Genomic DNA, 72,089 nt, shown 5'->3' on the forward strand with positions numbered 1-72,089 from the left:
AGCTCTGAAGAGCTGAGGAAAGAAGGGCCTTCGTGGCAAGTGGGAGCTGTCGAGGTGTGTTCCCACTAAATCCTCACACAAGCCTGTCTGACCCTGGAAGTGTTGCTTAACCAGGCCAGGCCTTAATATATGTTCATCCATTCACTGAGTGGCTTGTTCTATAGAACCTATGAAATCTTTTTTGTCTCACCAAAAAAAAAAAAAAAACTGGTTGTCCTCAAGTCGATTCCGACTCATAGCAACCCTACAGCAACCCTGTAGAACAGAGTAGAACTGTCCCATAAGGTTTCCAAAGCTGTAATCTCTGCAGAAGCAGATTGCCATGTCTTTCTTCCATGGAGCAGCTGGTGGGTTCAAACCTCTGACCTTTTGGTTAGCAGCCGAGTGCTTAACCACTGCACCACCAGGGTTCTTTTTTTTGTCTTAAGCACTCTGTGCCAAAATGGCTAATTAACACCAGGCATTGGGCATGCACAAATTTTTAAAACTGTGTCCCTTGCCTCAAATAATTCACAATCTAATATGGGAGTCAGACATTAGTGTCCCTAACAACCTTGAAAACAAGGTACAGCCGGTATTGCTGTCATCCCCATTTAAAGATAAGGAAACTGAGGCTCAAAGAGGTGCCAAGGGTAAAACACAATCCCTACCTCAATGTGCTCCCTCCTGTTCAAGAAGTACTAGTCTGGGTGATTGCTCACAAATGAGTATACCTATGAATCACCATAGGAGGGTCTTGTTAAGAACTGGTAGACCCACACTTGACCAAATTGCCACACTTACAGAACTCACAGAAAGGAGAACAGTGGAGGAAGAGAAACCAAAAAAAAAACCCCGTTGCTGTCTAGTCAATTCTGATTCATAGCAACCTGATAGGACAGAGTAGAACTGCCCCCATAGGGAGTGGCTGGTGGATTCGAACTGCTGACCTTTTGGTTAGCAACCAAGCTCTTAATCACTGCACCACCAGGGCTCCATAGAAAAAAGTTTAGAGTGCTCTAGACTAATCTTCTTCGGAACAAATACTTCTGCTATTTTTAGATAACAATCATAGAGAGCTTTTGGAGCTGGGGAAAAAATAGTAAAAATTCATCTAGTACTAGTCCATGTCAACTTTACAGATGAAGAGCCTGTGCTGTGTATGATGGAAAGTTATTCAATCCAATAGCTAATACCAATTAAAAAAAAAAAAAAAAGCAGATTCTGACTTAGTAGGTCTAGGGTGGTGTCTGAGCGTCTGCATTTCTGTCCAGTTCCCAAGCGATACCACCACTGCTGCTGGGCTGAAGACCAACCTTTGAATAGCAAAGGGCTCTCGATTCAGACCAGCTCAGACTGCTGACATGCAGCAGAGTGCCTGGACCACATTTAGATCACCCCAGAATCTCAGGTAAGTGCTTCCCAAACCTGGCTGCAGATCAGAATCACCTGGGCAACTTGTTCAACATACCCAAGCCTCAATGCCAGAAATTTTGATTCCATAGGTGTAGAATCTGTAGTCTTTCTCTTTTTTGTTAACAAGTTGCTCAGGTGATTCTGACGCACAACGCTTTCGGACAACAACTGCCTTACCTGACCCTGAGACCCTTGAGGACCAAGCTCTTGCTGCTTTTTCTTCTTCTACTTCTTTGACTCTCTAGCTCCACCTACTGTATTCATCATGTATGTCACTATGATCTTGAAGCTTCTGACCACAACTGGACACAAGTCCAGAGAAAGCGTCTGGGGTACGATTTCAAGTGTATAAAGAAGGCCAGCACCTGCTGCAAAGTAATACTTTTCCGCCACTTATTTAGCTGGTCTCAATGTCTTAAATTTCTCAGGCTGCAATTTATTCCCCAGATCTGAAGGGCAAGGCCAGAATCTTACTTCTCTCTGTATTGTAGGGTTTAACAATAGGAACAGAACACAGGCCCAATAACTGGTGGTAGAATTTAAGTGAAAACTCATGAGTCCAAATCGACGCAATGGATAGGCACTATTTGCAAAGCACTTTACAAACATTACATCACGGTATTTAAACCTGCTTATCAGAACCAACTGGAGAATTCATTAACATTACATATTCCCAGGTTCCATTTTAATCTGCTGAATTAAAATATCTAGGAGTAGAATCCATGCATTTTCCAAAGCTCCCAAGTGATTCTGGTATTTGGGAAGCACAGCAGTACATTGTTTGATCCTCAGAGCAACCCAAATGCAGAGTAACTTACCTAAAGTCACACAGCCCCTATGTGCCAGAACCAAAGCAAAGAGAAGGAAATGGGACCAAACTTGCAAGTGGCATTTCTAAAAGAAGCAAAAATATGTGAGCACTCAAGGGGAGTAATAGCTGAAGACTTTTTGCTTTGAATATACCAGCATTTCCGTGGAATGCACAGTGAGGCAATACTCTGATTTAAAGCATGTTCAGTGTGAATTTCACCCTATGTGCTTCCAAATGAGCCACTGCTGGTGTTGGAAAGCAAGGGACATTAACAACATGTAAGAAAGAAAGTGACGACCATCAGAATTTGCAGGGTACACCTCTGGCAAAGAAAACTCATTTCCTTTTTCATAGAAAAATTAGATTAGTACATCAGGGGAATATCACACACACACACACACACACACACAAGTATGTAATAGTTTCAATAAGGCATTAGATAAAATTTTTCATGACGTCCTAAAGAATGGGTATATTATAGTAAGTACAGCTAGTTAAACCAACATGCTAAGGAATATGGAAATCAGCTTGGATGGGGGCCTCAACTGTTACGTTACTGGCTCTATTCTTGTTCTTTCCCTCTTAAACATTTTTATTAGTCTTGGGTTGAGACAGAAAGCATGTTTATGGCTTATGGTCAAGATGTCATGAATTCATACTTTAAATCACCCCATCTGATCCAAAACCATAGTATATAAAAGATGAAACAAAAATGACATAGCCAGGCTCAGAAACAAAGGTAAGTGTGTTCATGAACCAAAGACAGATTAGGAATGCAAATTGGTGAATGCGGGTGAAGTCAAGGCCTATTAGACTCTGGTCCAAAGCAGAGGTTGTGGGCTGGAGGTCAGCATCTGCAGAGAACACTTGAGATGGGGCCCAGGAGCCAGACAACACTGAAGCCAGTCCTGGGGAGGGTTTCCATTGCTTGTAGAAGTGGATTTGTTGCAGACCAGCTGCTTGGGGCTTAAGATACAGAGGGTGGTGGAAGGATAATGACTCAACCTTTCAATTAGGAACCAAATTGATCTGCTCCCTGTTTCAGCACCTGTATCTGAAATTTCCCAAATGTCACTACAAGAAAGCAGCTCTGAAATGCTGTTGTAAGACCTGATTTTGGACTGTGGCCCCAACTGCAAAACTGCTAGAGTGAAAAGTGTGTCTCCCAAATCACTCAGCCTTAATATTGGAGAACAGAGGACTGGGATGGGGTTGTTAGAGAACGGGGAAAAAACAACAAATTTTAAAAATGCACTCAAAATGAGCCTGTAAGCAAAATTTAAATTTATGAAGAAATGTACTGCTAAGAAAGCAAACAAAATAAACATTTGGAATATGGATTCCCACTAAAGTCATTTTATGGAAGAGTCTGACAAAGATTCTTAAATAAGTATGATTAAAATGCTTAAAAAGACATAAATTAAGGAATAATTTCCATTAAAAGAAATTATGAAACAGAAAGATAAAAAGAAATAAAACAATAACCAGTAGCTAGGGTAAAGAACCAATTGGAAATCTTGGAAATAAAAAGTATAATCATTGATATTAAAAAATAAACATCAATAGACTGAATAAAAATATAACTAGAAATCATCAAAAAGAATTAATGAATTGGAAGATAGTAAGGAAGAATTCAACCAGTACAACAGATGAAAAAAAGAAAGGAAGGAAGGAAAGAAAAAGAAATAAAAGATAGGAGATATGGTGGATACAGTGAGAGGCTAAAATTTGTGTCTAATAAGTATTGCAGAAAAGAGAAGTAAGAAAATAACAGAGAAGAAACTTTAGAAGAGATAATGTCTGAGAATTTTCCAAACTTAATGAAAAGTGTCAATGATGAGTGAAAGTAGACTCTGGACACTGAGAAGGGTAAATAAAAATCTATACCTACACACAGAACGTAAAAGGAAAAGGAAAAAATTTAAAAGCCCCCAGAAGGAATTAGTCTCACAAAGATTAATATTTTTTAAATACTGAGGAAAACAATTGTCAACCCAGCATTTTATACTCAGCTAAACTACCATTCTAAAGACAAATACTTTCAAATATACTGAGGCTTAAAGGCATTTATTTCCCATAGACCTTCACTAAAATAACTATCAAACAATGTACATCGTCAAGAAGAGCAAATCTAGATGGGAGGTATACGATATAAGAAACAGCAGTAAATATAGATACGGATATGAGAGGTTGGATGATTTAATTACAAAAATTTTGACTGAAAAATGCCTAAATTTTAGGTTTTCTTTTAAACAAAAACTAAAACTCTAGACAAGAGTAACATGGGGGTGTATTCAATGCTTGTTAATGGGAGCTAAAGTCTGGGCTATGTGTGGTGGTTGGGAAGGGGAGTAGCAGGACAGTCACTATTCTCCATGGATTCCAAGTCTTTGGAAACTTCCTGGGTGAAAGCAGACTTAACAATATAGGGGATCTGTCTTAGTCATCTAGTGCTGCTATAACAGAAATACAAGTGGATGGTTTTAACAAAGAGAAGTTTATATCCTCACAGTCAAAGTAGGCTAAAAGCCCAAATTTGGGGTGTCAGCTCCAGGGGAAGGCTTTTTCTCTCTGTCGGCCTTCTTGTCTTCAGTGTTCCCCCAGACTAGGAGCTTCTCTGTGCAGGGACCCTGGTCCAAAGGACGCGCTATGCTCCCAGCACTGCTTTCTGGATGATATGAGGTCCCCCTGTCTCTCTGCTCACTTCTGTCTTATATCTCAAGAGATTGCCTCAGGACACAATCCAATCTTGTAGATTGAGTCCTGCCTTACTAACACAACTGCTACCCATCCTCCCTCATTAACATCATAGAGGCAGGATTTACAACATACGGGAAAATCACACAGTACCAGGAATCATGGCCCAGCAAAATTGACACACATTTTTTGGGGGGATGTAATTCAATCCATGACAGGATCCTAGAATCTTATCATTAGAAGGGGCCTTGTTGGCTGGAATACCCACTTCCGTGGGAACATTGCAGTAGCTCTCAGTCCTAAATATCACAATCACCTGTAGGGTTTCCAAATAACACAGAATTAGAATTTATGGGCCCAGGCATCTCCATTTTTCTAAAAGCTACACTGGCAATCCATGGTCAATGCAGAAAATTCAATTCTAACCACACTAGGCTTCACTAAAAGGTTTCACCAAAAGTTCCTCTCACATCTTTGTCCCTTGTTTATGATGTTTACTAGGATCGATTGGAAAATGAACATGACTCAAGTGAGATGGTCCCTGCTGAAGAATCAAATCTCTAACCCTAAGCATCAGGGCTAAGCAGATACATGCATGCTGGGAGAATGGGCTCCCATGAAAGTTAGCATCCACAGTAGTCTCTAAGTACTCTCAGAGAAAAATAGGGAGGCAGCATTTCTGATGGAGAGAGCAGGGTCTTTGGAAGTAGGAGACTGCACTGGAATCATGGCTTCACCCCTTACTAGTTGTGGGACCTCAAAACAAAAAACAAAACCCATTGCCACCGAGTCGATTCCAACTCATAGCAACCCTCTAGGACAGAGTAGAAAGGCCCCATAGGGTTTCCAAGGAGTGGCTGGGGGATTGAAACTGCTGACCTTTTGGTTAGCAGCCGAGCTCTCAACCACTGCACCATCAGGGCTCCATTGTGGGACCTCAGGCCTGTTAAATAATCTCTCTAAGCCTCCTCCTGAGATTAGTAATTCACTCACATAGTTCTTGTGATTGTTAGATGATAAATATGAAAAATGCCTAGTAGGGTGCCTGGCATATAGAAAGCACTCAGCAAACAACAATAATACCATAATAATAAACCTGGACATTTATGATTTTGAAAGTACTTTAAATCATCTGTAAATTGGGAATAGCTCATATGTTTGCAAACATATTCTAAAAGTTGGCTGTTTAGACTCAGTGTCCTGCATGTAAGACTTACTGTTCTTTCTCTTTCCATTTGATGACATATCACCCACTGGGCATTTCTAATTGGATAAAAACTAGAAACTCGATGCCATCTTGCTTCACTGTTAACTGCCAAGTGTCTATCAAATGGCTATTAATAAACTCGATTTCTGCCTAGGTCGAATCAGGTAAAACAATATCAACTAGCTAAGTCTCTTTTTTCTTTATTTTGGACTACTTTGAAATTCAAATCCCCTTGTCCTTGAATAAGGAGAATCAGACAAGAATTTCAACGCAAGTCCCTTACTGCTGGCTGAAAATATTTTCATGTATTAACTCATTTTCCATTTGCCACAGTTTGGCAAGTTCCCCAACTTGGATCCCGACGTGACATCTCCCTCAAGAGGGTATTTCTGGGCCAGGACACAGGACCTGATGATAGCAGTTAGATGGTCCCCGATCATTTCTGTGAAGGGCTGCACATTTCTGGGATAAATGAGGGAGCAGGCAGGGCCTGGAGGATGTAACACAGTGTAGAAACAGGGTCCTCCAGCCACTGCCATACAGAAAGGCTCAGTCCTCCAGTCTGAAGTCTGGAGACTGTTACTCCATGTTGCTCCAAAAAGATTTCTGCCCTGTGATCTCAGTGTTAGAATTGGAAGGCCTCCAGGGGTGGGGGTGGGTTCAAACTATGGTGCGTGGAGCCTCCAGTGGTTTCAAACTATGCTGCATGGAGCCCTGGGGTTACCATGGGGAGAGTGAGGGTGGGAGTTGGCAAGGAGGTGGCAGGGATGATGTGGGAAAAAGAAAAGGGAGCTTGAGAAGGGAGAGAACCAAGTTCAATATCCTTGCATCTTCCGGAGTTGTTCAATTTTTTTTCCATTTCTAGAAAGAGAGCTACAGATGTTTTCAGTTATAACAAGGGTGCCATGTTGGGGAATGCAGGTGTTGAAAATCATGGATCAGGCTCAACTCCATGGGCCACTGTTGGCACATCAGGCCCCTCTGTGCAGGATAACAGAAGGGACCCTCCCTGGATGGACACGGTTCAAAAAAGGTGTGCCCTTCCTCCTAACTGTCCTAGCCAGCCTCAGTGCTAGAGCCTGCAGGCTTAGTAGATGGAGCTTGGGCTGGATTTCAGCCCTGAATTGTCCCTTCAGCCAGCACTCTGTGCAGTACACACACTGTGAACCTTTAGTGGCAGCCTTGCCATTCCTTCATTTTACAAAAGTGCCTGTCAAAAGCCCACCCATCTCAGTGGGCGGGGGGAATACTAAATAGGCAATAGATAAGTGGTATCTTGGGTGAAAGGTGACACAGTACACAATACAGGGGAAACTAACACAACCTGTACAAGGAAAGGTCATGGAAGTCCCATAGACACATCCAAACTCCCCGAGGGACTGAGTTGCTGGGCGGAGGGCTCTGGGGACCATGGTCTCGGGGAACATCTAGCTCAATTGGCATGACACCACTTATAAAGACAATGTTCTACATTCTCCTTGGTGAGTAGTGTCTGGGGTCTTAAAAGCCTGTGAGCAGCCATCTAAGATACTCCACTGGTCGCATCCCTTCGGGAGCAAGGGAGAATGAAGAGAACATGATACAAGGAAAAGATTAGTCCAAAGGACTAATTGTCCACAGCTACCAAGGCCTCCACCGGACTGAGTCCAGTACAGCTAGATAGTGCCTGGCTACCACCGCTGACTGCTCTGACCAGGATCACAACAGAGGGCTCTGGACAGAGCTGGAGAAGGATGTAGAGCATAATTCTAACTCACAAAAAAAGACCAGATTTACTGGCCTAAAGGAGACTGGAGAAACCTCGAGAGTATGGCCCCCAGACACCCTTTTAGCTCAGTGGTGAAGTTACTTCCGAGGTTCACTGTTCAGCCTGGGAGGGGACAGCCCGGTAAAACCAAATGAGACTAACAAGGTACAGCAGTCCAGTGACAAGGGCCAGAAGGCAGAAGGGGAGAAGGAAGCTGGTGATAGGGAACCCAAGGTTGAGTAAGGATATTGTTGATGTGTTGTGAGATTGTTAACCATTGTCATAGGGTAACATTTGTAGTAACTGTTAAATGAGAAACTGTTTTGTTCTGTAAGCCTTCATCTTAAGTGAGAATAACAGCACAATTGGAAGAGCGTAGTCAATGTCACTGAACTGTGTATGCAGAAATTTTTGAAATGGTGTATCTTTGGCTATGTGTATTTTCACCAAAAAAAAAAGGTTGAGAATTTAGAGGGTTAAAATGTTGTGGGGTTGTTAACCAATGTCATAAAACAACATGTGTACTACTGTTTCATGAGAAACTACTTATTCTGTAAGCCTTCACCTGAAGTACAATAAAATATATATAAAAAAAAAAGAAATCAAAAAAAAAAAAAAGCCCACCCATCTCATAAGGCTTGTCTCAAATGCCATCTCCTCCATCAATAGTAATGAGCTTAGCTACCTTTGAGTGGAGTCGCTGGGTGGTGCAAACGGTAACCCACTCAGCTACTAACTGAAGGATGAAGGTTTGAGTCCACCCAGAGCCACCTCGGAAGAAAGACCTGGTGATCTACTTCCAAACAATCAGCCACTGAAAACCCTATGGAGCACAGTTTTACTCTGACATGCATGGGGTCATCAGGAGTTGGAAATCAACTCTATGGCAACTGGTGCCTTTGAGTGGGCACTCCTGCGCTTGCAACTGCACCTGCATGGTCTCATGTGATCCACACAGCAATCCTCTGGGGAGATGTCATTGCTCCAGATTTACAGCAGGCTGCTCAAATCCACACCGGAAGTAATAGGAGACCCGGCACTCCAGACTACTCAAAGTGTGGACCCCTGGTGGCTCCGTGGTTAAAGCACTGGGCTGCTTAACCAAAAGGCTGGTGGTTCGAACCACCGGCTGCTCCACAGTAGAAAGATGTGGCACTCAGCTTCCGTAAAGATTACCGCCTTGGGGAACCCAAGGTTGAGTAAGGACAGTGTTGACATGTACCGGGGTTGTTAACCAATGTCATAGAGCAACATGCGTACTGTTTAATGAGAAACTATTTTGTTCTGTAAACCTTCATCTAAAGTGAGAATAGCAGCACAACTGGAAGAACGTAATCGATGTCACTGAATTGTGCTTGTAGAAATTTTTGAAATGGTGTGTCTTTGGCTATGTATATTTTCACCAAAAAAAAGGTCAAGAAGGGAGAGAGTTGACATGTCATGGCGTTGTTAACCAATGTCATAAAACAATATGTGTACTGACTGTTTAATGAGAAACTATTTGTTCTGTAAACCTTCACCTAAAGTACAATAAAAAAATATAAAAAAAAGAAAAAAGGTCAGAGGTTAACAGGTGTCGATCATTTGCTACATCTCCCAGTAGTCAGCTACAAATAGGGCCGTAGTATTGGTATGAGCTAAATTTTTTTTTCCAGTTGATAGGTAGCTTAAAAGGTCTAGTGTATGCAAGAGCAAAATGTCATTCTTTTTTACATTTACTCCAAAACTTCACCATGTTATAAATATCGCGTTTTAGGCAATCTTAACGTAATAGCTATACAGGATCAGAAAACTGTCTTCTTCTTTTTTTTATTACATGTGAACCTAAAAGAAAATATATATACAGCTACTGTCAATCAGAAAAAATAAATTCCTTCCTGTTGAGGGAAAAAAAAAAAAAGATTACCACCCTGGAAACCCTATAGGGCAGTTATATTCCGTCCTGTAGGGTCGCTATGAGTCAGAATCGACTCAACAGCAATGGGGAAGGCTGAATAAGATTCTTTCCTCCAGAGAATTACACTGTCTTTATCCTAGTAACATATACTCTACAATGCAGGCAGGGCTCGAAGGATGTAACAGGGTGTGGAAGCAGGGATCTCCCAGCCACTGCCATACAGAAAGGCTCAGTCTAAAGTTGAGAGACAAAGTCTCTCCTGTCCTTCTCCACCTCTCCTTGCTGATCCTGCTGCAGGAGACAACACATCCTCTAACCTTCTCTAAGCCCTGGCTACAGATCATCCAATAAGTGATCTCAGTATTCATTCCCCTAATGTTCAATAGTACTCTGTCTTCTGGTCAGTCCTGTCTAAATAAAAAAGACATTAGGTAATTTTACTCCAAACTTTTTGTTAGGATTTGTTTATATGCTTTATCAAATCTAAAAAGGATTTCAAGCAGCTTAGAAAGAAAATACCATGCAGTAGATTTGTCAAAAAACAGATCAAGAGGCAAGAAATGGGCAGGATTTAGAAGGATGGGAGGGGATAGAGAGAATCATACCTGAAATCTAGACTCAGGAAAGTACTGTAATTGAGCACTAAGTTCAACTCTGCCTCCTGGCAGCCAGGGCAAAAGAGGAAATATGAGTAGCAAAGCTCCCTTTATCTGAAAATAATTTACCACCATAGACACATATTCCAACCACAAACACCACGAGGAATTTATTTCATGGGTCCTTACATAGTAACAGAGTGGACAGCATCTGACTCCGTTGGAGCTAAGGGCAGAGGTATCTTGCAGGTCACTCACATGTGATGGATGTGCTGTTTCTTGTGGGTGTATATCACAAGACACAAGTCAAGGCCATGACTGTCTACCCCAATCCTGTGTCTTCAAACCAGGCCAGCCCACCCAAAAAACACATCACATATCATCTGCCCAGTGGCCAATATATATCAGCCTCAGGCATCCCAGAATAAGCTCATCTGGGCCAGACCTTCTAGCACCATCCTTTCCTACAAGCCTTCCTCCTTCCCAGAGTCTATCCAGTCCTAACATTCTAGTCTTTGTCCCTCATTTCACCCTAGGGCCTAACTAGATTCAGCGTCAGAGTTGGACCCTCTGCAACCTCTAGATTGCTCCTGTTACCTATCCACACTCTGGTTCCTCGCTCTCCAAGTACAACCCCATCCATACTGGGCAGTACCTTCCTGAAGGGATAGTCCAATGATCGCATGGTAGTTGCTTTCCCAGCTACAAGCAGAGTCAGGAGGCCTCGGTACATAAATAAAGCAACAGACCAAGCAATAGCTCACCATCAAATGATAAGGACCTGGATGTGCTTATCTTGTCATTTCATTTATTCATCTGATCCCTCAGTAATCTCCAAGTACTTTCTATGTGCCAGGGACCAGTTCTGGAATAACTACAATAAAGTCAGTGTAATAAAAAAGATCTAAATAAAAGATCCAAAAGAGAGTTCGTGGTTGAGAATGGAGGCATCACTCCCAGCTGGGGTTTCAGGGAGCGCTCACGGAGGAGGCTGCATTTAGATAAGGCCAGTAGGCTACTGACAGGCGGCAATGCCTCCCCAGGGTTGATCACGTGCTCTATCAAGTGCCTGTAAACCACCAGAGAAGTGAGATGGGATAAGCAGAGGCATGGAGAGAGCTGAATGGATGAAAGAGCCAAGAGAAGGGAAAACAGATGGAAATGTTTGGAAAGAGAAACAAGATCAAATGTATTCCAAATCTAATCGTAAAGAGAAGTTTAAAGTGGTACCTAAGTTTCTGCATATTTTCTGGACAAAAGGTCAGGAAGTTAGAATTTTGTCTTAGCTCTTCTAGAAACCTACCTAGAAAAGTCACATCCTTTTGAGGGACTCAGAGTCTCTGGGTGGTGCAAGTGAATAACACACTTGGCTGCTAACTGAAAGGTTGGTGGTTTGAGACTAGCCAGAGATATCTTGGAAGAAAGGTCTGGCAATCTACCTCCAAAAACTAAGCCATTGGAAATCCTGTAGAGCAGTTCTACTCTAACACACACGAGGTCGCCACGAGTCAGAGTCAACTGGACAACAACTGGTTTTCTAAGGTACTCAGTCTCCTCATCTGTAAAATAAGGGGTGGCACCAGACCTGGAGTTCTCAAACTCTATATTTCAGAGACCAAAGTTACATTTCCAGCCTAGACCTCGCCCCTAAACTCCATCATCAAGTATCCAACTGCCTTCTCGAAACACATCTCAGTGGTAACGTGCTAACTGAGCCACTGTTCTTCCCACCTCCACCCTTACTCCACCACATCCAGCCAAACCTGTCGTGATAACTCCATAGTTCCAGCTGCTCAGGGCAAAATCTTGAAGTCATCCTTGACTCCTCTCTTTCTCTCACTACTCACGTTCAATCTGTTGTCAAATCCTGTCAGCACAAAATATACCCAGAATCAGACTTCTTCTCAACCCCTCACTGCTACCTCCTTGGTCCAAGCCACCATCACCTGTCACTTAGATTATTGCAATAGCCTCTTAACTCTCCATACTGCTTCTTCCCTCTGCCCTGCCATCCTAGAGTCCAGCCAGACTGATCCCTTTAAAATGCACGCTACAAGACAGTGTGGAATGGGTTGAATTGTGTTCCCCTCAAAGATATGTTGAAGTCCTAACTCCTGTACCTGTGAACATAACCTAATTTGGAAATGGGGTCTTTGCAGATGCAATTAGTTAATTTAACATGAAGTCATACTGGAGTCGGGTAGGCTGTAATCCAACATGACTGGCATCCTTATAAAAGAGGAGAAGAGACACAGAGGGAAGGTGGCCAGGTGAAAACAGAGGCAGAGGTTGAAGTGATACATCTGCAAGCCAAGGAATGTCTGGGGATGCCAGAAGCTGGGATAGACAAAGAAAGATCTTCTCCTACTGCCTTCAGAGAGAACATGGCCTTGCAAACACCCTGAATTCAGACTCCTTGCCTCCAGAACTGTGAGACAATAAATGTCTGCTCTCATAAGCCACCAAGTTTTGTGGTAATTGGTTATGGCAGCCTACTGGACCAATACACATCCATGCTCACATCCTCCCATAACTTCCCATCTCACCCAGAGTCAAGGCAAAAATCCTTGCAATGGTCTACCAGGTTTCTTGTGCAATGCCTTCCTCTCCCCGTTGCCCTGCTCACCTCAATACTTCTCTGACATCATCTCTTTTCTCCTCCTTACTCTCTCAGCTCCAGTCACATTGGCCTCTCTGCTGTACCTCAAACCTGCAGGACCGTTCCACCTCAGGGCCTTATACCTCCTGAGGCCTCCACTTAGAATGTTTGTCTCCTACATGTTGAAGAGGCTCACCCCTCACCTCCTTCAAGTCTGCTCCAGTGTCACCTTCTCAGTGAGCCTTTCCTAACTTCCTGTTTAAAATTTCACCACTGCCCAGCTTGTACTCTCTGTCTTCTTCCTCTGCTTTTCCCCGTTACCCTCTCTCATCTGAGCGCTTGTGGTGCAGTGGTTAAGACTTGGCTGCTGTCTTAAGTTATCTAGTGCTGCTATAACAGAAATACCACAAGTGGATGGCTTTAACAAAGAGAGATTTATTCTCTCACAGTCTAGGAGTCTAGAAGTCTGAATTCAGGGCACCAGCTCCAGGGGAAGGCTTTCTCTCTCTTTTCTTTCCCTTCTGGGGGAAGGTCCTTGTCATCAAACTTCCCCTAGTCTAGGAGTGTCTCAGCGCAGGAACCCCAGGTCCAAAAGACACGCTTCACTGCTGGTGCTGCTTTCTTGGTGGCATGAGATTCCCCTGTCACTTCTCTCTTTTCTATCTCAAAAGAGATTGACTCAAATTACAACCTAATCTTGTGGATTGAGTCCTGCCTCATTAATATAACTGTCTCTAATCCTGCCTCATTAACGTCATAGAGGTAGGATTTACAACACATAGGAAAATTACATCAGATAAGAAAATGGTGGACAATTACACAATACTGGGCATCATGGCCTAGCCAAGTTGACACACATTTTGGGAGGCACAATTCAATCCATAACAGCTGCTCTAATCAAAACTCAGCAGTTTGAATCCCCCAGCTGCTCCTCAGAAACCCTATGGGGCAGTTCTACTCTGTCCTATAGGGTTGCTATGAGTTGGAATCGACTCAGCGGCAATAGGTTCAGGTTTCTTTTTTGGTTTACTTCTCTCATCTGACATATGTTTTACTTGTTCTCTTACTCTCATCACCCCCAATTAGAATGTGAGCTCCAAGAGGGCAGAGATGTTGGTCTTTTTTATTCACTGTTCTAGCCCCAGTGCCTAGAAGTGTGCCTGGCACATAGTAAAACCAAAAACCAAACCACCGCCATCGAGTCAATTCTGACTTATAGTGACTCTATGGGACAGGCTGGAACTGCCCTTACATGATTTCCAAGTCTGTAAAACCCCCACGATCTGTCAGCTTGTCATACCGGGGGGTGGGGGCGCTTTTATGTTGCTGTGATGCTGGAAGCTATGCCATCGGTATACAAATACCAGCAGGGTCACCCATGGTGGACAGGTTTCAGCTGAGCTTCCAGACTGAGACACAGTAGGAAGAAGGACCTGGCAGTCTACTTCTGAAAGGACATTAGCCACTGAAAGCCTTATGAATAGCAGTAGAACATTGTCTGGTATAGTGCCAGAAGATGAGCTCTTCAGGTTGGAAGGCACTCAAAAGACGACTAGGGAAGAGCTGCCTTCTCAAAGTAGAGTTAACCTTAATGATGTGGATGGAATGAAGCTTTTGGGACCTTCATTTGCTGATGTGGCACAACTCAAAATAAGAAGAAACAGCTGCAAACATCCATTAATAATAGGAACGTGGAATGTATGAAGTATGAATCTAGGAAAGTTGGAAATCATCAAAAATGAAATAGAATGCATAACGTCCATATCCTAGGCATTAGTGAGCTGAAGTGGACTGGTACTGGCCATTTTGAATCATACAATCATATGGTCTACTATGCCAGGAATGACAAATTGAAGACAAATGGTGTCACATTCATCATCAAAAAGAATATTCAGGATCTATCCTGAAGTACAATGCTGTCAGTGATAGGATAATATCCATACACCTGCAAGAAAGAGCAATTAATACAACTATTATTCAAATATACCCACCAACCACTAAGGCCAAAGATGAAGAAACTGAAGATTTTTACCAACTTCTGCAGTCTGAAATTGACCAAACATGCAATCAAGATGCATTGATAATTACCAGTGACTGGAATTCAAACTTGGAAACAAAAAAGAAGAGTTGGTAGTTGGAAAATATGGCCTTGGTGATAAAAATGACGCTGGAGATCACGTGATAGAATTTTGTAAGACCAACAGCTTCTTCATTGCAAATACCTTTTTTCAGCAACATAAACAGCAACTATACACCTGGACCTCACCAGATAGAATACACAGGAATCAAATCAACTACCTCTGTGGAAAGAGACAATGGAAAAGCTCAATATCATCAGTCAGAATAAGGTCAGGGCCAACTGTGGAATGGACCATCAGTTGCTCATATGCAAGTTCAAACTGAAGTTGAAGAAAATTAGAACAAGTCCACAGGAGCCAAAGTACAACCTTGAGCATATCCCACCTGAATTTAGAGACCGTCTCAAGAACAGATTTGACTCATTGAATACTAATGGCTGAACACCAGAGGAGCTGTGGAAGATCATCAAGGACATCATACGTGAAGAAAACAACTGATCATTAAAAAGATAGGAAAGAAAGAAAAGACCAAAACAGTTGTCAGAAGAGACTCTGAAAGTTGCTCTTGAATGTAGAGTAGCTAAAGCGAAAGGAAATAGAAAAGCTGAACAGAAGATTTCAAAGGTCAGCTCGAGAAGACAAAGTAAAGTATTATAATGAAATGTGCAAAGACCTGGAGACAGAAAACCAAAAAGGAAGAACACACTCAGCATTTCTCAAACTGAAAGAACTGGAGAAAAAATTCAGTCCTCAAGTTGCAATATTGAAGGATTCTATGGGGAAAATACTGAACAATGCAGGAAGCATCAAAAGAAGATGGAAGGAATACACAGAGCCCCTGGACCAAAAAGAATTGGTCGACATTCAACCATTTCAGGAGGTAGCATATGATCAAGAACCAATGGTACTGAAGGAAGAGGTCCAAGATGCACTAAAAGCATTGGCGAAAAACAAGGCTCCAGGAATTGATGGAATACCAATTGAGATGTTTCAACAAACAGATGCAGTGCTGCAAGTGCTCACTCATCTATGCAAAGAAATTTGGAAGACAGCTACCTGGCCAACTGACTGGAAGAGATCCATATTTGTACCCATTCCAAAGAAAGGTGATCCAGCTGAATGCAGAAATTTTTGACAACATCATTAATACCACACACAAGTAAAATTTTGCTGAAGATCATTTAAAAGCAGTTGCAACAGTACATTGACAGGGAACTGCCAGAAACAAGCCAGATACAGAAGAGAACGTGGAACAAGGAATATCACTGCTGATGTCCGATGGATCCTGGCTGAAAGCAGAGAATACCAGAAAGATGTTTACCTGTGTTTTAATGACTATACAAAGGCATTCGACTGTGTGGATCATAACAAATCATAGATAACATTATGAAGAATGGGAATACCAGAGCACTTAATTGTACTTGTGCTGAACCTGTACATAGACCAAGGGGCAGTCGTTCGAACAGAACAAGGGGATACTGTATAGTTTAAATCAGAAAAGGTGTGTGTCAGGGTTGTATCCTTTCACCATACTTATTCAGTCTGTATGCTGAGCAAATAATCCAAGAAGCTAGACTATATGAAGGAGAATGCAGCATCAGGATTGAAGGAAGACTCATTAACAACCTGTGTTACGCAGATGGCACAACCTTGCTTGCTGAAAGTGAAGAAGACTTGAAGCACTTACTGATGAAGATCAAAGTCCACAGCCTTTAGTATGAATTATACCTCAACATAAAGAAAACAAAAATCCTCACAACTGGACCAATAAGCTGCATCATGATAAACAGAGAAAAGATTGAATCTGTAAAGGATTTCGTTTTACTTGGATCCACAGTCGATGCCCATGGAAGCAGCAGTCAAGAAATCAAACAACACATTGCATTGGGCAAATCTGCTGCAGAAGATCTCTTTAAGGTGTTAAAAAGCAAAGATGTCACTTTAAGGACTAAGGTGTGCCTGACCCAAGCCATGGTGTTTTCAGTCACCTCATATGCATGTGAAAGCTGGATAACAAATAAGGAAGACTGAAGAAGAATTGATGTCTTTGAATTATGGTTTGGCAAAGAATATTGAATATACTATGGACTGCCAGAAGAACGAACAAATCTGTCTTGAAAGAATTACAGCCAGAATGCTCCTTAGAAGCAAGGATGGTGAGACTTCATCTCACATACTTTGGAGATGTTATAAGAAGGGACCAGTCCCTGGAGACAGACATCATGCTTGGTAAAGTAGAGGGTCAGTGAGAAAAGAGGAAAACCCTCAGCGAGATGGTTTGACACAGTGGCTGCAACAATGGGCTCAAGCATAACAACGATTGTGAGGATGGTGCAGGACCAAGCAGTGTTTCATTCTGTTGTACATAGATAGGATCGCTATGAGTCAGAACTGACTCAATGGCATCTAACAACAACAACAAATCTTCACAGAAGCAGACTGCCACATCTTTCTCCTGAGGAGCAGCTGGTGGATTTGAATCGTCAACATTTTGGTTGTTAGCAGCTGAGCACTTAACCACTGTATCATCAGGGCTCCTTGGCACATAGTAGAAGCCTAAGAAATATTTATTACTTGAATTAGTAGATGAATGAAAAAACAGCAATCTTTTATTATTTTGTTTGGGTAAGCATGGGTGTTGATTGAAATGGGACTGTCAATTTTTATCTTAAGAAAAAGGAAGGGAGAAAGTAATACAAGTATAATCATTTCATAAAAGAAAGCTATTTTAACCTTCCCCAAGTGGAAAGTGCATTCTCTCAGGATAAATAACAGCCTTTCCCATGAAAGTTCAGTGGGCATAGACGCATCACCATATATACTACACAACATTGCCTTAGTCTCTTTTTTTACTATGGATCAGTGAAAATGCTGGCACGAATTCCCCTCTGCCCCACCCCACCCACCCCAGTCAACCCTCTAGCTCTGTGTACTATGGCTTCTCCTTGACATGTGTAGGGAAAAGACAAGAGGGCCACATGGCCCCACCCTGGCTGCCTCTGCTCCAGTAGACACAGCCTGCTTACATCAGAATCATCCTTAGCACTGGAAAAGGGTGGGGATTCCAGCTCCAGAAGCCGACTCTGATCCACGGCTACCATTCGGATCAGGAAGGGCTAGTGTGACGCCAACTTTTGGCTCACAAACTTTACAGTTCACATTTTTTTTGGGGGGGGGGGAGTGCCTTATTTCCCATTATGTTTCATAATTAGCTACGGCTGGTGTTTTTTTTGGTTTTTGTTTACAAAAATACATATAACACAACATTTGCCAATTCAACATTTTTCACGTGTACACTTCAGTGACATTAATTACATCAGTCATGTCGTGCAACCACCAACTACAGTTCACTTTTCGTTTTCAACGAATTTATCCTTTCTCACACTTCCTTCTAATACATTTTTCATGTAGCCCATAAGAGAAAAATAATAATAAGACTCTCTAGGAACCTTACCTCATTTACCCTTACAATTAGTTAGTAACGCAGGCTTATTAGCCTCACTTCTAAAGATGAACCCGAGGCTCAGAGAGACGAAAACAACTGTGAAGTCAGTAGCACAGTTGATAAACTAGCAGAGTTGGGATTTGAACCCGGGGCACTTGGATGCCAAAGCCTGGGCTCCTACCACATTGGACTCCTTCCCTGGGTGCAACAGGATGTTAACATGAAGCACCAGGTCGAACGGCCTGGAGAGGAAGGTCAGGCAAGCGTGCTGGACGGTGCAAGCCTGATCACTTTGACAGCAAACAGCCCTGAGGGGGCAGCCCTGCCCCTATTCTCCTCTGCTCCACACAGAGTCCAGAGGAGCTGAGAGTCAAGGAGGAGAAAGCAGGGGCCTGTTACTTCCCAAATCAAAAGCCAGCCCCAAACCAAAAACCAAACTAGCTGCCACTGAATTGATTCTGCCTCACGGCGACCCCATGTGTTGCAGAGTAGAACTGCTCCAGAGGGTTTTCATGCCTGTGACCTTTCGGAAGCAGTTTGCCAGGCCGTTCTTCGGAGGCACCTCCAGGTATGTTTGAAGCACCAACCTTTTGGTTAATAGCCAAGTGCTTAACCATTTGCACTACCCAGGGTCTCCTGAGAGCTGTCCCAGATCTCTTCTTTTCTCTTTCTTCTTTTTCCCCTCTTAGCCATCCTATTCTCATCCCTCAGGTTTGGCTCCAGACCTGCCTAACTTAATGAGCTGCTACCCGTTGGCTACACCCACACCCCACACAGGACCCTAGGTCTACCCCTCATCATCTGAGGCGGGCCCGCCCAGCCATTCTCAGATGCTCCCTGCCACACCCACCATTTAGCATTGGGAAATATCAGAACACGAAATTATACGGGATGCATTTTACATAATTCCGTGTATTTCTTAGCTCACAGACTACTATTTAAATTCAAGACCATTTAAATTCTAGACCATTCTCTAGACCCCACAAGGCCTAGAGCCATGCACAGAAGACATTGACTAGTTGAACCACATTTGTAAAGAACTCTACAGTTTGCAAAGTGCTTTTACTCCCAGGAACTCATCTGAGTCTTACAATAAGAGGCAGGGAAATTGAGTCTCTAAAAGAAGTGGCTTTGTCTAAGACCTGTCTTAGACCTTTTCTAAGGACACATAAGTAGCCCTGGTGGTGCAGTGGTTAAGAGCTCAGCTGCTAACCAAAAGGTCAGCAGTTTGAATCCACGAGCTGCTCCTTACAAACCCTGTAGGGCAATTGTACTCTGTCCTGTAGGGTCGCTATGAGTTGGAATCGACTCGACAGCAATGGGTTGGGTTTTTGGTATAACTAGTCATTTGGAATGCTAGGCTGGAACTCCAGTTTCCAGACCCTGAGTCCACAGCTCTTGGGCACCTTGGCATTTTGCACATATACTTATGAAAAAAACAAACTAGTTTGGAGTGAAGGAGTGAATGGATGAATACAGCAATACATTTCTTGTTGACAGATCAATGAATTTTCCAGTGAATAGAGTTCTCATCATCTATGTACTTTCAACTCAAATGTATTCAGTTACATATTCAGTTGTACCTGGGTGGCACAACAGTTAGTGCTCAGCTGCTAACCAAAAGGTTGGAGGTTCAAGTCCATCTAGAGGTACCTTGGAAGAAAGTGCTGGTGATCTACTTCTGAAAAAACAGCCACTTAAAACTCCATGGAAGACAGTTCTAATCTGACACACAGGGGTCGCCACTGGTCTCAATTAACTCGACAGCAACTTGGCTGCTAACCAAAAGGTCAGCAGTTGGAATCTACCAGCCACTCATCAGAAATCCGACGGGGCAGTTCTACTCTGTCCTAAAGGGGGGGCTATGAGTTGGAATCGACTCGACAGCAACAAGTTTTTGTTTTTTTTTTTTAAACAAAATAGAGGGGAAGAACCAAAAAAAAAAGCAAATGGTGCAGGCTATTCCACTTGCTGTTTTCACTCAGGAGAGTAATTCCCAGAGAAATCTTGGGATAGAAGATATGCATCTGCTGTTTCCTCAACTGTCTCCCTTCTCATGTGGATCTTACAGGGATAAATGTCTCCCCGTCCTGACTGTAGTCCAGTGATCAAAAAGAGAGGCCATAGTGCACTAAACATGCCAACAGGGAAGTGGAAATCTGTCCTAAGACAGGAGAAAACCAGCCTTGGGTAGATTTAATAATAAGAGCTAAGTGCTTGCACGCTAAGTGCATTACGGGTTGTAACTCATCTAATCCTCACAACATGCATTTTGCAGATGAGAAATGAGGCTTAGAAAGGTCAAGTCACCAGCTAGCCAGTAGGAGAGCTAAGCTTTGAACCCAGATAGTAGATCTATTTAATCCACTTCCTTACCCATTAATACTAACACATTAAGGGAAAGGAGTCTGCAATGGGAAGCCTCCCAAAAGACTTGACTACACACATTTTTGCCCTTCTCATTGACTTTCAATCCTCACCTCTGCATGAAATGCATCTTCACCATTCGAAGGCCCTCACCACCAGCCCTGACTAGAGGGGTGGGAAGAGACAGCTAGGACTCCCCCAGGTAGCTGGTGAGAAGGGACCTTTAGGAACAAGTTGTAGATGAGAGGAAGGTTCCAAAGTTAGGCACTTCGACTTAGCAGGCGTGTGCTAAGTAGGGTGATCATCCTATTCCAGACCCTTTTGAGAGTGAAAGGGGCACTATAAATAATTACACCAGGAAAACAGGTATAAACCCGGACTGATCCAAGCAAACTGGGGTACATGTTCTGGTGATAAGGGTCTGTCTTGGACCAGGCAGTCTGAGGCTGCATGAGGGGTGAAAGAACACCATTGCTACCCTTGGGGAGCTCACAGTGGAATGAGAGAGTGAGCAGGCAGATAAATGAGTAGTAGCACATAATAGGCAGAGAGGGAAGGGTGCTGGCTTAAGAGTCAGAGCTTAAAAGCAGTGTCCAGGGGACTGTCTCCCTGCCCTCCAATTTCATAAAGGGAAACAAACTTACATCAGAAAAGCAAAGAACACGAAGCGTAGAGAATTCAGGCAAATTACCCAACACAAGGATGGGCCACCCATCCTCAACTACTAACTGAAATTTTATGAAGATGGTGGTGTTTGAACTGGACCTTGAAGGATGGGTAGAACTGTGATAAGTTGAGAAGCAATTGCAGACAAGCCTTTTTGCGCCAGATGTAGAATGCATTCTGACAGCAACGTGGTGTGAGGAGATAAATCACCCTCAAATATAATACGAGGAATCTGAGGATTTCTAAATAGGACTGGCCTGGCTGCTCTTCTAATAATCATCGACTTTGCTTGTGCATAATTGAGTTACTATGTTCATCCTATCTTCCTGTCACTGATAAATGTCACGTTGGACCATGTGGTGGTTGTCCTGCTTGTAGTGGCAGAGTACAACATTCAGGGGGAGCTCGAGGCCCTCATCACCACTTCCTCAGGAGGAGTCCATGTCTGGGCCCAGGACACTGACAGGAGGAGAAAACAGGCCAAAAGCTCTGGTTTCCCATGGAGGCCTTATGGAATTATTTCATACTTTTTTTCTCTCTCTCTCTGCCTCATTCCCATCCCCATCCAAGGGGCTGCTGGCCTCTTGAGAAACTTCCCTGAACCAGATGGCTAACTTAGGTCAGCTCAGGCTCTGGGGAGAAGTGGATCATTTCCCTGAGCTTGTCTTTCCACATGCACACCACCATCGGGGTAGTGGGTCCCAGAGGTCCCTGAAGAAAGGGGCCCAGGAGTCCATCCCCCAGCCTCTGTCTAGGCCTCTGATTGGAGACAACAAAGGAGTTCAGGTGGCAAACACATGCTCTGGGTAATTGGTACCAAGATTACAGCCCCTGAGCCTGCAGGGGCTGGAGGTGGCAGGATGGGCCAGGGGTCTAGACAGTCACCTTGCTGGAGACCCAGCTAACACAAGTGGCCTTCTCTGAAGAGAGGCGCATGGTCAGGCAGCACATGATGGTGGTAGAAGGAGAGCATTGAGCATACAGAGGTAAAGTGGGGCCAGGTTTTGAAAGGCCTTGAATGTTTGGTTGAAGACTAAACTCATAATTCTCATTCCTATTAGGAAATACAAGGATCTGGATTTGTGAATTTTCTTTTCACAGTGTTCTCTAATTTTAATGGTCCAAGCTTAAATTTATTTGATTTCTCTTCACCATCATATTTACAGCCCAACCTGCGGCAACAGGCTGCCTTTTTTGCAGGTCTAGTGTTACTACGGAGTCCCTGGGTGGTGCATCGGTTAATGTACTCGGCTGCTAACTGAAAGGTTGGAGGTTTGAGTCCTCCCAGAGGCTCCTCAGAAGAAAGGCCCAGCGATCTACTTATGATAAATCAGCCAACGAAAACCCATGGTGCACGGCTCTACTCTGACTCACGTGGGATTGTCATGAGTTGGAGTTGACTCAATGGCAACTGGTGTAGAGTTACTATTATCAAGTACCTGTGAGTTAAATATCAGTCTCATCTTGCAGGTAAGAAAACTAAGGCTCCAGGAAATCAGAACTTGCAAGTGACATGGGGATTTGAGCACAGATCTCTTGGCTCCTGGACCCACGTCTTCTCCCTCGGTCTCACAGATCTGGCACAAGACTGCTTGCTTGCTTTCACAGGCTGCGTGCCTGACCGAGGTGAATATCACGTTGTACCACTCGGCTAGGAAAAAATCCAGTCACAAAAAGCCTAAGGAACACAACCTGCAGACTTAATGTTAGGGGAACACGCTGTACTTTCATACCTCAGCCTTTGCTCAAGCTGAGCCCGCAGCCTAGAATGCCTGCTCCACCGCCTTTTTGCCTTGTTTATTGAAATCCTACTCCTCCGCCAAGGCCTGGCTCAAATGCCATCTTTTCAGAGACGCTCTGCCCAGCCCTGGCTGTCAGAATTAGTCCTGCTTTGAGCCCCAGTGAACTTAGTGGCTGACGGGTTGCCCTGACCTCCTGTGGACAAGGACTGGGTCTTACCTATCTCTCCAGCCACTACAGAGCTCTGCTCATACTTGGGGGCTCAGAAAATGCTTATGGCCCAGAGATCAAGCCCGAGCCTCTGGAAACAGCCAACCCCGCAGGTGGACGGTGCCAACCCAGCAGGTGCCTCTGAGGGCCCACAGTGCTGCCAACTGCCCTTTCCCAGCCCCAGGAATGAAAACAGCCCTGTGGCGGCTGAGCCACTTTTATCCTTCCCAGAAGCCAGCCAGCCCAGCGCCTGGCCAAGGCAGCTGCAGCTCCTGCCTCCCTGTCCTGCTCAGCCAGATCCCTGCAGCCTCCTCCTAACCGTTCGTCTGTTGCAGTCGGTCCCTCTGGGCTTCTGCCTCCTTTTCCTGAGTTGCGCCCCAGTTCCTATGCTTTGGGTGGCGTAAATGGTTTGGCCCAACTACTAACCTAACGGCTGGTGGTTCAAACTCACCCAGCGGTGCCACAGAAGAAAAGCCTATTGATCTGCTTCTGTAAAGACTACAACCAAGAAAATCCTATGGAGCAGCTCTGTGTTGTAACCCAAGGGGTTGTCATGAGTCAGAATTAACTCAACGGCAACGGGTTTTGTTTTTTGGGATTTTTCCCTCTGTTTTGCTAAAGCCCCTACTCTGAGCCCAGGCCTCCCCTGGCCTCTAAGGTCTGGTCCCAGACTCAGCCCCCCAGCACCTAGAGGAGGGCTGCTCTCATTGGAAGCTGCCGGTTGGGCTCCCGGGATCACCGCTCTGCAGCTGTCCTACAACACAGCAGGTCAGCTTCTCCCAGATGCGGGCACCACCCTATGCCCCGCCCAAGGTCCTTTCAGACCCTGCAACGAAGTGCTAACACCCTTGCAGGGAGCCAGCTCTGCGCTCCAGGAGGAGCAGTCCAGGGTCCTCCTCCTCCCCTTCCCCTGCCAAGGAGGAGGCCCGTCTCCCCAAAGGAAGAAGGTCCAGGTACACAGCAGCAGCCAAAGGAGGTGACAGCCCGAGATGAATGTCACTATGCCACAACAGAACAACAAAGGGCCTGGTGTGGCTTTCAGCCTGAGGTTTTAGGAGTCTTTTGGTCAACAAGCATTTATCAAGCACATCGGGTCGGCAGGGCGGTGGCTGCAAGAGGTACAGAATAGAAGGGGACAAGAGATAGATTTGGAATCCTTTCTGGGGCTTAATTATAATGAGCCTACAGGGAAATGAAATAGGACCTCTGTTTATAAAACTCCCAGGCCCCCTAGGGGGTGGGGTTATAGGGGTTTCCTTTATCTTATTTGCACTTCCCTACATATTCTAGATTTTTCTATAATGAACATATGTTGCTTTTATACTCAGAAACAAAAGGATAAACCAAACAGTATAAGCAGAAAACAAATGATTATACTAAGTCAGGCTTCCGTGGGTAGCAGTATCTAGTAATGCCACCCCACAAAAAAAAAAAAAAAAAAAACCATTGCCGTCAAGTCGATTCTGACTTATAGTGACCCTACGGGACAGAGTAGAACTGCCCCATACAGTTTCCAAGGAGCGGCTGGTGGATTCGAAGTGCCAAATGGTTAGCAGCTGTAGCTCTTAACAACTATGCCACCAGGGCTCTACCATCTGATGAGAGTTGTAACATCCCCCAAGGGGCTATAGGCAAGTCCCAGCTCTATGCCTTGGTCTCCTCAGGTGTCCCGTGGGAATAACCGTGGGGAGCCCTGGTGGCACAGTGGTTAAGAGATATGGCTGCTAATCAAAAGTTCTGCTCTACTCTGTCCTCTAGGGTCACTATAAGTCGGAATTGACTCAACAGCAAAGAGTTGTCGTTGTCGTTGTTGTTGCTGTGCTGCCCAAATGCCTGGGTGGTAAAGTGAGATAATAACCAGGAGGATCAGCCCTGCTTCTCAGGACTGGTCAAGACTGTCAGTCAGGACAATGGATGTGCAGGGACCTTCTATGGGACCCAGCCCTGCACACGCAGGAGACGTGGGTGTAATCTGCAATGAGCACAGGGCAGAAATGTAAGATACATTTAAGACAGGCATTCCAGGAATGGAAACAGAACAAAGCCATTTTAATCCCAAACTAAGCAGAAAAAAACAACAACCAAGCATCTATTTAATCAGTGTAGCTGTGATTTATCTGCACAGCACCCCGAGGGAGATACCATTCCTGCCCTCAGTTTAGAGAGGGAACTGCAGCTCAGGGAGGGCCAGCGTTTAGCCCAACTCAACTCTCCTGCAGGAGTCCCTGGGTGGTGCAAATGGGTAATACACTCAGCTGCTACGGTTAGAGGTTCAAGTCCACCCAGAAGTATCTCGGAAGAAAAGCCTGGTAATCTACTTCCAAAAAATCAACCATAGAAAACCCTACAGAACACAGTTCTACTCTGAAACACATGGGGTCGCTGTGAGTCAGAGTTGACGCAATAGCAACTGGCGTTTAACTCTTCTGCAAGCATCGGCCCATTCAGGACATACTTGCCCAAAGGACCAAGTGGCAAATCGTGGCAGAGGTGGGAGCAGAATCCAGTGCCCCCTTTCTTTCTCCCGCACCCCCCAGTGCATTTCAGCCTGAACACCAACAGCATCCCAGTAGGGCCTGTTGCTTCTGAAAGAAAATTAGCTGCCAGGAAGATGGATTTGATTCAGGATCTGACGAGCGCGACCAGCTGCAGGCTCTGTCAGCCTCAAGCAAGCCACACTCCCTCACTCTATTTCCCTTTCAGCTCCAGCATTCTGGGAGGCGGGGATGCTGAACCTTCTGCCCTGTGCTGAGGGTGGAGGGGCGGATTGGTGTCCCAGCTCCACCATTTGGGGCAGAGGTTTGATATAGCCTCACTGCAGCCAAACCTCCCTGCCTTTGTTTGGAAAAATCAGCAAGGCCCTGAGTTGTAGCCCAGGCCGGACCCTCGGCACTCACTGCCACTTAGGGTTATCTGAACACCCTCCACTCCTCCCTTGGGGTTTTCAGTGAAAATAGCTACTCTTCCACCCGCCCCCCCAAACCCCTGGCATCTAGGATGAGATCTTAGAAGGCAGTATGGTGCAGTCACTGCCTCCAGATTCCAATGGAGTCTCACCTCATCATCTGAGAAACGCTGGTTAAATGACTATTTAGGCGCCTCACGGCCACCCCGAACCTCTCCTCCTCCTGCATGCAAGACATGAGTTCCCAGCAATGTGCCTGACAAGCAGGGGGCCCTCAAAAAACCCTGGGTCCCTGTTTTGAGGATCAATGCAATGTTTATTCATTTATCATCAAAGGCAAAGGGAAAAAAAAAGCCTTTAATTCTTGAATAAGTTCTAAAACCTCCTCTAGAAATGCAGCCTCCATAGCAGGAGCCCCCGAGGAGCAAGCTAGCTGCAGCATTAATTAGAAGAAAACATGAATGCATGAATCGGTCCTCAGTGAGACTCTTAAGTACAGACATCCCAGACCCATCCCTGGGCGCAAGTGATCCGACAGGTCCCCTCAGCGCTCAGGCAGCTGGGGGTGGAAGGAAGGAAAGCAAACGCCATGTTTGCACACGGTCACGTGCGGACCTTACCCACGACCACGCTGAATCCGGGGGGTTCTTCTCCTGTGGGCGTTCCCAAGTAGAGCCACAGAGGCGCTCCTGCTCCTCCATGGCGCGGTTGGGGGGATGTTGGCTGCTGTCCGTCTGTCGATCCTGCAGAGCCTGCAGTCTTCTTACCGAGCACCAGGGGAAGAATGTCCTGCAGGCAAGAGAGAGCAGCTAATTTCGCCTGTTGAGGAGCTGGGAGGCTGGGTGACACCGGAGCCCAAGCAGGCAGCACTTCCCTTTACACCCGAGCCCGCGGGAGCCTCGGCCAAGTCACAAGATTCAGGAAAAGAGCAGAGTGTTGAACTGCAAATGCTCTCCCACCTGGGGCCTGGCCACCATACAACAAGGAGACACCTCCAGGTGGTCTGTTGAAAAGTTGCCTGAAGGATGCAAAGCTTTCCAGATGATGCCCGTTTCTATAAAATTTGTGTAAGGGGAACTAGGTGAGGGGAGGCAAATACCCAGTGGCCAACAATTGGGTGCTTGATATTCATTATCTCCCCACGAGCACTCTCTGAGGCAGGTATTATGAATAAGGCTTAAAGAGGTAATTAACTTCCCCAAGGTCACGAAGCTCTGAGTGTTAGAACTGGGACTCAAACCCAGTGTTCTGTCTCCAAAGGGGGTTTGATTGGAAGAGGTGTTAAGAAAGAGACCGTCCTCACATGCTGAGTGCCAGCAACTGTGCAAAAGGCTTCGTATGTAACAATATGCTCACTTTACCTCTACTACTACTTCCCCACAAAGCTACTGAGAATCGTTTATTTGTCAACTCACTGCCTCAGTACCATTCAGTGAATCAGGGAAAGTGGGTTCGTGGCAGGGGCGGATTACCCAATAAACAAGGTAAGCATGGGCTTACTTGTGCTTACTTAGAATCTGTAGTGAACAATTTCACATGGGTTTCACCACATTCACTACAGATGATCTGGTAAGCAAGGTAAGCACAGTGCTTACCTTGAGTTACTATTGGATAATCCACCCTGGTTTGTGGTCAGCACTACATTCCCCACACAGCCCTGGGTGGGGGGGGCTTCCTGCTGGGGCGTGGGGGTGTCATCATTGTCAGCTTCATTGTGGTCCCCAGCACCAGTCATTGCTTAGAGCTCTCCCTGTGTGAGTACGTACCCCATACACCCTATACCAGGAGCCCTGATGACATAGTGGTTAAAGCCCTCAGCCGCTAACCGAGGTCGGCAGTTTGAAACCACCAGTGGCTCTGCAAGAGAAACATGTGGTAATCTGCTAGAGATTTACAGCCTTGGAATCGACTTGATGGAGTGGGTTTGGTTTGTGTTTTTTTTTTAATACTCCATACCCGGATGCTTGGTGGCACAATGGTTAAGTGCTCGGCTGCTAATGAAAAGGTCTGCAGTTCAAACCCACCAGCTTCTCCGAGGGAGGAAGATGTGCCAATCTGCTTCTGTAAGTATCACAGCCTTAGAAACCCAATGGGGGCCGTCCAGTCTGTCCTATATGGTCGCTATGAGTCAGAGTTGACTTGATGGCAGTGGGTACACTCCATACCAGAAACCGTGCTAAGCATCTAAGATGCTTTATTGTATATAATTTTCACAACAACCCTATAAGGTTACAGACAGAAAACAGAAGCTAAATAACTGGCCGTAAGTCACAAAGCCAGGAAGCAGCAAAGCATGGCTAACCAATTAATTAGATCTAATTAGGTTCCTTTTTTTTTATTATTATGCTTTAGGTGAAGGTTTACAGAACAAATTAGTTTCTCATTAAACAATTAATACACATTATTTTGTGACATTGGTTGCCAACTCTCAACTTGTCAGCACTCTCCCCTTCTCAGCGTTGGGTTCCCCATTTCCGTTTGTCCAGCTTTCCTGTCCCCTCCTGCCTTCTTGTCTTTGCTTTGGGCTGGTGTGCCCATTTAATCTCGTATACATGGTTGGGCTATGTGTATTATTGTTTGTTTTATGGGCCAGTCTAATCTTTGGTTAAAGGGTGAGCCTCAGGAGTGACTTCAGTACTGAGTTAAAGGGGTGTCCAGGGGCCATACCCTAGGGGTTTCTTCAGTCTCTGTCAGAACAGTAAGTCTGGTATTTTACTGTGAGTTTGAATTTTGTTCTACATTTTTCTCCACCTCTGTCTGGGAACCTCTGTTGTGATCCCTGTCAGAGCACTTGATGGTGGTAGCTGGGCACCATCTAGTTGTGCTGGATTCAGTCTGGTGGAGGCTGTGGTCATTGTGGTCCATTAGTCCTTTGGACTAATCTTTCCCTTGTGTCTTTGGTTTTCTTCATTCTTCCTTGTTCCAGATGGGGTGGGACCAGTAGAGGTATTTTAGATGGCTGCTCACAATCTTTTAAGACCCCAGAGGCTACTCACCAAAGTAGGATGTAGAACATTTTCCTTATAATCTATGTTAGGCCAGTTGAGCTAGATTTCCTCCAAAACCATGGTCCCTAGCCTTCAGCCCAGTAACTTGGTCCCTATAGGAGTTTAGGATGTGTCTATGAAGCTTCTATGACTTTGCCTTGGTCAAGTTGTGCTGGCTTCCCCAGTATTGTGTACTGTCTTACCCTTCACCAAAGTTACCACTTATCTATTGTCTAGTTAGTATTTTTCCCTCCTCACCCCTCCCCTCCCTCGTAACCCTCAAAGATTGTTTCTTTCTGTGTGGAAACCTTTTCATGAGTTTTTATAATAGTGGTCTCATACAGTATTTGTCCTTTTGTGATTCACTTATTTTACTCAGCATAATGCCCTCCAGATTCATCCATGTTGTGAGATGTTTCTCAGATTCATCATTATTCTTTATTGTTGAGTAGTATTCCATTGTGTGTATGTACCATGGTTAGTTTATCCATTCATCTGTCGATGTGCACTTAGGTTGTTTCCATCTTTTTGCTGTTGTGAATAATGCTGCAGTGAACTTGGGTGTGCATATGTCTATTCATGTGATGGCTCTTATTGGTCTAGGATATATTCCTAGGAGTGGGATTGCTGGATCGTGTGGTATTTCTATTTCTAGTTTTTTAAGGAAGCTCCATATCGTTTTCCAGAATGGTTATACAATTTTGCATTCCCACCGGCAGTGCATAAGTGTTCCAATCTCCCCATAGCCTCTCCAACATTTGTTGTTTTCTGTTTTGTTGATTCATGCCAGTAATGCTGGGGTGAGATGGTATCTCATTGTAGTTTTAATTTGCATATCTTTACTAGCTAGTGATCACAAGCGTTTCCTCATGTGTCCGTTAGCTGCCTGAATGTCTTTTTTAGTGCAGTGTCCATATCCTTTGCCCATTTTTTAACTGGATTATTTAACTTTTTTTTGTACAGGTGTTGGATTTTCCTATAGCTTTTAGAGATTAGAACTTTGTTGGATATGTCATGGCCAAAAATTTTTTCCCAGTCTGTAAGTTCTCTTTTTACTCTTTTGGTGAACTCTTTTGATGAATGTGTGTTTAATTTTTAGAAGATTCCAGTAATCTAGCTTATCTTCTGGTGTTTGTGTATTGTTAGTTATGGTTTGTATCCTATTTATGCTGCATATTAGGGCCTCTAGTGTTGACCCTATTTTTAATTCCATGATCTTTATAGTTTTGGGATTTATATTTAGGTCTTTGATCTATTTTGAATGAGCTTTTGTGTATGGTATGAAGTACAGGTCCTGTTTCTTTTTTTTGCAGATGGACATCCAGTTTTGCCAGCACCATTTGTTAAAAAGATTGTCTTTTCCCCATTTGATGTTCTTTGGGACTTTGTCCAAGATCAGGTGATCACAGGTGGATGGATTTACATCTGGGTTCTTGCTTCTGTTCCATTGGTCAATGTGTCTGTTGTTGTACCAGTACTAGGCTGTTTTGACTACCGTCACTGTATAGTAGGTTCTGAGGTCAGGTAGTGCAAGGCTTCCTACTTGGTTCTTCTTCTACAATAATGTGTTACTCATCTGAGGCCTCTTTCCTTTCCATATAAAGTTAAGGATTAGTTTTTCCATCTCATTAAAGAACGCTGTCGGTGTTTGGATTGGGATTGCATTGTATTTGTAGATTGCTTTGGGTAGAATTGACATTTTCACAATGTCGAGTCTACCTATCCATTCGCATGGTATGTGTTTCCATTTATGTAGGTCATTTTTGGTTTCTAATTAGATTTCTTAATCTAATTCTAGTCTTTCCATGAGCTTTGGATTCTTTCTAAAAAGGTGATGGTGCTGGGCCCAGATGAGCTAACTTTTAAAGAGACTTGTGCCAGGGTGGGAGAAGGGCATGTCACTAGGGCAGTTTCTGGGCCAGGCTGAGAGCAGAGGGCAAACTGCAAGAGTGGGCATGAGGCTGTGATCTGGTTTGACAGGGACCGAGGAGAGGATTTTGCAAGTTAATACAGAGAGAGAAAGGGTGATACTTCAAGTGCATAACAAGGATACAGGAGAGGATTTTAGAATATTGAAATTTGAGCATGTTGGAGGCTGACGAAGAGGCTAGTGGGAAGAGGCCCAGGATCTGGTCAGAGAGAGATGTTGGAGACAAAACTTGGTAAAGTGATAAGTTGGTCTCCTGACTCAACCCTTACCAGATGCTTTCCCAGGCCTCACCTCCTCCATGTCCCTGCAGCCTGTGACACAACAACTACCTCCTGACTTCTTTAAGCTCGATTCCTCTGTTGGCACCATGAAGTACCACTCCTGGTTCTCCTCCTTCCTCCCCAACCTGGCCTTCTCTGTTTTCTTTGCAGGCTCCTCTTTGTCATTACCTTCAAATGAGGGCATTGACCTGAGAGACGGGCCCCAAAGCTGCAAGCACCACAGAAAATCAAGTGCTTCCTACTGAGCATCACCTAATCTTCCCGGTGTGCCGAGGCCCTCCCTCCCGTGGCGCCCACACCATAGCACCGCTTTCTCTTCCAACCGCGATATGCACTCTTAGTTTCCTTATTTTCTTTCCATTAAAATGACACTCTATACAATTTTTACTGGAAATTTTCTCAGTTGTATCTAGTTATATAGCACAGCTTAGGGGGAAAAATGGTCTATCCAGGCTTGTTTTGAAAATTAAATGGGAAAATATATGTCAAGTGTCTGGCTTTCTTTATCTAATGAAATAAGCATAGTTACCCTCATTTTTTAAGGAGACCTGGTGGCACAATGGATGAGCACTTAGTTTCTAACCAAAAGGTCAGTGATTCAAACCCACCAGCCATTCCACAAGAGAAAGATTTGGCGATCTGCTCCCGTAGAGATTGCAGCCTAGGAAACCCTGCGGGGCAGTTCTACTCTGTCACATGGGATCTCTATGAGTTAGAATGCACTTGATACCACATGACAGCAACAACCCTCACTTTATAAATTTGGAGGTCAGTGACTTCTCCAGTGTGACTCGTCTGGTAAGGGGCATTGTGGTACCTGATCCCAGGCTCCACATTCCCAGGTCACTATGCCATGATCCTGGCCACTAGGATGTTGATACCCCTGCCTTGACCCTGGAAGAGCACAGAAAGGACAACACTCACAGCCTCAGCACTGGGTGGCTCCCCCTCCCCTGGGAATAGCTCCTACCTCCTGAGTGCCTTGAAAGTACCCTAAGTTTAAGGGAGAAAACAACAACATTTTAAGACACTTCTACTGCATTGAGCAGCCACCACTCTATTTTTAATTCGCCTGTCAGGATATTTTAAGAACCTCATGACCAACGAGTGATAATATTGTGGGTAGTTATACCTGGTCATATTTAGCATTTAGCCAGAAATCTTACAGAAGCACCGTGTATGTACCGGCAGTAAGTGCTCTGAAAGTAAGCACGTCACAGAAGCCACTGCATTTGATTAAGAAGGAACAGACGAAACAAAGTGGGGGGCAGGGGCGGGCTGCGTCTGAGCTCTGTGATTCAGAGCTCCAAGCCCGCGGTGTCATTTCACACCCCTGTTGGCAGTGTGCCCTGGCAAAAGTTCACAGGAGTGTTGGAGACAGGGCTTGATGTGTGTCACACTGCCATGTCAGGCTGCTGAAGGCCAGCACTAGTTTGGCTGGTGCATCTGGGTAACAGGGGGATGGGGAAGTAAGTATTTATGGAACTCTAGAAGCTCAGCATATAAAGAAAACAAAAATCCTCACAACCGGACCAATAAGCAACATCATGTTAAACGGAGGAAAGATTGAAGTTGTCGAGGATTTCATTTTACTTGGATTCACAATCAACGCCCATGGAAGCAGCAGTTAAGAAATCAAAAGATGGATTGCATTGGGCAAATCTGCTGCAAAAGATCTCTTTAAAGTGTTAAAAAGCAAAGATGTCACCTTGAAGACTAAGGTGCACCTGACCCAAGCCATGGTATTTTAAATTGCCTCATATGCATGTGAAAGCTGGATAATGATTAAGGAAGACCAAAGAAGAATCGACGGCTTTGAATTATGGTGTTGGCAAAGAATATTGAATATACCACGGCCTGCCAGAAGAATGAACACATCTGTCTTGGAAGAAGTACAGCCAGAATGCTCATTAGAAGGGAAGATGATGAGACTTGGTCTCACATACTTTGGACATGTTTCAAGAGAGACCAGTCCCTGGAGAACGATATCATGCTTGGTAAAGTAGAGGGTCATCGAAAAAGAGGAAAACCCTCAACAAGATGGATTGACATAGTGGCTGCAACAATGGGCTCAAGTATAACAACAATTGTGAGGATGGTGCAGGACCGGGCAGTGTTTTGTTCTGTTGTACACAGGGTCACTATGAGTCTGAACCAACTCAACGGCACCTAACAACAACAACAACAACAGAAGCTCAGCACAGTGGTTAAAGCTCATGCTCTGGAGTCAGACAAACCTGGGCTCAAACTCTGACTCTGCCCCTTAGAAGCTGGTGAGGCTCTGGGCGAATGACTTAACCAACTCTAATTAACTCCTTATCTGGGAAAAATGGGCATAAAAATAGACTGTCTCCCTCATAGGGTCATTGTAGCGAGCACAAGATGACATGCTGTCAAGTCCTTGATATGGTGCCTGGCACGTGTTAAAACCCAAAACCAAACCGATTGCCATCGAGTAGACTCCAACTCTTAGCAACCCTATAGCGTAGAGCAGAACTGCCCCATAGGGTTTCCAAGACTGTAAATCTTTACAGGAGCAGATTGTCACATCTTTTTCCCATGGAGCCACTGGTGGGTTCAAATCGCCGACCTTTCAGTTAGCAGCCAAGTGCTTAACCACTGTGCCACCAGAGATCCTAGCATGTACTGAGCCCTCAATAAATGTTAGCAACTATAAGTCCTCACGACAACTTTCAGGGAGGCAGTAATAGCTCCATTTTACAGATGAAGAAACTGAGCCTCCGTTTATTTTGGACTACCATCAGCCATAGACTCTCCCACTTTTCCTACAATAGACCTCCAGAATACTCCATTGCTGCCCCTAGTGACCACGGCCAGGAACAAGCTGAACTTCCCTAAAATATTCCCACTGTAACTATATAGCTGCTGAGGATCCACAGGGGATCTACCTCTCCCACTCGGCAACTAGACTCAATATCTGGGGGTCACTTATGAAGCCCCCAAGTGTACTGAGTAGTTTCTCATTTCTAAATCTTACTTCATGCTGAGTCCTTCCTGGAATGCTTTTCTCTTCCTCTCTTCCTTTCCAAATTCTTCCACCTTCAAGGCCCAGATCAAACCCAACTTCTTCCATGAAACCTTCCTTGATCTCTCCACTCCGCCATGGTTCCTCCTCCCTTTGACCTCTGAGGGAAAAGAGTGAGAGGCTGGGGACCAACATTTCCGAGCTCCTTCTATGGGCCAAGTGCTTTCCTTACACATATTGTGTTTAATTCTCACAATATTCTTCAAAGTTGTTGCTGTTTTTAGTTGCCATCAAGTCAGCTATCCAACTCATTGTGACTCCATGGACAACTGAAGGAAACATTGCTCAGTCCTACTCCATCTTCACCATCATTGTTATGCTCGAGTCCATTGGTGTAAATACTGTATATTTTAAATGCTTTCCAATCTAGGGGGCTCATCTTCTAGCACGGTATCGAACAATATTTTCTTGTGATCCATAGGGTTTTCACTGGCTAATTTTGGAAGTACATTGCCAGGCCTTTCTTCCCAGTCTGTCTTAGTCTGGAAGCTCCACTGAGACCAGTCCACCAGAGGTGACCTGCTGCTATTTGAAATACCGGTGGCATAGCTTCCAGCATCATAGCAACATGCAAGCCACTACAGAACTAACAAATGGTTGGTTGGTGATCCTAAAGGTTAGGTGTTACCGTTTCCCAGAAGAGGAAACTGAGGTTCAGAGAGACTCACTTGGCGAGGAGAAAATGGAATTTAGACATAGCCCTCACAGTTCAATTCCCTTATTTGATACTGAGAGTATGTCAGGGAAGGTTAGTCGTCTGTGAGTCTGTGTCTCATCATCCCAACCATCATATGGACTCCCTAAGGGTAGGGTCTACAACTCACTCATCTTTAGCACCAATAGTACCTCACACAGTGCTGAGCACACAGTGTGAAAAAAAGATCTCCATCAGGTTTTAAATCACTAATGACTTACAAAGCAAATAATATACCATGTTAATATACCATGTTATGGGCACAGGAGCCAGCCATCATCCATGCCTATGGAATTTATTGATAGATAATTTTCCTTTGTAAGCAAAAGTAGCAAAATGCCTGTTTGTCTTATTAGTTTCTTGTGGTAGATGGGTAGAGAGGGCAGCAATATTGTATTCAAATCCTGACGGTTCAGCAGTGTGCTCTGAGATATGTGTATTTTTGTATCTGGAAGGAAAAAAAAAGTCGAATCAGAAATCCCAGCAATAAGGTAGACAGTGACTGTGACTTAAACAAAATAGCCCTGACACTGGCTTAGCAATGTTACATAAATTCAAACATGCTGTAACTTCAGTGAGGGGCACTATGGGGAAAGTAAGTGATTTCTTAATCAGTAGCATCCTACCTATTTTCACTGATCAGGATCATTCAGATGTCAGCACATTTGTGCACATACACATGTGTACACATACACCCATGATTACACACACAAATGCGTGTGCACTATATCAATCAAAGTCCCAGCAGAAAACAGATGGCACACTCCGATGGGTACTGGAGAGAGGTTTAATGAAGGGACAATTTACAAGGATATGGGCAGGGTTGAGAAAACCACCAAGGAATGGTGAAGCACCCTGGGGCCAGCAAAAGGGAAGGGCCATTACCACCCTTGGGTTGGCAGAGGGGTAGGAGAGGGAGCAAGAACCTGAGCCCAAGTGTGGTAGGCAGAAAAATGCTCCCCCCAAAAGATAGTCACATCCTAATCCCTGGAACCTATGAATGCGCTATGTGACGTACATTACTTCTTCCGCCACATTACATAGTGGGGGAGAATTAAGGTTGCAGATGGAATTAAGGTTGCTAGTCAGCTGACTTTAAAACAGGGAGATTGTCCTGGATTATCTCTAAACAATAACCTGAAAAGTTACCCCAGGCCCTCTTCTCCTACCAGTCTTTGCCACTTCAGAACTGGACCATGCCTGGCATCTCTCCTTCTCATTTCAGCCTCTGTACTTCCTATGTTATTTAGGTGAATCTGACATAATCACATGGTCCTTAAAAGGGGAAGAGGGAGGCAGAATTCAAGTGTGCATCTAACAAATAATCTCTCCAGGTCATTTGCTGGCACCAGTACCAAAAACCTCCCAGGAACTGGAGACCCATTTGATGGAACCTTGCATGCAACAGGCGAGAAGGTCAGGAACCGGGACATACAAAGCAAGGAAAAATCCAGGATCCTGGCATCAGAGACCCCCTGGCCTTTTAAGAAAGGGGTCCTATGCAATTGTACAGGATGCATGCCCATGAATTCAGCCCTGTTGATTATTGATCTCTATTATTTCTTGTGTAGCTATTTAATAAAGTTATCATATTAATGTTTCCAGTCACATACCCAGCCTCAAAAACCTTCCAGGGTAAGAGTATAGTAAAAGTAAATTTATGTAAGCTTAATTTCAGTTGGAGTATGGTTACATAACCATATGGAAGATTAAAGTAATTATCATTGATTGGGTCATAACAACTTAACTGAAGTAAAAAAAAAAAAAAAAAAAAAAATCAGAGGACCTGGTTCTAATTCCAGTTCTTCCCCAATAAATGCCAGGGTTGTCAGGGTAAGAAGAGAGGACCTCTGGAGGGTCTTTCAGCTCTAAAGTTCTGGAGTCCTCTATGAGTTCAGGAAAGAGGCCAATGAAAAGCTTTAAAACATGCTAAACACACTCCTTTTCCTCTCCTCTCACTGCTACATGAGAACGACATTCTCAAAGGCTTGGGAGAAATCATGATACCATGAGGATTTATCTGTCAGTAAAAAGGGATTCCTTAGGGATATTTGTTAAGCACTGAAAAGCCCTTTAGAAAGAAGTATAACATCTGCCGAGTGTTGTGGAAGAAACCCCCCAAAATCTGGGGGCTTGGCATAGGAGGGGCTTCTACCCAGGATACAGGCTGAACTCCATTTTGTTCAGACCTGAAAAAAGTAAGAGGCGGCCAAGCTGAGCTCACAGTAATGGGTTACTCTGCACTGACTCAGAGAAGATGAGGGAGGCAGAACAGCAACTCCTCTCAGAAAGAATGTTTACAAAAATTGCCCCCTGTTCTTGAGAGATGTGGGCTGGCTCCATATCTAAAAGCATGCAGGGAGAGCTCTGAATAAAAGATTAACCCAAATCACTCTGAGTAAGCAGGGGAAGGGGACAGAAAAGTATGTACTCAGAATGTTCTAGGAAGCATATGATGAAAATGCAATGTCCTCAGACACAATTGCTTTGCACAGCTGGTCTTCTGGAAAGAGATAAGAAACTGATATGAAGAAAGAGCTGATTTTGAAATGTTCATAGAATTAGTCATGTTTTTATGGATAAAAGCTCAACTTTGTTTCCAGAAAGGCAGAGTGCTTGGTTTCACTTTGCAAACTGAGCATGTTTTGGGTTTGAACTGTCTCAAGCCTTCAATAAATCTCTTTGCTTTTATTTTAACAGAGTAGAAATCCCTGGTCTTTGACAGTGTTTAAGTGCAATTCCTTTCCAAGCCATCTCTGGAAACTTCCTTGAGAGAAAAGGAACTGCAAGGAAGTCCTCCCAGAAGGGGTGCCCACAACAGATCGTAGGAGCGTGAAGCGCACAGGCCTAGGCACATAGTACACTCTAGACCCCTGGTTATGCTGCAGGTCAGGAGCTGTCACAGATTCGCTCATTTAATCTTCGCAGAAATTCTGAAATGTGGATAATATTTTACAGTTGCAGGTATAGTTTCAGATAGGTTAAAAAAACTTGCCCAAAGTCACAGAGCTAGCAAATGGTAGAGTCCCTTCCAATTCATGTCTGTTTGGCCCCAAAAAGAGTCCACTTTCCACCCAGCGCGTGCTTTCTTGGATTGAACTGAACAGAAAAAGGTGAACACCACCAACAGGCATGATCCCGCGTTTGCTCAGGGGGACCATTCAGAGGGCGTGTCTTCCCAGTTCTGGAGGTTCCCACCGAGAAGGACGCTCTCGCTGACCCCAGTCTCCCGGGCAGTGAGAGAGAACTTAAGTTTCAGGGAGGTAGCGCAGGCCTTGGGCAGGAACGGAGACCGAGGCTAGCAGTCCGCGGTCCCCGAGAGCCACCCGCAGCGCAATGCTGAGCCTGGACGCCCGGCTGGGAGGGGACACGCGCCTCTGCGCCAAGGTGCTCTTCACTGCGCTGTACTCGCTCACCTTTGCTCTGCGCACGGCGGGGAATGCGCTGTCCGGCCACGTGGTGCTGAAGGTGCTGGCCAGACCCCGGGTCGCCTGCACTAACGTGCTCAGCCTGGCGCTCCCCGTCCTGTGGCTGCTGCTGCTGGTCAGTTTCCCTATGGAGCTCCACAGCCTCGTGTTGTTCCACTACCCCAGGGTCTTCGGCGACCCGGGCTGCCGCGGTTGGTACTTCGTGCGCCAGCTGTGCGTCGACGACACGGTCGTCAGTGTGGCCAGCCTGAGCGCCGAGCACTGCCCGGCTGTGGGCCGACCCCTGCGCGCCCGCCGCCTGCTGACACCCGCAGGCCCCGGAGCCTGCTCTTGCTGGTCTGGGTCCCCTCGCTTGGCCTCGCCCTGCCCATAGCAGTCATCATGGGGCAGAAGCACGAGCTGGAGACGGTGAGCGAGGAGTCGGAGACCGCCTCGCGCGTGTGCTCCGTGCTAGTGAGCCACATCAGGCTCCAAGTCTTCATCCAGGTAATGGCAAGACGGCTCCTCCAGAACAGCTGATACGGGGAGGAGCGAGGGAGGAAAGGAGGGCTTGGCCTGTGTTTTCACCTCTGATACTCCAACCATCCCGAAACTTGGGTCATTGGCCTCATTTTACAGAAGACGTGGGTATAGACTTGGCCAAAGTGAAACAATAAGAGAAGTCCAGATATGAATTCAAGGTTGACTCTGAAAGTCTATGCTCCTACCACTCATACATGAGTGGTGCTCAAACTTTGCTGGGTATAAAAATTACCTGGGGAGTTTGTTACAAATTCAGATTCCATGACCCATACTGGCTTCTGATTCAGTGGGCCCCAGAGGCAGCATTCAAACAAACTCCCCAGGTGAATCGAGAGCAGGATTCCTGTGGCCCTCTCCAGAGGTCGGATAGGGAAGGGGAAGACACTCCGGATCTCTTTTGGGGACCCTGCTCAGGCTTCTAGCCTCATTTCCTTATTATTATCCCAACCTCTCCTCCCTCAGTCTTGCCTCCCCCAGGCAGGGCCCGTAACTCCTGTCCTCACACGTACCTAACCTAGTATTTTCTGGCATTTAAGTTGAAAGACATTTTCTCTGCTCTCTCCCTTTCCAAATTTCTTATCATTCAAAGTGAAGCTCTCACCTAAAGCCTTCTCCCAATGCCCCGACACCCGGGGCTCTCTCCCCTCTCTTCTGAATTCTCTCAGCATGTGAGGTAAGGCATTTATGGTCCTTTTGAAAAGCCTTTTCTGAAAGTGATTCCCACCTTTTCTTAGTGTTCATCTCAGGTCCCGCGTGGGGTGGTGGAACTAGTGGAACGGGGAGCAGACAACCTGGGCTTGAGGCTGCTCTGGCCCAGTTATGTGCCAAGAAGAAGGTTTTTTATCTTAGTTTCCACATATGTAGGGTGGGAATTATAATAATGCCTTGCTCTCACTGATCTTTTTAAAGGGAAAACTTTAATTTTTCCTGTAAAAAAATTTCAAAACATTCAAACAACAAAGAATATACTAAACAAAATAACAAAAGTCAAAAAATAATTACAAAACAAGAAATAAATGGTTGAAAAATGTCAACTCTCCTCTAAGTTAATCCATGAATTTAGGCTAAACTAACAAAAATATTAATGTTCAGCTGGGGGTATCACTGTTGTTTTGGTTTGGAGGTGGGCTTATATGCTATTTTAAAAAACAATAGCCCATAAACCCCACACCAAACTCGTTGCCATCAAGTCGATTCCGACTCATAGCGACCCTATAGAATAGAGTAGAACTGCCCCATAGGGTTTCCAAGGAGTGGCTGGTGGATTTGAACTGCTGCCCTTTTTGTTAGCAGCCAAACTCTTAACCACTGCGCCACCAGGGCTCCAAAAATAGTCCATAGCATATAGAAAAAAAATTTTTTTTTGTTCATTTCACATGCCTTCACATGCGCATGTCAAAGTTCAATTGTAGCTTAAGTAATAGTGAATATTTTATTTCGATCAAAATATGATACTTAGACTATCTAATTCTAGATGATTCAATGAAGTGGAAATTATGTATTCATAAGAATTATACTAAAATAATCTATTTGAAGGACATAATCTTAGGAAATATAATTTCATCAAACTTCAACAAGAATGAATGCAGCATCAATTAAATAACAACAGTTAAACTAAAAAGAAATCTATCAAAATTACTTTGAAAGAAAGAAAATACAGGCAAATACCCAGCTGTTGTGGATGAGCAGGACCAGCTGATAGGAAAGCTGAGCTACCCCTGCCTGTGACCCTGGTCCCTGAGCCCTCTCAGCCTAACCCTCCTCCTCCCTGGAGGATCCTGCACATTACAGCCACAGAGCAGCATGGGATACTCATCTACTCCCAGAATCCTCCAGGCAGGTTCTGAGCTGCAGCAGAATAGAAAGTGCACTGCTGCTCACACTTCAGGCTGACTGTAGCTTTCTGCTGGGACCTGGTGTGGACAATAGGAATGAACCCTGCAGACCACATGTTCAAAATGTCTGGTAGCCACGTCCCACCACTCTTCACAGACTGCGGTAGTGGCTTCCAGATTGTACCTATTTTGGAGTTAGACTTGGGTAAAAAAAAAGTGCTAAGCAAGATTTGTGTTGTGAATAAACTACTTGCATAGTTTACTTGACATGGTTCGGACTGACCAATGCATTTTTTCAGTAACAGTCTGTAGTGCTGAAGCTGTGAAATGTGCTAGGGGCAAGCATTTGACATTGTATGTAGTGAATCCTTTCACTGTAACAGCATTATTTGACAAATAGCCCATAAAAAAATGTTTAACTTGAAGCACACGATATATGTTAGCACAACAAAATAACCAGATTCAAATTAGGATTCTTTTGACAAACTTTTCTTTTTAGTGTCTTACTAAGTGAATTGATTCACTTTCCATATTAATCAGTGTTCTTAGACAAAGAAAATTTCTCATGGTTTTTGAAAGTGCACAAAACCATGTAGTTTTTACAGAAAGATTTTAAAACTTCCAAAGATTAATAATCAGTGTATGAATGTATTTTTACTTTCAATCTCTGTCGACTGGTATGGAAGCTACAATTTGATAGTAATTAAGTATGTTGTCATTGATCAAAACTTTGGTTCAGCAACAAATTAAAATGATTTTCATGGACAGTGCTTTATTTTTCCCTCGGTGCTGCTGATTTGTGAACATACATTAAGACTGGGGGAAAAAAAAAGCATAAGTAGTAACTCCATTAAAAGGCGCAACACCAATTCAGATATTTTGTACTGATTGTAAAGTTGGTTGGTATAGTGTTATTAAAATATGGTTCAGTTCTTTTTCTTTTTAAAAATGTTTGCAAAGGGAAAGGAGTAGGAGAGCCTTAGACGTAATGAAGAAAAGACCTAAAACACACATGTATTCTGAATTTTTAAAAGGATACATTTTTAAAAATATGATATTATATAATAAACTTGTTTTTCATAAGTCAAAAAATGCCAAATGATAATACAAAGCTACTAATGTAAAACAGAGTCCCCTTCCGCCACAATGGATTCATATTTTCTAGTCTAAAGGGAACTACCACCCACTCTTAGCTGTTGCTACTCTGCTTACATATTCGTAATGAACATGTGTGTTTATTTCCAAGTTTTAAATTGTATCCACTGTCTTCTAACTGTAGAGAATGAGCATTTGGCTATCTTACCTTCCCACCGCAAACCTCCACACACCACATTCACACACTTACACTTCCCTCGCCATCCTTCCAGTATGATTACATAGTGGTATTTGGTTAGATTTATGTTCGGTATTTATATTATTGAGCTTATTATGTAAACATTTTCCCCCGATGAGTCATGTCATATATTTTCATTATATTTCTTTTCCAATACAGCTTTTATTTTCTTTGCAGTTAATAATAATCTTTTTTTCACTTGCTTAGCTGTCTGTGAGTCAGAATCGACTCGACGGCAATGGGTTTGGCTTGGTTTTGGTTAGTTGTCTATGTACCTATTTCTAATTGGTTTTCAACTCACTCCGGTAAGTGTAAATACCATTTCAGTGTGTTCAGAACCATCAGATAATCTGCCAGTTTCACATCTTATTTTTCGGTCATCTCCCAGAGCCCTCTCTACCCTTGATCCAATCTGACTGACTTCTCCCCAGGCCTGCTGCACAGCTGTCTTCTTGGCAATTCCCTCCCGTCACTCCGGTAAACCTCTTTTCGATCCTCTGTTGGTGACCTTATTTTTGAATGCCAGGTCTCCCTAGTTATTGGCCTATAACTTTATTTTTAATGAAACATATTCTGTTGTAATCTCCTGAGACCCAAGGAAAGGTCTGTGGAAGGTAAAAAAAAAAAAAATTAAGAATTTTTATGTCTTAAGATTTTTTTATTTTATTCTCACATTTGTCATAATATGGCTGGGTATAAAGTTTTAAGGTGGAAACTATTTTTCCTCAAAATCTTACAGTATTGCTCCATTATTTTCTAGCTTCCACTGTTGTTTTTAAGAAGTCTTGTATCATTCTGGTTCCCCATCCTTGTATATCACTTGTTTTATCTCTTCTGAAGCTTTTACGATTGTCTTTTGATCCCTGGGGTGGTAAAGTCACCAGGACATGCCTTGCTGTGGGTCTGTTTTCTTCCATTGTTCTGGGCACCCAGCTGGGGGAGGGGGGGCTTTCAATCTAGAAGCTCATATCCCTCCATTTTGGGGATGTTTTCTTAAATGTGTGTGTGTGTTTATAATTTCCTACCCTCTGTTTTCTCTATTCATTTTTTTTTTCTGGAATCACTATTATTTAGATGATGAAAATCCTAGACTAATCCCAGATTTTCTTATCTTTTCTTTCCTATTTTCATTTCTTTCTCCTTATTTTCTGAGAATTCTCCCAACTTTATCTTCTAACCCTTCTGTGACCCTCTTCTGCTGCTCCAGATTCCTGGGCCCTTGGACCCAGCTTTATGGCCAGAAAGTCACAAACCCTTGAGTTGCCTTATAGAACCACCATAACCCTTGGAATTGCCTTTACAGGTGAATGTACTGGTGCCCTTTGTGCTCCCCTTGGCTCTAACTGCTTCCTGAACAGGGTCACTGTGAACCACCTGGTGTCCCTCTGCTCCCAGATGCCATCCACTTCTGCCCCAGATGACTCTGCCCCCCACCGCCTGGAGCTAATGAGCAAAGAGGGTCTCTCTCGCTTCAGCACTTGGAGGAAGATGCTTTCCCTGACGGGCCAGGCCAACCAGTGAGATGCAAGGAATCCAGCCAGATCCATGGCCTCCAGCACAGCATCCAGATTCTTAGTTAAGTCCTCTGTAACACATCCTGAGAGAAAGGGTCTCAGGGCCCTACGCCCATCTCCACCAAACCCTGGCTGAGGGACCTTGAACAAGTTACTACCTCTCTCTAGGCCTAATTTCCACCATGCCTCAAGGGCAGCCAAGGAATTTTATAATCACTAACAGGCTTCCTGCAAGGTTCAGTAGTATAATTAAGGAAGGAACGAGAATGCTATACATGAAACCTCTGATCTGCTCCAAGGTGTAGTACACAAAGGCAAGAAGATGCTTGGCTACTTCTCAGGAAGTCTGGCTGTATGAAGTAATAAGAAAAGTGCTTATATTTAAGGGCCTTCAGATCTGGAATTGTGGACTCTCAGATTCTCTGGGTCCCTAAGTCCATTTCCCACCAACTCTCCACTTTCCCCACTGCAACACTGATCAGGTTTGTTTGTGTAAACTTAGCCTTGTGAAAGAAACAAAAAGGCACAAAAAAAAAAAAAAAAAACCAAAGGTCTCTCCAAGTATCTGTTGTAACTCAGACACTAAGATCTAGGAGGATAGAGTTAGTAGGTATCTGTTTTCATCAAGGTCACGGTCTTGTGCATAAAACAGTAATGTAAGAGATAAGTATAATGCTCTATGATAAGTAATACAAAATCAGCACATAAAAGTGTCTGGGCTTCATCTTATAGCAAATGGGTAGTCACTGAAAGAGTCAATGCCCAGGAGTGACAGGAAGGATTTACTCTTTACCTATATTGCACTCAACAGCTCTTTGGAGGATGGACCATATACAGTGGTTCTCAAACTTTAGTGTGCATAAGAATGATCCAGAGAGTTGGAACACAGAGATTGCTGGAGCCCACACCCAGAGATTCAGATTCAGAAGGCTTGTGGAGGGCCCAAGATGCTTAATTTCCAACAAGCTCTAGTTGATGCTATTGCTGCTAGTCCCTGGACCACACTGGACTAGAGGATGGAATTGCTTTTTGGGATAGGTGTAGGAGGAAGGGATGGAAGGGTTATAAGATTAGGGACAAAGGGACCAATGAGGGATTGTTGTCATAGACCGGTGGAGAGAACACAATGACCTCATAGTGTGGAGCAGAGGAGGGCAGGAGGAAGGAATGGAGAGGAGAGATGCTAAGGAGAAACTTTTTATAGGCTTGATTTACAGAGTAAGAAGAAAATAGGAAGACACTGGTTAATGGTTTTAGTGCTAGATGGACAGTGGTACCATCAATCAGAAAAAGTAATAGAGAAGGGAGAGGTTTTGTAAGACAGAAAAGACATTTAAGTTTTGTTGTATATGAGGTTAGATACTAAGTAGAAATAGCTAACTATCATTTGGGAATATATTCTAGTGTCCAGAAGGAGGTCATAGAAGTGTGCCATTGTACAGGTCTTAGTTGAAATGACTATTTACCCAGAAGAAAGGAAAAAGCAAAATTTGGGAACAGAATCAGAAAGGGTTGTATTAAGTAACCTCAATGTTCCCTTGCAACCCTTAGACCCCAGGAAAAAGTTACAGGGAAATGTGGTTGTCACCTTCTGGCATCTTCCTGTCTGGAATTGACATAACTGAGGACATGCTTGCTGTCTGTCTGTTGCTGTGTCTCTCTCTCCAGTTTTTCTGCAGGAACCATCATGGCTGCGTATGTTGTGTGCTGACTGCTGCACCATGCCTACAGGCTCATGTACTGCTACATCACTGATGACAGGTGGACCGAGTTAAGTGTGTTGTAAGTGCTCCCCACACAGTGAACAGGTCCATTGGGCTTGGCCTGGGGTTGCCATTGCTGGGTCCTCTGAAACTCTGGCCTCCATTTCAGCTGGTCCTATCTGGGTCTGCACCTTTAAAATCTCCCAGCTTGGGGTGGGGAACAGGACATTATCTATAAACCTCTCTGAACTCATAAGGCCATGTGAGTGAGTGGCCTTGTTGGTGGTAGTCAGTCAGGATTGTGGGCATCCTGAGGAGATAGGGAAGCCTACAGGCTAGGGAGGAGAAGGCCATGCTGAAGGAAAGAGGGAGGAAGACTCAGATCCATGATTCCATGGGCTAACAAAGGCCCCTTAGACAGAGACCAGGACACGCACACCTTTTTATGACATGGTTGAAGAATAGTAGAGAATTTATTATCCTCTATTTGAAAAGCACTGTGTCCCTGATCATAAATGGGAGTCAAACATCCAAGAGAATAGAGATTCTATGTAGCCTCCAGGTAAACAGCTGTGTCAACAGGTGCCACATTCTCTGGAGTTACCAACACCCCCCACACACACGTGCACATGCAAAGTCTTTTGCATCCCCAGAGAATCTCTGCAATAAGAAGCATGGATTCTCAGAAAGACTTTCACATCTTGGTATTTCACTTGTGCTTGGCTACACCCAGCAGTACAGGACTCCCAAGATCTCGGTGGCCTGGAAGGACTTCTCTATCAGCAGATGTTGCTTTTACTGTGCAGATGCCTGGGAACTACAGCTGGTGGCCTGGGATCATAGAGGCTGAGTGGACTGGATCAGCCAAGGGCAGCTGGTGTTGACAGAACGTTTGTTGAATTCACATCATGCATTCTACTAGAAAGCATTCCTTCCTCACCTAACTGTTTGGAGGACAAATACATTCTTCACCAGAGCAAGGGGTGGACGCTGTGAGAAGATGACAGGTTCTCTAACCAAGCTCTATGGGTTTCTCTTCCAGCACAGTCTATGATTTCTATCACTACTTCTGCATGGTGACTAATATGCTTTTCTATGTCACTTCAGCAGTGACCCCTGTCCTCTACAACACTGTGTCCTCCTCCTTCAGAAAACTCTTCCTGGAATCAGTCAGCTCCCTCTGTTGAAAGCACCACGCCATGGAGCCATTACACCTGGGTGTCCCAGAGCCCCATGCTTGTAGATACAACTTCAGGCTCTGCGGATACCTCAGAAACCCTAAACTAAATGAAATACAAGAATGAACAGAACAAACTGACTGACTACTTAGTTGCCTAGCATGTTAGACAAGCAATTGTATCACTAATAATGCAGGCTTTACCATCACATGGAACCTCAGCTCTGACACTTAACAGCTGTGCCACTGCAGGCAAGTCACTTAATACCTCTTAGCCTCAGTTTCCTCACCTGTATGATGAAGATAAATAATAGTACCCATTTCATAATATTGTTTGAAGATTAAAGTGCTTAGGACCATGCCTAGTGCATAGTAAAAATTCAATACATTTTGTTGTTGTTTTCAGGTGCTGTTGAGTCAGTTCCGACTCATAGCGACCCTATGTACGAAAGGAAACACTGCCCGGTCCTATGCCATTCTCACAATCGTTGTTATGCTTGAGCCCATTGTTGCAGCCACTATGTCAATCCATCTCATTGAGAGTCTTCCTCTTGTTCACTGACCTTCTACTTTACCAAGCATGATGTCTTTCTCCAGGGACTGATCCTTCCTGATAACATGTCCAAAGTATGTGAGATGTAGTCTCACCATCCTTGCTTCTAAGAAGCATTCTGGCTGTGCTTCTTCCAAGACAGATTTGTTAATTCTTTTGGCAGTCCATAGTATATTCAATATTATTCGCCAACACTATAATTCAAAGACATCAATTCTTTGGTCTTCCCTATTCATTGTCCAACTTTCCCATGCATATGAAGCGACTGAAAACACCATGGCTTGGGTCGGGCACACCTTAGTCTTCAAGGTGACATCTTTGCTTTTTAACACCTTAAAGAGGTCTTTTGCAGCAGATTCGCGCAATGCAATGGGTCGTTTGATTTCTTGACTGATGCTTCCGTGGGTGTTGATTGTGGATCCAAGTAAAGTGAAATCCTTGACAACTTCAATATTTTCTCTGTTTATCATGATGTTGCTTATTGGCCCAGTTGTGAGGATTTTTGTTTTCTTTATGTTGAGGTGTAATCCATACTGAAGGCTGTGGTCTTCGATCGTCATCAGTAATTGCTTCAAGTCCTCTTCACTTTCAGCAAGCAAGGTCGTGTCATCCATATATCACAGGTTGTTAATGAGTCTTCCTCTAATCCTGATGCCCTGTTCTTCTTCATATAGTCCAGCTTTTTGGATTATTTGCTCAGCATACAGACTGAATAAGTATAGTGAAAGGATACAAACCTGATACACACCTTTCCTGAATTTAAACCACACGGAATCCCCTTGTTCTATTCGAATGACTGCCTCTTGATCTATGTACAAGTTTAGCTAGTATTATTTTTGTTGTTGTTATTATTGTTATTGCTGTTTTTCTGCTATCCTGGAAGTCCACCACATTTCTTCTGTAGTTTCTTGCTCACAGGTTGTGGCCTCAGATGTCCTACAAATTTCCATAAATGAGAAATCCACAATGTCCCCAGAAGCTGGCTGCATTGTTATTACACGAGCTGTGTCTTAGTTATCTAGGGCTGCTATAACAGAAATACCACAAGTGGATGGCTTTAACAAAGAGAAGTTTATTCTCTCACAGTCCAGTAGGCTAGAAGTCCAAATTCAGGGTGCCAGCTCCAGGGGAATGCTTTCTCTCTCTATCAGTTCTGGAGGAAGATCCTTGTGATGTGTCAGTCTTCCCTTGGTCTGGGAGCATCTCAGTGCAGGGACCTCAGGTCTAAAGGACACACTCTGCTCTTGGCACTGCTTTCTTAGTGGTATAAGGTCCCCATGTCTCTCTGCTCATTTTTCTCTTTTATATCTCAAAAGAGATTGGCTTAAGACACTATCTAATCTTATAGATTTCATCAATATAATGCCACTAATCCATCTCATTACATCATATTGATAGGATTTACAACACATAGGGAAATCACATCAAATGACAAAATGGTAGACAATCGTATAATACTGGGAATCATGACCTAGCCAAGTTGACAGATATTTTTGGGGGACACAATTCAATCCACAAATATCCCCAAGGCAGTGAATAGCTGTTCACACCCATAGTTCTGTAGGCTCAGGAAGCCTCTAGCTTCCCCCTCCCTCGCCTCTGACCTCTGTCCTGAGGGCCTGCAACAGGTGGGACTACAGATGTGTGACCAATTGGGAAATGGCAGTGAGCTACCTACTGCAGACAACACATTCTGGTGAACAGTGTTAGAAAAGGGTTGCATTTTAGCTCTTTTCTTCAGGGCAGGTTCTCACCATGTTATTGCAGGTCTCAGGCCCTGTCTTGCTTTCACAGGGCCAAGTCCCATTTTATATTGCCTGCTTTGCTCCTCAAGGTCTAGGATGCCCGAGCCAATAGAGAAATGGTGGTTATTTCCTATCAGTGTAGAGGGGTGAGTGTCTAGAAATAGCTGAGGCCAAAGGTTTGGGAGGGAGTAGGAAGAGAAATGAGAGGAGCAAAATGGAAACACCAAAAAGAGGTTCTTTCTTATTAGCTATGTTTCTGTTTCCCTGAACTCTGTCTACCTCCTGACCCACCATCACCCAACCCTCCCTCACTCCCATGCTAGTGCTCCCGCACACTCATCACATTCACACACCCCACACGCACATATACCCGGACTGTTGAGATGAGAAGACAGGATGGACAAAGGAAGATAGGCAACTGCAGCAAAGAGGAAGAGAAGGGCACACGCTAGAAATGCAGCCTGCATTTTGGGAGTGGGTTCTGCATAATGGGGATGTGGTTATTCTCCAGCTCCTAGCCCCAGAGCCCTGAAGGGAAGGCCAGAGGCAGGTGACCACATACCTCTTCAAGGAGGGCCTACACTGGCGTGTAAGGGAAGTTTCCCTGGGGTGTGGCCTGTATCACCTTTTATCTTATAAGAGGCAAAAGGAGAGAGGAGAGAGCAGAGAAATAGCAACCTCATTACCACCAAGCAAGAAGAGCCAGGAGTGGAGCACACCCCTTGCACCTGGGGTCTCTACACTGAGAAGCTCCTAGACCAGGGAAAGGTTGATGACAAAGACCTTCCCCCAGAGCCAACAGAAAGAGAAAGCCTTCCCCTGGAGCTGGCTCCCTGAATTTGGACTTCTAGCCTTCTGAACTGTTAGAGAATAATTTTCTGTTTGTTAAAGCTATCCACTTGTGGTATTTCTGTTATAGCAGCACTAGAGAACTAAGATGGCATCATCATCATTCTAGAGCCCAAACACGGCAAAACTTCCTTGCAGAAGGCCGTATTAATAAGAGACACACTCTCTGCTACTTGTTACTGAAGCACAGTGAAAGACAACAGAACCAAAATTGAAAGGAAAACAGGTGGAGAAAACAATCTGAGAAGGAATGATAGTTACTTTATATATTATTCAAAAATCTCATGCAAATCATTAAGTAAAACACCAAGACTTCAAAGACCAAGAAACACACAAGAGCAAATGTGTCTACCCCAAGAGTTCCTAAAGAAACAACAATTAAAAAATAGTGATGCAACACTTTCTAGTTAATACATTAATAAAAAACTTCAATGACAGCAAATATCACTGCCAGAAATTGGGTGAGATAAATTTGCTCAGACACTGGAGGGAGAATAAATTGAATAACCCTTTTGGAAAGCAAATTGGCAGTAAATTTTGAGAGAAACAAAAATGTTCAAAAACTTAGATCTTGTAATTCAACTCCAGGAGTTTTTTTTGTTTTTGTTTTTGTTTTTTTTAAATCATTCTCATCAAAGAAGGTAAAAATCTCATCTGTGTACACAGAGGTTTATTACAACACTTTTTGGAGGCAGTGCTAGTAGGTACTGGACTAAGTATGAATAGCTTACCACATCTAATCCTCCCAACAGCTCTGCATGTAAAATAGTATTATTGTCACTGCCTTTTTATATGTAGGGAAATGGAAGCAAAGAGAAGTTCAGTAAGGTTCTTCTCCTACTACTCAGTAACCTGAGGATTGGAACTCAGACGTGGGACTTGGGAGCAGGGTGTTCCACCTCTGTGTCATGCTGCTTCCCCAGAGGGTGATGGGAAAGATAATAACTAAAGGTCCAACATGAAGGATGGAGTGAATCTCAAAATATTAGGCCACCTTTAACAAACAGTAAGTATAAAACTTCTTTAGCAACGTAAGCATACGATCATTGCAATATTAACTGAAAAATAGAATACAATAATTATGATATTATGTACAAATCATATATATTCAGGGAACAGGTTTGGAACAGAGCACTTAAAAATGAAAATGGCGGCTTTGCTAAGGAGCATGAGAAACTTGAGAATAGGGGTGGGGTTCGTTCTCTTCATCCCCATCATCTGAACATAAAAAAGCCTGGCATGCAGCAGACACTCAAAATATCTGGGGGAAAGGACTCTGAAACCTGGTTTTTAAACATTTTTTGATATAATATTGTCTAATTTCTAAATAACAAATTAAAAATAGAAATTGAGTTCTCTCTGCTGTTGTCCCCAGTGGTGGCACTGAGTATTGGTTAAAGAGCTGGAGTCTGGGGTCAAACGAGTGAATTCTGAGGACGCATCCTGCCTCTGTCACTTATTAGCTGTGGGACTTAAGCAAGTTCCTTAAAACCTGCTTGGTCCTCATTTCCCCATCTGTAAAATAGATGTCCTTACAACTATTCCCTGTGTTTTAAGACTTAAATGACATTATGAATACAGATAATAGCGACAACAATGGACTCAAACATACCTATGATCATGAAGCTGGCACAGGACCAAGCAATGCTTCCTTCTGTTATACAGAAGGTCGCCATAAGTCACAGCCAACTCAACAGCAATAACAATGATTTTTCTTTTAAAAACAGACTTAGTGCAGAACCTACCCCCTGCAGGCATGAATCTAGGTTCGCTTTGTCACTTACTAGCTGTGTAATTCCAGACAAGTCATTTAACCTGTGAGCCTGTTTTATCTTCTGTAAAATGGTCACAAATATGTTTCACAGAGTTGTTACGTGGATCAAATAATCAGTATTTAATCACCTTAAAATGCTTGGCACATAGTAGGTGCTCAAACATGTTTGCTAACTCAGGGATGCTCGTTTTGTAGCTAACAGAGTCTCAGAGGAGCTGACTGATTTGGCCAAGGACTCAAGGCATAAACACAAGTCTCCTAATTTCAAATTCCATAGCCTCTCCACTGTCACATCCAGCCATGAGAACCTCTACATCTATATAAATGTTGCTTCCTGGGGCATAATTCCTTTATTGTAACAGCTCTTAAACTGCTGAAAATATCCAGGGGATTTTTTTTTCTTTGGGAACTACCCTCGGATCCTAATTACTAGGCCCATCAGAAAATCATGGGTGAGCGGAGCACAGAAGTAAAGAGGAGAGGCCATGTGAAGACAGGCAGAGACTGGAGTAATGCAATCTGCAGAGTCTTCAGAGGGAGTGCCGCCCTGCGGATACCTTGATTTCAGACTTCTGGCCTCTAGAAGTGTGAGACAATAAATATCTGTTGTTTTAAACCAAAAAGGAAAGTAAGAAAGAAAAGAAAAAGAAGCAGAAGGAAAAGAAGAAGAAAAGCATTTGTGCAGCCAGATGGTTGAGGAAGACAACATTCATGAAGTCATTAAACATATACTCATAGTCCAAGCCACTCTGACCCTTGTAGTTGAGTTTTACTGTTTGGTTTGGATCATAACTCTTGAATTAATGAAGATGGAAGCAGACATTAATGAAATTGAAAACAATAGTGCAAAGTAGACATAAACTTATAGCCAAAAGTTTATTCTTTGAAAAGTTCAATAAAAGAAATAAATCTTTGACAAGATTTGCGAAGAAAATGAGAAAACATAGAAAATATTAAAAATAAGAAACTTAAACAAAGCTAGTAAACAGATTTTAATTATAAGAATAGAACTTTAAATTTATGCCAGAGAATTTGAACATTTTTATGAAATAATTACCCTGGAAATATAAATTTAAAAACTTTAGATAAATCTGAATATATGAATAGCTGTAAAATAAACTGTAGATGTAGTTAAAAAAAAAAGCATTCCGTAAAAAAAAAAAAAAAAAAAGGAAGAAGCTAGACCCTGGTATTTTAAGGGATTATAGTTTCATTTTTTGTTTATTTATTATTTTTATCTGGTTTTAGATTTTTTGGCCTTGCAGAATTACAGACTTCCATATTTTCCAATGCTCTGGAATAGCTTTTATAACACAAGAATTCTCTCTTCTTTCAAAGTTAATTAGTTTAGTTCAAACTTGTTACTTTGTCATTCCACTCTCGTTTCTATTGGTCTCCTTTCTCTGTTTTTGAGAGATGTATTAGTGTCCATTTATGATTACGGAATTTGCCCATCTCTTCTCATATTTCTAACAGTTTTTGCTTTATATATTTCATAGCAGTGTTGTGATATCTACACAACTTTGTAACCATATTATCCCTTGGGCATAACTTTGTAATTTTAACTTAAAATTTCTTTGTTCATTTTTTAAAAAAATATTAAATCATATTCTGATTAAAGGTCCCTTGAGTGGTACAAACATTTAAGTGCTCAACTACTAGTCAAAGGTTGGCAGTTGGAACTCAACCTGCAGTGCCTAGGGAGACAGGCCTGACAAATCTGCTTTTGAAAGGTCATAGCCTTGAAAACCCATAGAGCACAGTTCTACTCTGCACACATGGGGTCGCCATGAGTTGGAATCAACTCAAAGGCCACTAACAACAACATTCAGGTTAGCTTTCTTAATCCAATCTGAGAGCCTCAATCTATTATTCAGTGAATTTAATCCATTTATGTTTATAATTGATATGTTTGAATCTGTTCCTGCCAGCTAATTTTGTTTCTATTTACCAAGCTTTCTTGTTGTTTCTCTCCTCCCCAAACTGTTCTTGACTTATATTGGACTGATTTGTCATTGTTTTTTTTCCTTTTAATGCTTTAGATGTTGGACATCCTGTTTCTTATCTTCTAGTGGTTTCCGTAAATGTTTAATAAACTATTAAATGTTTCTTTTCCACTACCATGTTAATCATTCCTGCCCCAATAAGAAATTTTTGCTCAATTTTACTCCTTATTTTCTCTGCTCCTGTATCACCAACTACCCCCACGCTGAGCTCCCATGTTAAGATTATCTAAGATTTTAGTTTCATTCATTCATTCAGTGGCATTTAATGAGCATCTACTGTGTGCTAGGCATGATCAAGGCTCTGGGGATACAGCAGTGAATGTGTCTTACAAAACTACTTTCATGGATAAGGCAGAAAAAACAACAAGTAAAATGTATTATGTTAGTAGGTACCTGATTGAGGACCCCTGGTAGCGCAGTGGTTAAAGCACTCGCTGCTAACCAAAAGGTCAGTGGTTCGAACCTACCAGCCACTCTGTGGGAGAAAGATGTGGCAGTCTGCTCCCTAAAGATTACAGCCATGGAAGTCCTATAGGGCAGTTCTACTCTGTCATATAGGGTTGCTATGAGTCAGAATTGACTCCACAGCAGTGGGTTCGGTTTTTTTGGGTTAGGTACCTGATCAGGGATGGCCCTATTGAGGAGGTGACCTTTGCATAGTAAGGGCCAAAGGAAGTGACAGAGTGGTTCGAGTGGATGTGAGGGCGAGCCAAGGAAACAGCAAGACCTGAGGTGGTTTTTTAAAAAAACTACTGGTGTACCTAGGGTATTTCACTGGCCCTGGGTGTGTGCGTGGTGCCACCGTGCAGCTTCTATTAGCCCAGTATGGCCCAACGTCCTTCCTCAAGGACGGCAAGGTGTTAATTAAAAGAGTAACGAGCTTGGTTTGTATTTCTGAGCTGATATTATGGTAAAGTTATCTAAACGAGGGGTGTCAGATGTTTGGTTACGGGCACAATTTCAGTGCTTTCAATAGGCACCATTTTCCATAGATACGTCATTGGCCATAGCGGGTTAACAGGAACTGCTCAGTGATGCCACACCCCCAGGACTGGTGGAATACCTGCCACACCTGGCATACCCTAGTTACACCTCTGGTGGGCACCTGTATGGCAGTGTTCAAGGGGGCCAAAATGGCTGATGTGCAAAGCAAAGGTGTTAGCACAGATCATGAAAATCCTTTTTTTTGTTGTTGTTGCTTTTATGGGGACTTCCTAAGCTTCAAGTGCTCACTCATCTTGTCTAGCTATTTCACCCACCTATTGAGGTTTTTAGTTTTAATTGCCAAAATCTGTAGTTGGTCTTTTTTTCCCTGGATATAACCTCATTTCTTTCTATTTTAATTATACTTGCTTTTTACGATTGTTTGCTTTATCAACTCTTTAAGGAGGTAGTGTTTCTTACATTTTTTATGAGTCTTGGTTGAGTGTTTATTTTTGTACTAGGGAGTTTGTGTCTGCCTGCTTCTTCTATTTACTATAAATTGCCTCAAGTGATTATGGGGTACGGGACATGATGTGGAGGGGGGATGCCTATAGCTTGTCTTCACAAAGGTCTGGCTTCCCCATGCCCTACTCCTTCCTGCTTGGGTTCCCAACGTCTCTGCTTTAGCCTTAGCCAGAGGGGTGTAGTATAGCGAGTATAGTAGGAAGAAATGCAAGGAATCAAATGGCCTACCTGCTGCAAACCAGTTCCCCCGTTAACCATCCTGGCAAATGTGTCAGGTCCCCTTCCAGCTTCTTTATCCACCCTGAAGTCCAGAGCCCCCCTAAAACCATCCTTCCTTTGTGGCAGGCTTCTCTCACATTTTGAGCTGTGGCTCCCTCTGTTTTTGCTTTTCTATACAATTCGACCTTTTTTCTCTTTCAGGAATTCCTCAACATGTTAGTATACCCCTACTGTTAATGGATTTATTCTTACTTCCCTTCAAAAATGTCTTCTCTGTCATGCCATGAGATTTTAAGCAGGTGACTCCTGGAGATCACTGGCCACACTACTTTCTCTTAAAACAATGCAATTAATACCCAGAAAAGAAACAATAACTGCATTATACCTTTTATTTTTACGTTTGAAACAGACAAGAACATTAGTTTTTTTCCAAGTTTAAATTAACTAATAAAATGCTGAGAAGTGAACAAAAGCTGTTATTTACAAAAGACAAATATAACTAAAGAAGGTAAGTTTTTTATTCCAAAATAGGAATACTGACATATACAAAGTGATCATTTTATAAACACTGATCTAAATCTTTTATACTCATGGACTTTTTTTTCATAGGAAAAAAAAAAAAAAGATTGGTATTAACTCTTTGGCATCATCTTTTAAAATAATTTCTTCTTGGATTCTTATCCATTTGAGTGCTTATAAATGTCTAAAATGGACGTATAAGGAAGCAGTCTGATGACTAATTTATGAATTTGAAACCATAAGCTGAGCAGTCCTGTATCTTTGAAATGTTCCTTCAGTTATAAGGCATTCCAAAGCAGTGTGGTATGGAGGGTGGGGGGTGAGGGGAGGGACATGGGCTCTGGAGTCCAGAAACCAGGAGTTTGGATGATGCTTCTACTTCTTTCCAGATGTGTGATCTTGGGTGCGATACATTCTCTGCATCTCAATCTTCTCATCTTTCAAATGAGGAGAGTGGTTCCAAACACCCAAGGTTTTTGAAAGGATGAAATAAGATAATAAATGTAAAAGCACCTGGCCCAATGCCCAGCCTATAGTTGGCATTCTAAAATGTCAGTTGAAAAACCATTCTGGTAGGCATATGACCAGGGGAGAAAATGGAACGTCCCTGCTTTCTTCCCTCTTGTGTTCCACTTCCTCTCTGGTCAGGTAAGAATCTCCTGAAGAAACTAATCATTAATAAGCGAAAGCAAGCTACTTAAGGAGCTGAAACTCAGCTTCAATAAATTATAGTCGTGAGCCTAGTTCTTATCAACTATTTTATATATCACTTTGGTTGTTTATTGTTTATTTTAAGTAAGCAATTTGGTCCTCTTTCCTTTGTAAGGCAAATTCTATTTTTTAAGTAGGTCAACCTCTGTAACCCTAATTTCCTTTCTAAAACCCTTTTGGTTTTAAAGGAAGCTTCTTTTCACCTTTGCCCTTTCTAAGAGGCAGGGTATTTACCCTAGACTATTTTAATAGAATCGTATTTGCTCTAAAGTAAAACAATTTGTTTTTTCCTTATTAAATTTGACACCTTTGGGCTAGTTTCTAAAAAAGCAAACTTGTAGGCAATTAAATAATTCTCATTATGTGAGAATTATTTAATTCTTAGTTTTTCTTGTCTCCAGCCTTTACAGTTAAAATGTTCTTTTGGAATATTGCTTTGCAGTAGATTACAGGAAAACCTCCTTGGCTGAAATCATATTCATTGTCTGAAATATTGGTACCCCTACAAGATAATGTAAGAGGGATTCTTCAAGACTAAGAGAAAATGCAGGCTTGTCCATGGAAGCATATGAATGACGTAATAAGAGACGAACATTTGCTCTTCAAAAGTGGTTTCAAAATAGCCCAGGGCAGTGTGGTAAGGTAGGAAAAGCTCTGGCCCAGAACTCAAGAGGCTTGGGTTTGCATTCCCACTCACCATCAACTGGCCCTTTGTCGTCTCCAGTTAGTCACCATCCATCTCTGGGCCTTGGTCCCCTGAGAAGTACAGTCTCTAGGACCCATTCCAGTTCAAACACCTGTGGTTCTAGGACTTCCTTTAGCCTCAAGGAGAGTTCCGCACCCTCCACTCTTCCAGAAAGTCTGCCGATGTCTCCCTCAGATGTGTCTTCCAGTCAGAAAAAAGAGAGGTCTGTCTTCCTTCGCATTGGCAGTCTGGAATTCATCACGCAGTCGGAACTGCCACTCGTCTTCCAGCTCAAGGCGGACAACTGTCTGGCGGAGTGAGTTCCGATCCTGGCAGATCACACACAAGGTTGCACCTACGTGGCCAGATGTGTAGAAGACGGATGAAGAGAAAAGATGAGTTTATCAAACAGAACGCTACTGTCTGAACGCTCCTTGCAATAACACAATATGACAATATGATGCTGTTTGGGAGGGAAGAACCAGATGTCTAAGTCTGTCTTGTTTCTTGTGTAATGCTTTATCATCTTAGCAAGATACAAAGTGTTATTGTTATTTGGCAGATGAGAAAACATGGAGGCAGAATGAAAGCTGAAAAAGAACTGAATAGAGGAGGAGAAATGGAAGGAGATAAGACTGGCCTGATCACAAACCAAGTGTTTACAGCTCCAGTCCTTATTTCACCCCACCTTGCCCCACCCCACCCACAGCTTAATCCCACCTTCTTCACCCATCCAGGCCTGGTGCACCTCCTACCTTTCCCCACATGCCCAGCCATGCAGATTCTCCCTCCTCCGAACCCCTAGCACACATCAATCATGTTTTTTACTTCCCTCCCTTCCTCCCCGCCCCTCTTATCCCTTCTTTCTTATCTACCTAACCTATCCTCTCTCCTCTTCCTGAGGGGAGAGGCTGTGGTAGAAACCTTAACATTTCCCAAGGCCTTATATACTGATGGTGCTCCCTAAATAGCTGCTACAAAGGAAGGTCAGAGTAAATAACAAAAAAGAAAACTAAAGATCAATTAGGGATCTGAGCAGGATTGGAAATAATTTTTTAAACTCACATAGACTGACAGTTTGTCACTCTCAACCACTCTAGCATGAAAACAGCTACAGAAGGATAAAGGTAGAGCAAGAGCAAAGGAGCACGTGGTGCCCCAAGGCGAGGAGGGAGAACACATCCACCAGGATGGAGAACTGTCTAAGGAGCGCTGGGCCCTGATGTTAAGGATGTGGACTGAAAAAGGACACAAACATTGAAAATACCTGCTATTCAGCTAAAAGAAAGGGCATGTGTCTCGTCTCTATCTGAACAAGTACGGGGAAAGATAAGCTGGCCTGGGAGTAAGGAGACCCCAGACCCAATTCCAGCTGTATGTGCTTTCCAGAATGATCAGGGCAGTCACATTCCCTCTCTGGGCCCAAGTTCGCTCCTTGGCAAATCAGGACTAAAACCAAAGGTCACCTACTCAGAGGCACCAGGAGACTACAAGCACTGAAGTCAAGGTCCAGGGTAAGGGTATTATATGTTACCTTTCAGAAAATGAAACTTTTTCAAAAAGCTAGCTCCCACAAAAGAGTCACAGAGGTACAACAGGAGTCCACTAAACATCAAGTCAGAGCTGCTGATGTTTAAAGAGTGGGGCCTGGAGCTCACGTAACAAACAGAAATCTGAAAAAGAAGGAATCCAAGAGAAAGCATTGCTTTCCGTGAGTTAGTCAACATCATCACACCAGGAGCTTGAATCTAGTAAACATTAACTGCTTGCTCAAACTCAAAGCTTTCTGGGAACTAAAAACATTATTTTAATGTTATTTCCAAATCTACATCCTTAAAATCAATTCAAAAGTGATTTAGCGAGATTTATCTACACATTAACTCACTTGAAAATCAAACATTTTGGCATCTGAATTGGGTTTGAGTCCCAACTTATTATACTTGGGCAACCCACTTAAACTCTCGGCCTTAATTTCATCATCTATAAAATGGGGTAAGGACCTGAAGCAAAGCAGTCGAGTAGCTATAACTTAGAGCCCTGGAGTCTGGTTCGTCTGTTTTAAGACTTTCTCTGATTTATGGATTTGACAGTGACCCTCGAAAAGTTACCTGAGATCCCAGGTTAAGGTAGCAGTCGACTGACAACACAGGGTGGTTGTAATTCTTCAGGGAGAGGGGGAAGAAGTGGTGGCTGTGGTACTGGAGGAACTTCTCAAGCAGGAGCTGTGCAGGGGCAGCAAGAAATGTGTGCTTGCTGTCCGGGGCACAGATGTACTGGGCTGGCACAATGGCCACGGGGTTATCAGACACCTGCATGGGAAGGCATGAGCGTCAGACCACTCCCCCCACTGAGGAAGGAATGATGAGCTCACCCCAGGAGAGAAGTCCTTCCCACAGGCTTCTGGGCTGCATGGGAACCAAGAGGATTGGGGTGGCCCAGTTACAGCAGCTAGAAACGACACTGTGTAGCAGAGGGTAATGGGATGAATTGAGAACACATACTCCAAGAATACAATTCTCTATTCAGAAAAGTTAGGTTTTTACCAAAGTGTAATATGTGAAAATTAATCAATGTGATCAGTAAGAATTGTAGACATTTATCAGTACATACAGAAAATTGGTGGTCTAGTCTAGAAAAAACAAGAGAACCAATCAACCTTGTGGACTTTTCCCCAAATTCAGTGATCCAAACCTTAGGAATGGTACCACCAGCCAGAAACCTATAGGTCAACCTCTTTCTGACTGCCTCCCCACCATATCCAATCAGTCACCAAGTTCCATCCATTCTACCTCCTGCATGTCCTGCCCATCCCACCTTTGCTTTCCCTCTCAACTGCATTCGAGTCCATGATCTCTTACTCCCATCACCAGAACATTTTCCATGCTGCAGATCGTCCAGAGAGACTGTCTACATAAACACGACTACTGAACTCGTTTGCTGAATCCCCTTCAGTGGTTTCTCATTGCTCCAGGGACATGTCTAGAACTTTCACATGGTAGATAAGGCCATGCCTACTTCTCCAGTTCATCGCTGCACCTTCCCCCTTTCTCTTTACACATCCTCCGCTGCCTCCTTTCAGTTCTTCAACCATACTTTACCCCCACACCCCTCAGCACCTTCCCCAGATCCTTCCTTCTGCCTGGCTCCTTCTCATCCTTCAGGTGTCTGCTTTAATGCCACTTCCTCATGGAAACTTCCACAGCCACCACCCCCCACCCCCACCTCCAGCTGACATCTGCCTAGACAAGGCCTCCCTGTCACACACACTTCACCTTTGTGGTGCTTATCACAATGGTGACTGAATAAATGTTTAACATCAGCCTGGGCTGCTAGGCTATACGCTCCTAAGTGAAGGGATTGAGCTTATCTTGTTATAATTCCTGCCCTAGAGTGGGTGCTCAGTAAATATTTAATGAATAAATAAATGAAAACTAGTAAGTTACTTTATTCAGACTGAAAGAGTATAAAAAATTACTGCCTTTCCTATATATAATCAATATATGATATAATGGCAAATAAACATAATGGAAAAATAAGATATATTCAAAATAGGAATAAAGATAAAATACCTAAGAGTTAACCTAAAAGGAAATGTATAAAAATGTGATTCAAAAAATAATACAGAGGGGCATAAAAGAAAAATGAAATTCATTTTAAAGGCACATCAGGCTTTTTGGTAGAAAGACAATATGGTAAAGATCTCGATTCTCCTCAAATTAAACTAAAAATCTAACACAATTTCAATAAAAATTTCATTTTTTTCCTTTGGAATTTAACTAAATGAAGCTTTTCTGGAAGTATAGACTTCATTTTTTTTTTTAAAAAAAAAAGTCTTGCTACTTTGCAAGTGAAATGAGGATGGACTTTCTCGCTTGGAGGAAGCTTTAATCCCTGCCAGTGGGAAGGGCAAGTGGAGGATGTGGCTAGTATCTGAGTTCAGACCTGGCTCAGTTCAGGGGAGGAAACCACATAAGGAGCGAGCGGAGACCAGGAAGGACATAGGTTGGAAAAGGCAGCTGGTATCAGGATGGCTGATGTCATCAGGGCAAGATTCAAGATAGGCAGAAGGTAAAAAACAGAAAAATGGGTACGAGCCCATGAGCTCGAAGAGCTCTTCGGGCAGAGATACTCCAGGACTGTATGGCTTCCTGGAAGACAATGACCTCTGAGGGCTTGCTGAGACTGTGCATCTTAAATTCCCCAGGCCTGCTCAGCTAGAACGGACATAATCCGATTATCTCTCTCACTACCTAGAGGCGAGCTCTTTGACCTGGCTATCAAGCTAGCCTGGCAGTGCCAATCAGTTATTTAGCCAGGGGAGCCTTGGAAGCACAGTGGTTAAAGCGCTCAGCTGCTAACCAAAAGGTCAGCAGTTCAAACCCACCAGCCATTCCACAGGAGAAAGATGTGGCAGTCTGCTTCTGTAAAGATTTACAGCCTTGGCAACTCTATGGGGCAGTTCTACTCTGTTCTGTAGGGTAGCTAGGAGTCAGAATCAACTTGACAGCAACAGGTTTGGTTTTTGGTTTTTTACCAGGCGCACAGAGGAGAATATGGCATCATACCAGCCCTGAAGGAGCTCTGTCTAGCAGAAGACCCAGACGAGTGGGCAAATAATTACTGTCCAAAGTCACTGAGTGCAATGATGGAGATATGCAGGGGGATTATGGGAGAATCCCTAACCCAACCTGGGGTGGAGGGGGAGGCAAGAGCGCACAAAGTAGCTTTGTGGTGGGTGTTACACCCGAGCAGAATCTTAAAGGGCACTGGTTAAAAACAGACCAGAAGAGAAATCCAATGGGATCTTTAGCTTCCCAAGGCTCAGTGACGTTAGAAACCTTTACTAACACTACACAATGCTCAAGCCCCACCCCTGACAGTTTTCAAACCAGAACAGCCCGGCAGCCTGGCCAGCACTCACCTTAGAGGTGATGTGGAAGGACCTGTGCCCACCCACCGCAATCTGCTTCTTCATCATGCTGAAGCGGTTGAATCTGCAGAGCAGGAGGCCGGCACTGTGCACCCGCAAGTTGAAGTCCACATCGTCACATGTGAACCTGCTCAGAAGCAGACGAGAGACGAGAGCTGACTGAATGGAATCACGCCCACCCAGCCACCCTCTCACCAGGCACTGGAGTGCGTACGCTACTGAACTAGGGGGTTAGGAAGACGGAGTCAGCTTTGTTCCTACCTCTAAAGACCTTACTCTAAGGAAGGATATGAGACAAAACAAGGGAGAAATGTTAACACATCTGTACCTGGAAGGGCAGTATATACCTAAGGCTTAAACTATCTAGGGGCTACCAGTGCCATATGCCAGGTACTGGGTAAGGAACTTCACAACCACTTGTAAAAAGAGTTTACTTGTTAAAAGAAAACAACATAAATGGATTATAAGACTTAATATTGTTAAAATGCCAGTACTGTATAAAGCAATCTACACATTCCACAATCCCTATCAAAATTCTAACAGCCTCTTTGCAAACATAAAACAGTCGATCCTCAAATACATACGGGACTGCAAAGGGCCCTGAACAGCCAAAGCAATCTTGAAAAAGAAGAAAGTTGGCACACACTTCCTGATTTCAAAAAGTACTGTAAAGCTACAGTAATCAAAACAGTGTGGTACTGGTATGAGGGTAGACATAAAGATCAATGGAATAGAATTGAGAATCCAGAAATAAACCCATACATCTATGGTCAACTGTTTTTTTTAACAAGAGTGTCAAGTCCATCCCATCAGGAAAGAGCAGTCTCTTCAACAAATGTTGCTGGAACAACTGGATCTCCACATGCAATTTAGACCCTGACATCATTTTAAAAAATTAACTCAAATGGATCAATAACCCAAATATAAGAAATAAAACCATAAAATACTTAGAGGAACACACAGGAGTAAAGCTTCAAGACGTTGCTTTTGACAATGGATTCTTAAGTATGACACCAAAAGCATGAGCAACAAAAGACAAAATAGACAAAATGAACTTCATCAAAATTAAAAACTTTTATAGATCAAAGAACTTTATCAAGAAAGTGAGACACATCCTACAGAATAGGAGGTTATCTGATATATTTGGTAGAGGTTTAATATCCATAATATATAAAGAATGCCTACAAGTCAATAACAAAAGCAAACAACCCAATGAAAATATGGGCCAAGGTCTTGAACAGACATTTCTCCAAAGAAGATATACAAATAGTAAGTAAACGAAAATATGCTCACTATCATAAGTCACTGGAAACCCTGGTGGTGTAATGGTTAAGTGCTACGGCTGCTAACCAAAAGGTCGGCAGTTCGAATCCACCAGGCACTCCTTGGAAACTCTATGGGGCAGTTCTACTCTGTCCTATAAGGTCTCTATGAGTCAGAATTGACTTGATGGCAATGGGTTTTTTTATTTATTTAATCATTAGTCGTTAGAGAAATGCAAATCAAAACCACAATGAGCTACCACTTCACCCCCACTACGACGGCTATTATTAGAAAAACAGGTAATAATATGTTTTGCAAGGATGTGGAGAAACTGGAATTCTCATGCATTGCTATGGAAAATAGTTTGGCAATTCCTCAAAAAGTTAAACACAGAACTACCATATGACCCAGCAATTCCAAAAGACCTGCAAGCAGGGACAGATACTTGCATACCAATGTTCACTGCAGCATTATTCACAATAACCAAAAGGTGGAAACAACCGAAATATCCATCAACAGATGAAAAGATAAACAAAATGTGGCATATCATACAATGGAACACTACTCAGACATAAAGAGAAATGAAGTTCTGATATACGCTACAATATGAATGAACTTGAAAACATGCTGAGTGAGATAAGTCAGACACAAAAGGACATATATTGTAGGATCCCAATTATATGAAATATCCAGAATAGGCAAATGCATAGAGAAAAATTTCATAGTGGTTACCGGCGTGGGGAAAGGGAGGGGAAAATAGGGAGTTATTGCTTAGGGAGTACTGAGTTTCTGTTTGGGGTGATGAAAAACTTGGTGATGGTTGCATAACATGATGAATATAATTAATGTTACTGAACTGTACACTTAAAAAGATGGTTAAAATGGAATTTTTTTTTGTTATGATATTTTGCCACAAGAAAATCAAAAAAGAAAATAAAACAACAATAAAATTCTTTCAGGGTAAAATTATTAGCTACATTTTATGGCTGAGAAAAATAAGGCTCAGAGGAGATAAATAGCCTGCCTAAATTGCAAAGCTGGTAAGCGGCAGAACCCAGACTCACAGCAGGTCAGTCTGACTCCAAAATCTGTATTTTAAGGTGGACCATCTTGGGCTGTGTGCCCACTGCTTAGCATATAAAAAACCAAACCAGTTGCCATCGAGTCAATTCCAACTCATGGTAACCCCATCTGTGTCACAGCAGAACTGGGCCATAGGGTTTTCAATGGCTACAATCTTTTGGAAGTAGATCGCCAGTTCCACTTCCCGAGGCGCCTCTGGGTAGATTCAAACCATTAACCTTTCCATTAATATTCAAGTGCTTAACCGTTTGCACCGTCCAGGGATATAGAGATAGTCAATAAACACTTAAACACTTGGTGATTGAATTATTCTTGAGATGTGGGCATTTCTGTGGCTAGATATGTAGACAGCAACATACAGATACTGCTTTATAGCTGTCTTCGGTGCTAAAGTTCCTAAAAAATAAAAAAGTATGTAGTAGCAGAATGAAACAAAAGCAAGCTAAACAAACACTACAATGGAATTCACTAAATAAAGCATCATGTGAATTAATGAATGAAAATAAACAATCTTATGCAAATCTCTCCACAAAATTAGATAACACTAAAAAAATGTGAAAGCTGAAAGCAGGAGCCAGGCCAATGTGTATCGGCAGGAATCCTCTAGTTTAGTTGGCACCTGCAGGGCAAAGGTGAAGAAGCCATCTGCAGGCCCAGGGCCTGCTCCTCTGGACGGCCCTGGGACCATGAGCTGTGTGATGGACGCGCTGGGACAGGCCCGCCACCCGCTCCCCCCTCCCCAATACAAGGGGCAGAAGCTCACCGATTCTGGTTGTACTGCACGTTCTGGGTCAGATCCACATTCAGGATGATGAAGTCGTGCACATGGCAGCGGGAGAAAGGCTCACGCACCTCACTGGTCCTGGTCTTGCTCGACCACTTCCGCATCCCGATCAGGGCATAGTGAGTGATGTTGGGGGACGCCTCAATGTGCTGCATGATGTGCTTCAAGGAGACGTTCCTTTCTGACCAGGAAAATTCCCTGCCCAAAGAAGGGAGATGGATATTCCTATGCTGACATTCAAACAACGGCGAGGTTTGTTTAGCAGTACTAGGCCAGCCATGGCACTGGCCTTCCAAATGAACCTCAAGTGCTAACAGTACGATGGAATCCATCACAGCCAACAACCGTGCTGGGCATGGGTTAAGCACTTCATACCCATTATTGTTTAATTCTCATACAATCCTATGACATAGGCATTATTATCCCCCTTTTATAAATGAAGAAAATGAGGCTCAGAATACCTTGCCCAAGGTCACTCAATAGAGCTTAGATTTGACCAAAATCTGACTCCAAATCCTATATTCTTTCCCTCATGACAAGCTGCTCACATCTCCAGTTTGCCAGACATGAAGGTAAAATGGGGTTAAAGGAGCTTGGCTCTCCATTGTGAAATCCAAATGAGAAAGTAAGGAAGGAGAGAGACTATAATTAACCACCCTCTCCAAATCGGCAGTGTTTGAGATCTGTGAAGATGATGAGGTTGGCCATGGTGAAGCTGACACTTGATGGGCAAGTAAGGGCCTGGATGAGAGTTCTGTCCACAAGGGCCCAGAGAAGTTGCCCAACTTTTCTGGACCTCAGTTTTCTTTTCCACAACTGAGAGGCTTAAAACAAACTCTCTGAGGCACCAGCCTGCTCTGACATTCCAGGACTTTATTTTATTATTATTATTGTTTAAAAAATAATATTTTATTGCATTTTCAGTGAAGGTTTACACAGCAGTTTAGGTTCCCATTCAACAATTTCCAGGCAAATTTTTCAGTGATATTGGCTACATTCTGTTGGTACTAATAGCTGGGCACCATCTAGTTCTTCTGGTCTCAGGGTAGATGAGGCCGTGGTTCAGGTAGACTATTTGTCCTGTAGACTATTTTCTTGAGACTTTGGTTTCCTTCTTTCTCTTTTGCTCTAGATGAATAGAGACCAATAGTTGTATCTTAAATGGCTGCTTGCAAGCTTTTAAGACCCCAGACACTACTCAGCAAACCAGGATGGAGAACATAACTTTATGTACTGTATTATGCCAACTGACCAAGATGTCCTAATCCTTTGAACCCAGAAAACCAATCCCACGAGGTGTCGGTTATGTCTAAGAAGCACCTGTAACTGTGCCCCCTATGTGCTTTATTATATATATGAATATATGTGCACACAGTCACTCACATGCATATACATATACATATGCATAACATATAGGTTAATACTCATATATATATACACACACACACACACACACAATTAGTCCACATACATATATACTGCGCATATATTTTTTGGTTGCTTTGGTGTTGTTCCAAAATTACATGTGCCATAGCAATTACCAACGGGTCCTTTTCTCTTGTTTTTGCTGTTGTTCAAAATTCTATATGCTGTAGCAATTACCAATAGATCCTTTTTTCTTGTGTACTTTTTAGTGACATCATTTACCTTTGACAAGCTGTGTACACCTAAAATAACAAGTGTCTGCTATCCAGAGAGTGAATCCTCCCTCACCCCCCCAACCCTAGGAACCACTAATGAACATTAGTTTCTGTATATTTACTTGTTCATGTCATTTCATAAAAGTGTGAACATACAATATTTATTTATCGTGATTGACTTTTTTCGCTCAACAAAATGTCCTCCAGGTTCATCCATGTTCCAAGATGCTTCGGGAACTCATCTTTCCTTATTACTAAGCAGCACTCCATTGCATGTATATACCACATTTTACTTATCAATTCATGTGTTGATGGGAAGAACAGTCACTCTTCATTACTCTTCTTTTTCAAATTTTTCTTTGATAACTTTATTTATTAGTTCTTCTGGAAACACTTTAAAATAATTTTGTCATCCCTCCCCTCAGGTTATTTGCTGACTTTAAAGGGGAAAAACTCACACCTTTACAATGGAAGAACTGGTGATCACTATCTTATCCATCTAACTAATTGTAGGATAGCCTGAATTATCTGCCTTTGCATGTAATGCAATATGGATGACATTCCAGTACTTTAAATGCTGCTTTAAGGCAGAATGCAGAGTTCAGTTCTCTTCTGCACTCTACTGCTGAGACAGCCCTTAGCAAGGTCTAGCCCTTGGAAGAGTGGCAGGACTGAATATTGACAGCAAGTGCAGCAAGATGGTGAAGTGAGTGGATGCTCTCATTTACTCCTCCAGCAACTAACCCATTGAACAACAAATAAAAACAAGCACTGACTTCAGATGGATGGGCAACACAGAGGAAAACGGTAGGCTCCCTGCCCACGGCAGGACACCATGGGAGAGCCTGTGCAGGAGGACCCATGAAGGAAAGACAGAGAGCCCCCCACCTTCACCACAGGAAAGTCAAGTCCTACCACTTATGTCAGCATCTGTGACCAGCTAAACCACCCCCTACCCCACACATGTGTACTGAATTCTAGAGATCAAGCATCCAGAACTCCTGAATCAGCACTGAAAAAAACCTAAGGATAAGAGTGCCGTTGGGTCAATTCTGACACACAGCAACCCTGTGGGGTGTAGTGAAGCTGCCCTGTGGGGTTCCTAGTGTTGTTGAGCCTTTGCAGTGGGAGGCTGCCGCATTTTTCTCCCATGGAGTGGCTGGTGGGTGTGAGCTCTGGCCTTCTGGTTGGTAGTTAGGCACTTGGCCGCTGTGCCACCAGGGCGCTCAATCAGAAAATTTCCCCATAAAAATGAGAATACAAAATTTAAAGTAAAAAAACAAAAATGGCCCAAGTTCAACAACAACAAAAAAATAGACACAAAGTCACAAGAAGGACCATTAAAAGCAAAATGAGTAAGAGGAAATTTCTCCTATGGAGGCCAGACTAATGGAAAGAATTGAAAATTTTCAGACTATGGTGCTAAATATGTTTAAAGAAAGCAAAAAGCTCACAGAAAACAAACTAGCGGATATTAGGAAACAAATGTAGGAACAAAATGAGAGACTCAACAAGGAAACTGAAAATATCAAAAAAAAAAAAAAAAAGAACTACTAACATTGAAGAATAAAGCAACTGAATAAGAAAAAGCAAGAGAAACACTCAACTCAATAGAGTTGAACAGACAGAAGATAGAATGAACTAGAAGACAAAATAACTGAATTTATCAAGTCTCAAGAGAAACAAAAAAAGTAAACAAACCCAAATGGAAATATGGGATTCAATTAAGAAATCTCACATTAGAATTCTGGGGATCCCAGAGCACCATAACAGCAATAAAGGCATAAAACAATTTTCCAAGAGATAGTCAGAATTTCCCAGACCTGAACAGAGAACAAAGCCTGCAAATACAGGATGCTACACGAACCCCAATTAGAAGAAACACAAAAAGATAAACTCTGCACCATATCCTAATACAATTCTTAAAAAACAAAGACAAGGAGAGAATTCTAAAAACAGCAAGAGGAAAACATAATATACCGAGTCATTCATAAGAATCAGTGTGGATTTCTCCTCAGAAACTAGTCTAGAGGCCAGAAGACAATGAGGCGACATATATTAAAAAACAGAAACAAAAAATCCGTTGCTGTAGAGTCGATTCCGACTCATAGAGACCCTATAGGACAGAGTAGAACTGCCCCATAGAGTTTCCAAGGAGCAGCTGGTGGATTTGAACCTTTTGGTTAGCAGCCAAGCTCTTAACCACTGTACTACCAGGGCTCCCCATAGGGTTTAAGTGGCTGATTTTTCAAAAGTAGATTATCAGGCCTTTCTTCCAAGGTGTCTACAGATGAATAAGCACCTCCAACCTTTCAGTTAGCAGCTAAGTGCATTAACCATTTGCACCACCCAGTAACTGTTGCATAGGTATTAGTAATCCTTCTAAAGATGAGTAACTCAAAAAGAGCTAGAACCCAAAAAGATTAAGTTATTTGCCTAAAGTCACACAGCAAATAAAAACTTAGATGTTAAAAGTTAGGCTGGTGGGAAGGTGGGCAGTGGCTGGAAAGTAACAGGAGGGAAGTTTCTGGAGGAGTTTCTAGTAATGTTTTGTTTCTTGATATGGGAGTTGGTTAAATGAGTGTGGTCAGTTTGTGAAAATTTCTGTATATGATTATACTTTTCTTTTTTGAATACATATTATACTGAATATATATTCTATGATTTTCTGTATATATTATACTTAAACAAAAAAATTTTAAAAAATAAAAATAAAGCTGGACTTGGAATATGAGTCCACTTCTGCCACATTCAGAGCTCTGTCCACCACACATGATCCTTCTAATAGGAGGTGTACTCTGTAGTCCTTAAAGGGGTTAAAGAGAATTCCTATTGAAAACAAAGCATACTCATTTTTCTTTATTTGTATTCAAAACTAAGAGAACCAAGGTGATGAAGGCAGAATTACAGGTTATTTTACCTGCTTCTTTCCCCGGCATAGTCAACATCCACCATGTTCCACATCACACAGGAATCATCAGAAATCACAATGAAAGGCCAGATGTCCTGAGGCTTGATCCCAAGCTCCTCCTGCCGGTTCCGCTCCAGCTCCAGGTTATGATAGGAGAGCTCTTTGATTAGGAAATGGGCTGCACCTGAAATGGGCGAAATGACCCCAGATTCAGGTCTGTCTTACATCCACATCCACAAAGGACATAACCGTGGTTAGAACTGTTAAGCAAGGCTCCACTCCAAAACAAGCCAGCTCCCAACTTTCCTAATATGCATTACTCTTCCACTGATTTTTGGCCACTGTCTTGGGAGAGAAAATTACAGGAAGGAAAAAACTCCAATTTGCACATGGATTTGTTTTTCTTACCCTTTCTTTTCTAACAATGGAGAACATGAATTAAGTTAATAATCAAGCATTGGAAAAATAATATTCATTAAAAAATCGAATAAGCCAAATAGCTTTAAAAGTCAAAAAGCAAAGAGCTTGATGTAAAATGTTTAATGTTTGCCTTTTTAGAATATTCTCTTAAGTCTTCAAGCACAGAAATTTTACTAAGTAGAGTATCTTGAAAAATACCTACCAACACCAGCACTGTTGAAGATACTTGGGAGCACCAGCATGATGTGGTTGGGCCAGTATTTCTTGTAAATAGCCATCTCATACTCCTTGACAACCAGGACATGCAAGTGACTGGCACCATCCATTGCATGATACAGATTAAAGAGTCCATGTTCATGACGGCCAGTTGTTGGCGTAAATGTTGGACTTTTTACATATTCATGACTCTGTAAAGTATAGGCATAATGAGGTAGACTGTAAAAATGGCCACGATTATTCCCTTCCCTTTGAAATGTGACTTTGCAGCTCCTTCCACCAAAAGATGGAGTCTATTTCTACACTCTTTGAATCTGGGTTAGTCTTGTAACTTGCTTTTACCGATAAAATCCAACAATAACAATGTGCCAGTTCTGAGACTATCCTCAGGAGGACATACACATTGCACTCTCTCAGAGCCCTCCTCAGCTACCAAATGAACAAGTTTGGGCCAGCCTTCTCGGAGGATGAGAGACCATGTGACCACGTGGAGCAGAGATGAGCCACCCCAGTGGAGGCCACTCTAGACCAGCCAGCCCCCAGCAGACCTGCTAGCTAACCCCAGACATATGAGTAAGCCCAACCAAGCCCAGCAGAACCATCCAGCTGAGCCTAACCAAAAGTGCTGACCCAAAGAATCCTAAGCTAACCAAATGCTTGTTTAGAGATGGTTTGTTATGCAATAAAAACTAACTGACACATATCATGTTACCAACTTCATTACACTCTCATAATAGAGTCTGATATTGAGCTCTGAGTATTCATCCCTGTATGACTTAAACCCTCCATATACCATGAGCATAAGGCATCTCCCAACCACTGAAGCATGTAGCCTAGCTATTTATACACTCAAGTTATGATATCCTTCCTATAAATAACTGTTTTCTTCAGTACTTTCCTCAACAATACATTCCTCTGGCAGAGCTAGGTCTTCTGCTCTCTGAATTCCTCAAAGCACCTGCTACAAAACTGTGCACACAGCTGGTGCTCATAACCAACCTGATTGGATGGCTGGAGGAGTGAGTGGAGTGATGGATAAATCCTTACTTTTATGGCTCATGCACAGGTGTTTCACTAAAACACCTCTCACCTCAGCCCATGGAGTAAGAGACCCCCTTCTAAGAGAGGCCTCTTTGGTACTTTATAAATGTTCTCACTGCTTGATAATAGCCAGCTGGGTCTGAAAGGCTAGGCTCAACTCTACAGAAGTCTGGCATTCTGAAGAAGAAAGAATGGTTTGTGTTGACTGGGGCTGATTAAAGGTCAAGTTTACTCTGAGGTTGTCAGGCTGGGAGGCTGGGATTGTCAAACCCAGCTACCCTACAGAGTGTTTCTTTGAGATGAATGCTGGTCACAGAGACAACCAATTATTAGGAATAATCTCTTCAAAAGGTATAGGAATTTATCTTTTAGGACATATACTTAAATATTTGTGGATGAAATGTTATGATATCTGGGATTTACTTCAAAATAATAGAGGAAGAAGGAAGAGGATCAACAGAGAAAGAGAGATCAAACAAGA

The 72,089-nt window shown here is 43.1% G+C and overlaps 2 protein-coding genes across 2 annotated transcripts in view; one reads left to right on the forward strand and one right to left on the reverse strand.

Annotated features, from left to right (window-relative positions):
* The first annotated feature begins 27,076 nt into the window (after positions 1 to 27,076).
* Positions 27,077 to 46,820, forward strand: NTSR2 (neurotensin receptor 2). Its single transcript, XM_004373097.2, is given in 8 exon segments — positions 27,077 to 27,155; positions 38,582 to 39,034; positions 39,037 to 39,212; positions 43,720 to 43,759; positions 43,762 to 43,929; positions 43,932 to 43,991; positions 45,610 to 45,700; positions 46,676 to 46,820. Coding segments are annotated over 8 exon segments (1,212 nt in total).
* A 10,691-nt stretch (positions 46,821 to 57,511) lies between these two features.
* The window catches only part of GREB1 (growth regulating estrogen receptor binding 1), a 104,598-nt gene continuing 90,020 nt past the window's right edge, over positions 57,512 to 72,089 (reverse strand). The window contains exons 26-32 of the mRNA XM_004373051.1: positions 70,554 to 70,758; positions 69,941 to 70,115; positions 65,360 to 65,578; positions 62,242 to 62,377; positions 59,429 to 59,629; positions 58,855 to 58,993; positions 57,512 to 57,675 (exon numbers count right to left, since the gene is read on the reverse strand). Coding sequence (XP_004373108.1) covers positions 57,512 to 57,675; positions 58,855 to 58,993; positions 59,429 to 59,629; positions 62,242 to 62,377; positions 65,360 to 65,578; positions 69,941 to 70,115; positions 70,554 to 70,758 — 1,239 coding nt within the window. The remainder of the gene's footprint in view (positions 57,676 to 58,854; positions 58,994 to 59,428; positions 59,630 to 62,241; positions 62,378 to 65,359; positions 65,579 to 69,940; positions 70,116 to 70,553; positions 70,759 to 72,089) is intronic.

The sequence above is a fragment of the Trichechus manatus genome, unplaced genomic scaffold, assembly GCF_000243295.1.
Source record: "Trichechus manatus latirostris isolate Lorelei unplaced genomic scaffold, TriManLat1.0 scaffold00023, whole genome shotgun sequence".
In the NCBI taxonomy this organism is placed as follows: Eukaryota; Metazoa; Chordata; class Mammalia; order Sirenia; family Trichechidae; genus Trichechus; species Trichechus manatus.